At 38.7% G+C, this 71,398-nt stretch overlaps 3 protein-coding genes across 5 annotated transcripts in view; 2 read left to right on the forward strand and 1 right to left on the reverse strand.

Annotated features, from left to right (window-relative positions):
* The first annotated feature begins 2,746 nt into the window (after nt 1-2,746).
* adrb1 (adrenoceptor beta 1) lies at nt 2,747-4,859 on the forward strand. Its single transcript, XM_008436685.2, has one exon. It carries the CDS (start codon nt 3,626-3,628, stop codon nt 4,817-4,819), a length of 1,194 nt encoding a protein of 397 aa, XP_008434907.1. The 5' UTR covers nt 2,747-3,625; the 3' UTR covers nt 4,820-4,859.
* A 19,318-nt stretch (nt 4,860-24,177) lies between these two features.
* Nucleotides 24,178-53,887, reverse strand: ccdc186 (coiled-coil domain-containing protein 186). Of its 3 annotated transcripts, none has more exons than XM_008436689.2 (16): nt 53,721-53,887; nt 50,382-51,291; nt 49,573-49,699; nt 47,074-47,202; nt 44,511-44,723; nt 44,112-44,231; nt 42,867-42,971; nt 42,443-42,541; nt 40,435-40,521; nt 40,214-40,356; nt 38,775-39,030; nt 36,578-36,767; nt 36,366-36,446; nt 35,143-35,371; nt 27,398-27,617; nt 24,178-24,896 (listed from the first exon to the last, which is right to left on the reverse strand). In XM_008436689.2, exons 2-16 carry the CDS (start codon nt 51,269-51,271, stop codon nt 24,813-24,815), a joined length of 2,973 nt encoding a protein of 990 aa, XP_008434911.1. In that variant the 5' UTR covers nt 51,272-51,291; nt 53,721-53,887; the 3' UTR covers nt 24,178-24,812. The 3 variants fall into 3 exon arrangements, 2 of the variants coding, with proteins under 2 accessions (XP_008434911.1, XP_008434910.1); XM_008436688.2 differs by having other exon boundaries at nt 36,348-36,446; XR_001777671.1 differs by lacking the exon at nt 24,178-24,896 and adding an exon at nt 33,043-34,546 and having other exon boundaries at nt 27,530-27,617; nt 36,348-36,446.
* Nucleotides 53,888-60,898: 7,011 nt separating this feature from the next.
* The window catches only part of tdrd1 (tudor domain containing 1), a 13,705-nt gene continuing 3,205 nt past the window's right edge, over nt 60,899-71,398 (forward strand). Inside the window, exons 1-21 of the mRNA XM_008436694.1 lie at nt 60,899-60,996; nt 61,279-61,429; nt 61,549-61,589; nt 62,147-62,207; nt 62,442-62,556; nt 63,774-63,831; nt 63,921-64,001; nt 64,084-64,263; nt 64,368-64,511; nt 64,786-64,951; nt 65,039-65,122; nt 65,202-65,378; nt 65,455-65,562; nt 66,928-67,098; nt 67,173-67,424; nt 68,247-68,378; nt 68,522-68,629; nt 68,974-69,141; nt 69,771-70,079; nt 70,157-70,273; nt 70,356-70,484. Coding sequence (XP_008434916.1) covers nt 61,288-61,429; nt 61,549-61,589; nt 62,147-62,207; nt 62,442-62,556; nt 63,774-63,831; nt 63,921-64,001; nt 64,084-64,263; nt 64,368-64,511; nt 64,786-64,951; nt 65,039-65,122; nt 65,202-65,378; nt 65,455-65,562; nt 66,928-67,098; nt 67,173-67,424; nt 68,247-68,378; nt 68,522-68,629; nt 68,974-69,141; nt 69,771-70,079; nt 70,157-70,273; nt 70,356-70,484 — 2,743 coding nt within the window. The 5' untranslated portion in view covers nt 60,899-60,996; nt 61,279-61,287. The remainder of the gene's footprint in view (nt 60,997-61,278; nt 61,430-61,548; nt 61,590-62,146; nt 62,208-62,441; nt 62,557-63,773; nt 63,832-63,920; nt 64,002-64,083; nt 64,264-64,367; nt 64,512-64,785; nt 64,952-65,038; nt 65,123-65,201; nt 65,379-65,454; nt 65,563-66,927; nt 67,099-67,172; nt 67,425-68,246; nt 68,379-68,521; nt 68,630-68,973; nt 69,142-69,770; nt 70,080-70,156; nt 70,274-70,355; nt 70,485-71,398) is intronic.

Here is a 71,398-nt window from a genome sequence, read left to right on the forward strand (position 1 = left end):
TACTGCTCTATTTTTCATAGAGATTGAAACGACTAATTTCCAATTATATCAAAAACAGAACAAAATCTGTAAGAGAAAAAATTGTTTTTGGCTGCTTGCAAAAACTCGCCCTTATCCGGATTTTTGATTAAATGTTACAACCATTAATATGTGATGCATTTGGCTGCAGGGAAAACTCATTGTGACTATATCATACCTCTGCACCGGATAAAAACATTTCCCAACTGTGACACTGAAGAAAGCGGAACGTTTCTCCTGTAGCTTCTCTGTCTCTCCGCCTCAGGTTCGGTTTTTAAACGAGCGTCACTGCAGATGATGAACTCAAACTTTTGACTCTCTGCCTGCGTTCACACGGGGTCAAGCGCCGAGGTCAAGCACAGCCCGCTCTGCTCGACTCAAGCCAGTGTGCTGATTTTACGTCAGGGTATGTGGGATGTAGCTGCTCAGTGGTGAAGGATGCTCTGGTGGACGTGGGCGAATTATTGTACTGAATAAGCTGCGTCAAATGAGGCTTCTAGGTACTAACATTTTGATTCACTACTGCTCTTTCTGCAATACTTTTCAACTCTCTAGAGTGCCACTGTAGCTACATATACGCTCTCCAAAGTCCATTTTTGCATTTCTTTCAACTCGAGAAGATGTTTAAGCACAAGAGGCAACCATTTCCACTGGGTTTGCTTAAATCATTTCGTTGAATATCTGCAAACAAAAGCTGCAGCGCTGAGATTCGGCAGACTCAGAGCGGTGGACAGTATTTCTTAACAGGCTGTGGGAAAAATGCAAAGAAAGCAAGAAGGAAGAGAACACAATACAAGCTTTTCCACGGATATTTTCACGCCAAAAGACTTGAATTGAAGCGACGGAGGCGGGTCTAATCCATGCCGAATGGATTAATCAGAAGAGTTTACAATCCTGCTCTCTGCTGCTCCGCGTTGGTTAATGAAATCAGTCTGACTCTTTATCCCAGTATTGATCTGGAGGCACAGCAGTTTGCTTTCAGAGACTGTTTGATTTGTTTTGCATCCTGATAAATCACATGATTTATCTCTGGTTTCTCTACCAGGGTCCTTTACAAAATTAAAAGAAAGAATGACCAATTAAAGCTAATGCAAAATGTCGCTTTCATTGCCTAAACCTTGTTTGCTAATCAGTTTGCTTGCATTATTTTGACACTGCACTGACTATTTTGGCTTTTTGCAAATAATCTTCCTACTGCATGAAAATTTGACCCGTAAATCTGACCAATGATTCTGAATTAGATTTAGGTCTGGGTTCAGGTTGCGAACGCTGGTGTAACTAAGTATTTCAGTGGTTATGATAATCTGGTCAAATTGCCAACTGTTTTAGGGTCATTTTGATGCGCTGAATCCAAAAATCAGGTCAACTTTCTGAGCTAAGCTTAATATTTTGCACAATGGAGACTTAATTTTCAATCAACATGTACTTACCCTTATCAGTGTTTATTATTCAATTTACAGAAATCCAAGTTTGTGTCGTTTAATTAATGCACTCTGTTAGAAAACGTTTTTTGGGGGATGAGAAATATTAACAGAAATGAACTGATAATGTCACAAAAATGTCATCAGTTTAGTCAGAAGATCAGATTTCTTTAAATCAAATTAGATATAATTGAGAAAAATCAATGTTATTTTTGGACTCAGCAGTAAAAATAGTCCTAATTTACAAAAAAATAGATTTTTGAAACCCAGAATAATAGCTTTTATTCTTGCCGTTTCTCTGCTGTCCATCCCCAGTTCACACCTGAACTTTTTCATTCATGCTGGTATTTAATGTCGAGCGAACTTCACTGCGATGCATGAAATGAAACGTCTGGCTGGCAGCCAAGCTCTGCCTGCTTTATGTCCCCGTTGAGATAAGTTTGGCGCAGCACAGCTGCCGCGAAGCAGCGTGCAGGTCTGTGGCTGAGATGGATCTCATGCGCAGGGAATGTATTCTTGGAGATAAAAAAAATATATAAAAGATTATAAACTGGACCTGTGGGAAAACAAATCTTGTTTGTGATGGCAAGTGATGAAACTCTGTGGTTCTTGGGCACGGCATGTTCCCACAGTCTGAAGGAGTTTTGACCTAACAGTAGTATAACATTCAGGTATTGAGACGAGTAAATAAAATGTTCATTTACTTATAGAAAAAACTGAATGGAGGGGAATACTGGGACATTAAATAATTTTAAACTGCATTTAAAGGACCTAAAATAAAATGTAAGCCTAATTAAAAGTTATAAACATGTGATGTTTGTACACAGAATCACATAAATATCAACTATTATTAAGTTTAATGTAGATGTATTTGCTAAATATCTGCCTATTGTGCTAACAGATGATTTAAAAAATGTATAAACATTAAATATAGCATGAGAGGAAAAGCATGTAGCCTCTGCTTAAACACTTTGTTTTTCAACTTAAATTATTCATTTAACACATTTCTTGTATAATAATATATATTTCTTATATAGAGAGATATATTTCAAGTGCTTCTTTAAATCTGTGTTATTTTAGCTTTCAAATAATAATAAAATACCGGTTTCTGGAACAGTATATTAAATTCAACCAATAAAATGTGATTTTGAAAAAACTAAAATCTCATATTTTTGAACAGTATGTTCATGTTCTCTGCCTTTTATTCCCTCAACTCTCATTTTGCATGAATTACTGCATCAGTGCAGCATGACATGGAGGCGATCACAAGAAATATAACAGTTTTTGGCCCATTTATTGAAAACATCTTTGTTGTAACTCCTGAATCGCTGACTCCAACTGCTGTTGAGTAGATTTTGTTTCAGTTTTTCCTTCCACTGAATTTTCCTGACAACATTTTTGCAATGATCTTCTGTGCATTTTTGTTCTCTCCAGTCAGTTGTTTTCCACACACCTTTGTAGGATCAAAACACTGCCTGTGCATCTTTCTCGACTGTACTTTTTCTTTTCACTAAACTTTCCATGAATATATTTCAATAACGCACTTTGTAAAAAGTCTGACTCTTTAGTGGCTTGCTTTGCTTGAGGAGGATATCAATGACAGTCATTATTTCTCTTTTAAAATCATTTTTAATGTGCTATTTCTATATTTGAAAGAACTGTATTTTGTATTTTTTTTCAGTAGTTTTAAGTGTTTGTTTGATTACAGACAGTTAAATCTTGGAATTTAATCATTGAGATACATTTTAGGTAGTCTCATTTTTGGATAACTCCTCCCTAAATTAACTTTTCCAACATCAACAGCCCCCTATTTTCCCCATGGGGGACGTTTTAAAACGTCCTGGATGCGCCCCTGTCTTGCGCTTAACAGATTCTCAAAGTTTTCTTCAGTCTCTCTAAGTAATGTATTCATGCGCATTCAGAGGAGAGAAACTGTTGTTTTAAGGATTTTGACGCTCAGGTGCCGCTTTGCCTCCTCATCCTCGCCGCTGGGACCCAGCCGGTCTCCCTGATTGGCCGGTGCGCCGCGGTGATGTCACCGCCTGCCTCACTGTCCCAGTCCGGTGAGGCATCAGGCGCAGATCCGCGCTGGAGCTCCAGATGGAGTTGACGCGCGATGGGATAAGAGCTGCGGGTCTTCTGATGAACTCGAACCGAGCGGGCTCAGAGTGCAGCTGCAGCCCGTCATGGGGGACGGCGGCGCGTCTTCGCCGGTGAACCTCCACAACGGCACCGGGAGCGAGGCGTCCGACGCGCCGGACTCCGCTGCGGCCGCGTCCGAGCACTGGCTGGCCGGGATGAGCCTGGTGATGGGTCTGATCGTCCTGTCCATCGTGTTCGGGAACATCCTGGTGATCGTGGCTATCGCAAAGACGCAGCGGCTGCAGACGCTCACCAACGTGTTCATCGTGTCGCTTGCGAGCGCGGACCTCATCATGGGGCTTCTGGTTGTGCCATTTGGCGCGGCGCTGGAGGTGCGCGGCTCCTGGATGTACGGCTCGTTCTTCTGCGAGTTCTGGATCTCCGTGGACGTGCTCTGCGTCACCGCCAGCATAGAGACTCTGTGCGTAATCGCCATCGACAGGTATGTGGCCATCACCTCACCTTTCCGCTACCAGAGCTTGTTAACCAAATCCCGCGCCAGGGCGGTGGTGTGCGTGGTGTGGGGCATCTCCGGGCTGGTCTCCTTCCTCCCCATCCTCATGCACTGGTCCCGCGACAGCGTGGACACCGCCTGCTACGATGACCCCCACTGCTGCGACTTTGTGACCAACAGGGCTTACGCCATCTCCTCATCCATCATTTCCTTCTACATTCCGCTCCTGGTCATGATTTTTGTTTACGCGCGGGTGTACAGAGAGGCCAAAAAGCAGCTGAAGAAGATCGACAAGTGCGAGGGCAGGTTCCACAACACCCTAACCGGACTGACCTCCAAGTGCAAGAAGAGGCCGTCGAAGATCCTGGCGCTGAGAGAGCAGAAAGCGCTCAAGACTCTGGGCATCATCATGGGGACGTTCACCTTGTGCTGGCTGCCCTTCTTCATCGTCAACGTGGTGCGGGTGTTCTGCGCGGAGGTGGTGGACAAGAACCTGTTTGTGTTCCTGAACTGGTTAGGCTACGTGAACTCCGCCTTTAACCCGATCATCTACTGCCGAAGTCCGGACTTCAGGAAGGCCTTCAAGAGGCTGCTGTGCTGCCCGAGGCAGGCGGACCGCCGGCTGCACATCAGCTCCTGCGACCTGTCGCGGTGCTCCGGCGGCTTCGTGTCCGCTCTGGAGCCCGGCACGCTGGAGATGTGGTCGGACTGCGCCGCCCTGGACAACAGCGACAGCAGCCTGATGGGGACTGGGAAACTGTCTCACTCTGAGTCCCAGATGTGAAGGAAGATATTGAAATTAACTTATTGTTTAAAAGAAAAAAGCAAAAAACTTTCAGCCTGTGTGAATAAAACCAAAACGCATCCAAATCGATCATCGTTTTGGGACAGGTATGCGGAATTTTCTTTAAGGTTTTCAAAAATGTAGAACAAAGTGACGAAGTTTGGAAAATCCTCCAGAACCAAACATAATATATATAAGAAAATCCAAATTTGCCAAAAAGAAAAAAGAGGAATGTAGTGCGCTTTTGTCATTTTTAGACAATTATTTAGTTACTAAAATATTGTGGGTTTTATCCGATTTATCCGATATAAATCGGATAAACTATCCGATTTATATCTGTAGAGCATTTTAAAAATAATCCCACCAGAGCCGGACCAATGCAGTAGCGATCTAAGCTGCTGCTATACACTCCCAGGCCAGCAGGGGGCTCTCAACGTACTGCATTTGTTTCTAAATTTAATATTTAAATTTGTTTTAAATTTTATAAATTTCTTTAAATATTTATGTATTTATCATCATTTATGAGTGCTTTGTTTTAAATGTCATTTTTTTTGCAAATGCAAACATTTAAAGAATTTCAATGTTATTTGAAAGTGCATAATTTGGTCTACTTTTACATTTTTCTCAAAAGGTTTCCGAATTTTAAGTTGAAACAAAGTAGACTGAAAATTATTTTTAAGAGTGCACACAAAAAAAACTGCTTCACTGTGAATGAATGTAAATAAGAAAAAACTTTTATAATTTTTTGATGATGGAGGTTGGGTGGAGCTTTCAGGTAACTTGAAAACACAAAAAATGTCTATAAACATTTAAGTGAGTTTTTTTTCCCCAACATGATGTTTCAGTCATAAAATCAAGTAAAACCAGATATTTTTCTGGTTATAAAATGTCTAAAAGTAAATTTTACCCAAAGAAACAATGCATCCACCAGTCTATTCCTAAAAGTATTTTTTTAACCCTAATTTTCTTAACATTAAGCAATCCCATTTTTATCAATGGTGGGTTTTAAAATCTACTATGATTTTTACAGTTAAAGCCGGCCCAAAGCATAAGTGCACCAAGCTCCTGGTGAGGACCCCAAACCATCCTAATCAACGCTCTTCAGTATGCTATGAACATACTTTTAAGTGTCTCAGAGGATTTGTGATATCATTTAAAAAAGAAGTTATTAAAATGTTCCTATTAAGTAAAAACTTTTGATGAAAAATGAGGATTTAAAAAGTTTTCCTGTGTATTTAAAACATCTGCCAGCAGGTAAAAATCCAACAGAATATAGTTTGCTCTTATAAAAATGTTCACACCTACTAAAGTGATTTATTCACAAAACTATATATTTTGTTAAAGTTAAATTTATTGGATAAGCAGCCTCATTTCTATCTGTAGAGATGATTATTATGACGCAGGTTTTAAAACAGTCCCCCATCATGATGCTTACACTCTGAAGCCAGCATGTGGCAGAAACGAGCTAAGCTGCTGCTTGGGACTCCAAACCACCAGGGGGCGCCCCAAGCATAGCACATGGACATCAAAACTTCTTATTTGTCATCACATCTATTAAGAAATGTTTTAAAACAAACTATACAAATTTTTCTAATGAATGTAGTTTTGATTTTTTTAGGTTTATTTATTTTCTTTTAGTTATTTTGCTGTTTTTCAGAGACAATAGGGAAACGTAATGAAACCGATTAAAGGATTAAGAAGCCGTAGGGGCTGCTGGGTTTAATCCAAGCTGGGCCTCAGACACGCTGGGGTTTATCTATGTTGACACCAGGTATAAGCTGCGTTTGTGACGGCTTAGCACCGCCTGCTAGCCTGCTGGGCCTGAGAGAAATTTAATTCTTACATGACTTGTAACAATTCGACAAAAACACAAGTTGCACTATTAGAGAGTAAAACCTTCAAGGCTTAAAAGTTCCTGTTGATTTCAACATTAACGCTGCAGCTGGGCTGCTGTGTATGTTGGGGGAAACTGCTAGTGTAATCTCAGTACATGTTAAGTATTTTTTTTTCATGCTTTAATTGTAGACCTGCAGCACTTTTTTTGTCTTTTATATGATATTTTCTTTATAAGTCACAATCTGAGGTCAGATCTCCAATAAATAAACATCATATCAGCCACGTTTAGATCCAACACTTTCCTATTGCATCCTAGATATTCAAAAATAAAAACAGACATTGATTAGACAGATTTTCAACCATAACATGTTCACTGAGTTAACAAGAGTCAACATTAAAAGGTAATTTAATCATTTTTGTTTGTGTCTGAGCTTAGAAATCATTTTCCTTTTGGTTAACAGATTAAGCACATGTGTTTGACTTTAGAGAATAAACTGTGATTCAGGATTTTAATAAGATTTCAGATCTACTTACACCCTTAGAACTAGAAATTAGGTCATTTTAAATTTAATTTCTCTGCCCGTATCTGCTTTAGTATAGCAGTTTTTGTCTACCACCAGTCTCAACAGCAGAAAAATCTTTTTAATAGCCTCAAAAAATATTTGATTTCACTATTTACTTTGTTTCAATGGAGGACTTTTACACAATTCTATTTATTAAACAGATCATTTGAGTCAACTAATATTTTTTTTCCAATCTTAACCAGAGATAGTCAATTTAATTAATCATTAGCTCATTAATTTAATGTAAAACAACTCGTTTTTTCTGTTAGGTTTATCAATATAGAATCAACAAAACAAACAAGAAACGAAAAATTCAGTTATATATTCAGAAAACATCAGGTACACGCTAATAATCCTAATAATAATTTAAAGCTTTTAGATTCAGTTAATAATGTCAATTTGTACAAATGTTTCAATCAAAGAAAGACCAGCATTGAGTCATTAACTTTCCTGAGCAAGTATGTGGCGTCAGTGGACGGTTTGTTACATAACAAAATGTCCATTTTAAACTCAAAATGTATTTAACTAAAAATTTCAGACGTCACATACAAAAATGGAAAGAAGTAAGATGAAACATGGTTAGTGCCCTCTGGTGGCAGATTGGTTTAACTGGTGGCCCCCCTGATAAAACTCAGCCCAGGGCCTCATTCAGCCTTGGTCCGGCTCTGGAGCGCTGCGTTTGAGAAACACAGCGCACAAAAAACAAAACCCTCACATCCTTTCTTGTAATTTACTCCCCCAAATATTCTTATTTATTTATTTTTTTGTCTACATTTCTTGGATAAGTGATGTCTGTAATGAGGATGATGATGGTTCTCAGATAATCCTAATCCCACATCATGATGCTTACGGTACGGCTGCGATAAGCCGGTTGATATTTAAAAGCATTTGTCTTGTATATCTCACGATGTGTTTTTACCTCACAGCCGTCGGCAAGTGCAATTTGTACTATGACAGGTACTTGTTTATATTAAACATCGTGTAAAATAAGACGTGTATTTATCCCGCCGTGTCTTTTAAAACGAGGAGAGTGTTTGCGGGGCGGACGCCTGTTGTACATACTGCAGCGTGAAGTGGTGAAATGGTGATGAAGAGCTTCTCTCTTGCTGTCTGTCTCCGGCTTTCAGAGCTGTTGTGAGGTGGTGATTTAACGTCTGTGAAAATAAAAGGAAGTTTCAAGATCAGTCGAGACGTATTTCTTGTGGATTCGATTGAATGAGGTGTTTTCTCTAATTAATTAAATACTTGTGGAAATGTTATCCGAACCAACCTGGTGCATCGTGGAAAAGTCGCTGCCTCAGGAACCTGATACCTGGTTGTGACTAGAAGTGCACTGACCGCAGTTATCTGTCCTGATCTACCAATACTGATATATATATATATATATAAACCTAACACTGACAACTGTTTTAAAACAATAATGGTGCGTTCACACCAAACACGTCGCTTCAAGTTCGACGCGTTTGCACTTTAAAAGCGGACGCTTGACATTTTGCTCTACATTCAGCGTTTTGCGCATCAGGTGCGTCTGGTTTACATTTAAAGTCTATATGAAGGCACGTCAGATGCGTCAAAAAAACTCTATGCGTTGTTTCCCGCTGCTCGCCTATTTGTCGGACACGTTGGATTCATCCAACGCTCCAAACTGCGCCGCACGAAACGCGCCACAATAGGCCTTCAACGCGCCTCCACATAAACTTTTAATGTAAACCGGACGCACAAAACGCGGTTAGTGTAAAAGTCTCAAAGTATAGCAATAAAGTTGCTAAATTGGCATCAACAATTGATCTGTGCACTGCTAGTTAGGTCTGTCACGATAACTAATGATAAATTGTCCCAGAACTTATTGTGATAGACGATAATATTGTTGTTTTCAGACAATTCTCGAGAAATATATTAGTAATGATGAAAGAATAATGCAAGAACACTTTCTTAAATTTTAATAAACTTTAAACTCTGATTAATATTTAAACACTGGAACTGGAAGTCATTTGAAATATCCAAATTAAATAAATGAAACATCAAACAGCAAATAAAATTAATCATGAAGTTTCTGTAAACGTCATTGTCTTTCAAAAAGGGGATAGATGGGACCAAAGCGACCAGGTTTGGTAGAAAGAGAGAAAAATGAGAGAAATGATAAATTAAGCAAATGAAAATTAATAGTTTTTTTTTTTTTTTTTAGTTTGTCAAGCGATTAATTGATATATTGTTTATTGTGACAGACTTACCTCTGGTTGCCACGTTCTGCTATAAAGATTGATATAAAGCTGCGTTTCTATTGACTACATTATTGTGCAAATTGGAATTCTGAAAATAAATTTGCTGAATGGCAACACATAAATTACGTTTCTCAATAAAAAAGTTATTGAGGCTGTTTTTCGGCTGCATCAAATTTGGTGTATTAAGCAAAATTGCTGTTTTTGCATCACAAAGGTCATGTGATCAACAACCGGCTGGAGGAAAAGACGACAGGAAGTGACAGGAAGATGATGATGCAGCATGTTTTTAAATGACATGGTTTTAATTTCTTATTTAACGGAAATACTGCAATTGTGAAATTGTGTTTTCTCTGACATTAGCAGAATATTGACAAAGTTTTGCACAGGTTTGCAATGGAAATGTAATAATTAGAAGATGCCTATCCGAAAAAGTGCAGCATTTCATAAATGTCCAATTTTTGAGCCCATAGAAGCTGCAGAAACCAGGACCAAACCCAAAGAAGTGACACCTTTTTTCCTGAATCTTTAAATTTATTGTGGATGACAAGATTTGAACCATAATGAGGAATGTAAAAAATGTACATGGCCTTCTTTCAGACTACATTCCCATCAGTATGCAACACAAGTTTGTCTTTTTAGCTTCTCTTTGTGATGCAATCACGAGCTGAATCAGGGTTTGGAGATGAAAGAAAAACTCTATTTGAAATGTTGCCCGTTAGACACAGAGATCATTTGTCTAATGTTTGTGCAGCTGATGTACAATCCAGTGTTTTCACCCTCACCTGAATCCTTCCTGACGCTAACCTCAGGGCGGCGTCTCCCCCGAGCCTCGCTCTAAAAGCCAATAGCAAATGTTTTAATAAACATCATGCCAGCTGGTGTTATGAAGTGGCTCTTACAGAAGAGATTTGCACTTCCCTCTGAGGAATATTAATAAACCCTTAAGCTGGGCACCTTTAAAATGCATTAGTGTGATGTGTTATGCTAATGTCGGCCTCCTAAAAGGAGACAGCCGTACATCTTAATCAGGACCTTAAAAAAATACTGAATGAAAGTGAGCTCAGCTGTTTTGGCTGCAGAACATTGTTTAGACATGATTTGCTGAGGTAATGAGTGCGAATGAGGCCGAGTTTTTTGGGGGGGCGGCGGGGGAAACGACAACAACATGAGTGCAGAAACACCGATGGCCTCCTGCCAGAGACGTGCATTATCACTGACCATTGTTTGTTTGTTTGGCCGGGACTTTACATTTGGCGTCGAGCTCCCAGATGGAGAAGCTAATCAGCTGCTTTAAGAGTAATTGCTTCAAATTGCCTGTGTATCAGCAGACATTTTGGCTGCTCAAAGGGAAAGTAAACAGATTACCATCAACGTGACCTCACTCAGGGTGAGACGCTGCACCTTGTTCGCTAAATCGTTGCAGGAAGGTTTGGAAAAATAGGTGAAATGGTAAAATCCTGAAGGAGAGCTCGATTTGTAGCAGTGCAATGATGCCTTATTGGTAAATAACAAGAAGCTTATCAGACATTCAAAACAGACTGTCCTGTCCAGGTAGAAGTAAACAAACATCAGTCCTTTTTAGATTAAGTTACCTTCAAATCATTTATTTCACAAATAAAACAAACACTTTTGTTTCAAATTTCAATATTACACAGTAAAGATTTGTAAAAATAGCAACCAGTGTCTGAATCCCATGTGACAAAACAGCACAAGGACCCATTCTCAGCTATTTATCTCCCCAAAGTATCTCTTTTATTTTTAAAATTGATTTATTTGAACTTTTTTCCAAGTTCAAAACACGTTGTTTTTTGTTGTTTTTTAAAATATATTCTTATGTACAATTATACCCAGAGATGTAATTTCATATGTATTTGTGTCCCTGTGTATTTTTAACCATCCAAATATCATAAATTTGGTTTTATTCAGACTCAGGTTTAGGTTAAACCATCATTTCTGATGAAACAGCCTCTAAAATCTGCCATATATTTGGTCCAGAAGAAAGAAATATTTGTGTTATGTCCATGTAAGACAAAGGTTTCCATTTTTGATGCATTAAATATACTGAAACAAAACTGAACTGTTTGGACTTAACACTGATCCCTGTGGGACGCCACAAGTAATGTCTAAAAAGTTCACCATTTCCACAAGTTTCTGCTTATTCATAATTTAACATTTTACCCATTTCTACACCACATCTCTGCTACCAAACCCTCTGGTATCCCAGATGTGTGTCAAACTCGAGGCCCGTGGGCCAAATCTGGCCCGCCATATCTTTTTATGTGGCCCTCTAGATTGTACTCTAAACACTAAGTCTGTTTAAATATTATGTTTTCAATCAAATCAATGCAGTTTTTAACCATTTACTGATAAATTACATCAGTTGGTCCCTCCAGTTTCTTGAGAATTATCGTGGAAATTCACACAAAATCAACAAATCGCCACACTTTTTTGCACTAGTAATTGAGAATTTATTGCAGATTTCTCTCAAAAATTGTCAAAAACTTTCTTACTTGTACTAAAAAACTGCCTAAACCTTAATTGATGTCAGATTATAGTTCATGATCTTTACAGCGAGTAATAAAATGTCACATAAGCGTCATAAATAAGCACAAATATTGCAAATAAATACCACAAACATTTTGATTTTTATTGCAAAAAAATTACAAAAGAAATCAGGAAATCCTGGAGGAACTGAAAAGATGAGATCAATAATATTTAATTTTAAGAATTCATTGATATTTTAACAGCTTGTGATCAGGTTTTACCAATACAATCTGGCACAACCGGCCCTTTAAGAGCATTCATGGTCTTGAATTGGACCAAAACGAAAATGAGTTTGACATTCAGACATTCACCATCTTTGACGATATGTCAGGATTTATTGTGTCAAATGCTTCGCATATTTCTTACCGTCGATGCTTAGAGTTATTTCCTCTGTTAGATCGATTACAGCCAAGGAAGTGGATGTTTCATGACTCTCTTTCACTGATTCAAACTTCATGTTGAACAATGAAGTCATTAGAAGACCGACACATGGTGGCCTGCGCACCAACACTGAAGTGTTGCGATGGCATTTAAATTTGTTGTAATTAATCAAAAAGATGCCAAAAGAAGCTCAGCAGCAGCGTGAACTGATTACACAGAGCAGTTTTCATGTTGTTCACGCCAATATTTGTCCTTCCACCTGAAAGCTGCAGCAGAAACGATCTGATCTGGTAAGTTCAGTGTTTCTTGGTCCAAATCCTGCACTTTGGGTGCATTTTATTTTTATACTGAACTGCTTTTAAACCCAACGCATATTTGCTGAAGTGTGGAAATTGAGTTTTCTTGCACTGCTCTTCTAATCTGCACTTTGGCTTCAACTGAATGAGTTTCTGTGGGGCTGATTAGATATTTAAGCTGCTGTAGTTATTAGAAAGTTTGTAATTTATCAGTAAGTGTAGAGTAAATGTCTTACTTTTCTGGACAGAACGGATTCATGTCGAAGCAGTCTGTCTTTATGCTGTGTGGCAAATGAGAAAATAACTGAAATGTGTAGTAATTCTTCCAAAATACTTTAATTATTGTTGGGTTTTTTTTAAGAATAGTAAATTGACAGCACATATTTTTTGGCAACATTTGTAAAACTGTGAACCTTTTGAAATTCACTTCAAAAGTTTGCAGCCACTTTCTGACAGATCAATAATGTCCTGTTTTCAGGTGAAGTTTAACTGATTCTCTCAGTCTGTGGATGACATGAGAAATATTCAGAAATACTCAATAAAAATCTCACTTGAATGTTTTAAAAATTCTCTGGCAACAAGTTGGAAAGTTTTATCCAATCAGTTAAATCCAGCAAAATATTTGTTGCCAGTCACGTCCTACAGACTCCATCTGCACTTAAACTCATCCAGCACCAACTTTACCATAATTACACCAAGTCTCGCATCTGAAAACTTCTCACTGAAGGTGTTGGAAGCGTATTTAAATAACGTTTAGGTAGCAGATCCATCAGGAAACTGATTTAGAGAAACATCACATTAAGACGTTATGCAAATTTAATTTTCTTCAGACGGGTTTAGTTGGAGCAAAGAGTTGCTGCAATTTGTCCAAACAATAAATGTCAGCACCTGAAGATAATTACTGCTGATTGCTAATCATCACAACCCTATCAGACCCCAACAGAGATGCTAAATTAAAATAAATATGCAAACATAAAGTGGACTATTTTACATAAGCAGAAACAAATGTTTTACTGTGAAAAAGATGTATATTTTTGCTTAAAATCTCAGATTTTTACATTTGTTTTGTTCCTTCTGACTCGTTTCAACGCGTATTGACTCGTAAATGTAATTTTTTTTGGCTTCAGAGTGTCACAGTTTAGTGCCAAAACCAGGTGCTGCTCTTCATGGATCCATCTGCTCAGGTTCCCGGGCGGAGTCGGTCCTCTGTGGCCTCCATCTGCCTGGATTTGGCTCACGTCGGCTCTCTGTGGCTCTCATGGAGCTCCGGTGGACACGGTCGGCTGCAGACGCTGTTGGAGTTTCGTAATGTAAACTGAATGACCTGCCAGTGTGTGAACCGAGATTCAGAGCAAAGCACATCGATGCCCACGCAAATGCTTCGTCTGATTGAGATATATTTTCCATGAAATCCGGATACTATTTGGGCTTAAAGATAAAATCTTTGACTTTTTTTTTTTTTTTGCTTTATTTTCTAAAAATTAGATTACAAAAATTATTTTTAAAAACTGGCTTTTATTTCAATCATCCCTTCTATGAGTTGTACAATGGAGAAGGCCTTCTGACGATAAGCAATAAATCAATTAACCGCATGATAAATTAAAAGAAACTCGATCATTTCCATTTGCTTGATTTATCGTTTTTCTCTTTTTTACCAAAAACTGAATGATAAAAGTCTTCAGTCTGGTGTTTTGGTCTCAACTGTCCTTTTTTTGAAAGATAATTTTGTTTACAGAGACTTCATAATTTATTTTATTTGTTGTTTCTGTAGTTCTGATTTATCTTGACTATTCCAAATGTCCTCCAGTTCCAGTGTTTAAATGTTCATTAGAATTTAAAGTTTATTGATCTTTGAGAATGTGTTCTTGCCATTATTACTATTATGTTACTTCAAAATGTTCTCAAAACAACAATTTTATTGTTTATAGCGATAAGTTCTGGGACAATTTATCGTCCAGCAAAATTTTTTATTGTGACCGGCCTACAACGGAGTATTAGGGCCAAGCTATGAGAAGTTTTGTTTTAGTTATACTAGTCAAAAAAGATGCCATTTTTCCAGAAGAAACGTCTTAAAATAAGTTGTTTTAATAATTAAAAAAAAAAAAAAGCGTATGATCATGATCGCATGAGCCCAGCTCAGTTTTTATTTGAAATAGACACAATCGTCCTGAGAACCACAAACTCATCGTGACTCAAAAGATGAATTTAAACACACATAGAGTGATTTCACAGAGTGTTCAAAGACTCCTGATTCAGCCTGGAAGCTTTAAGGGTTTTTCACTTTAAAGGTGATAAGATTCAGACCATGAGTATCTGAGAATCCAGAGCAAAAGTGATGAAAGAATTTCTTTGTTTAGGTAGAAAATTGTCTGGTTCCCCAAAAGGACTCAAATACCTGGTTCCCAAGGGGAATTAGAAGAAGTATACTGCTAAAGAAGAAGATTGGGTCACTGTTTTTTTTTTTTCTTTCTTCTGGACGCAGCTAGAGTGCAAACTTTCAAAATGTCAGCAGTCGGCAGGGGCTTTGGACTTTCAGGCAAGCGTCTGATAAGAAGATGAATCTAAGATTATTTCAGGTTTGAGCAGGTTGTTGTGCTAAACATCACATTATTCTTGTTAGAAATAAAAATCTGCTGCCTGAACCTTCCTACTTACATGCTACTGTAGTCTTGCAATCTCTGCGTTTTAGACTTGCTGATGCTGAAAACACAGGCAGCGTGACATATTGCCCGATAAACTTTTAGCACAGTTGCTATTAATCACTGGTATAGAAGAAAGCAACAGCATTACTGAGAACTAATAAACACAGTAGTTATCGATCTAAACGGTTGCAATAAAAAAAAAGAAAAAGATAAAAATTTGAGTTATTTGGTCACAAAAGAAAGAAGGTTTTGAAATGAAAAGTCATATTGAGGCGCTCCAACATGGCAGCCAAACACTAATAGTAATCGTAGGGGTTAGGGACCACAGCAACCAGCTAAAAATAGCTCAAATACATGAGACACCCTCTACTTTAACTGCCTTTATGACAATTTAAACACCTGATATGATTTAATATGCTTTAATTCAAACAATAAAAGCCACCTTAGCAGTACCGGAGAAGCTAACGTCTTCCGCATTTCCGCTGTTGGGGATTCAGCCAATCAGCGCCAAGGAAAATGAATGACTTTCCTGGGTTGGCTGCTTTGCAAGAGCCAGCCAATAGCGTGCCGACTACCATTTTACTTTTTCAGATTCCAAAGCTGCATTTGTTTATAATATTTTTGATATTCTATACACATTGTAGATATTCTCTACAGGCGCAGAGCTATAAGGGGGGTCTGGGGGGGCGGCTGCCCACGGCCTGGGCCGGAAGGGGGCCCGGGTCTGGAGGTGCCAGGGAGGGGAGGAATGGTTTCAAGACGCTCTAATGTCTGATTTTAGACGGAGAAAGTGCGCCCTTGCCTGTTCAGAAAGGTTTATGTAAGTTACTGTCAACACAAGCAATACTGTGATGTAGATTTAAATACCTAATTCTACATATCTACGTCATATACCAATATCACGTCCTGTGACTTAAATCTTGGTCACATGACAGATTGCCGTAAGTAAAAGCAATAACCTGCTAAGCCAATCACCTGCCTCTGGCAACTCCTCCTCCTCCACCACGCAGAGCGCCAGTTTCCTACATTACGCCTCCTGCAGGAAGGTGCAAAAAGAACATGGCCTGCATGCAAATACAAAGTAGGACTGTGACGTCATCCGCATCTGATTGATTCAGCTGGTCACGTGATCCTCGGTTGGCAAAGTCAAAGCCCGAATCATACGTCACCGATGACGTCAATGTAGGCCCTTTGAATGTAGGCCCTCTGCGATCATTTGGTTGCTAGACTTTTTGTCTTGTTGTCTTGCAGGCTGACGTTTGTAAGAACGAACCTGGACAGGATAGTACAGGATAGAAAAGGTTATCCTTTCTGTCTTTTACCTCTCTGTCCGTCTATCCCTCTATCTTTTTAGATGGAGGTTTTAGCATAGACTGAAGATGAGGGTTTGTTCACAAGTGTTGCCACGTGAGACGATAAAGAAAAGTTTTAGTGCTGGGGCCTTTTTTATAAGGACTTTTTCTTTAAAGCCCCATACCTTACGCCTCCAGCGGGAAGGCGCCATTCCTGCGGGAAGGCGCCATTCCTGCGGGAAGGCGCCATTCCTGCGGGAAGGCGCCATTCCTGCGGGAAGGCGCCTCCTGCGGGACGGAGCCTCCTGCGGGAAGGCGTAAGGTATGGGGCTTTAAAGACAAAGTCTTTATAAAACGGCCACAGTACTTATACCTTTCTTTTTTGTTTCGTGTGGCAACACTTGTGAACGAACCCTCATCTTCAGTCTATGCTAAAACCTATATCTGAAAAGATAGAGGGATCGACGGAGAGAGAGGTAAGACAGAGAGGATAACCTATTCTATCCTCTACAGTCCAGTCTAACTGGTTCGTTCTTACAAACGTCAACCTGCAAGACAAAAAGACAAAAAGCTTAGTTAGAAAATACATTAAAAGCAGAGTCTTTAAATGTAGATTCAAACTGCTTGTAAATCCAGCATACCTTGTGGTAATGCGCATGCGCACATCAATGTTACTTTTTTTTTTTTATAAATCCGTCATACCTGTAGAAGTTTCATTTTGTGTGTTTTTGTCTTCTGTCGGCCCCCGCCCCCCGGCCCGACACCGACTTGTTCCGCTAGTGATTCTCTACATATTGTATTGTAGATGGAAAAAAAAAAGAGTACATTTCTACCAAAAAACTTAGAATTTTTTAGATTAATCTCAGATGTTGTCTAGAAAAAAAAAAAATTTTTGAGTTAGAAATTGCTAAAACAAATTTTTTTTTTTGAAAAATTGTTAGAAAAAACCCTCAGAAATGTTGAGATTAATCTAGAAAAAATCTAAAAGGAAAAAAAAAAACATATTTTGTGAATTTCAAAAGTCGATAATTTTCTACTTTTGAACCTAAAAAAATGTCAAGTTTTTTTTACTCCATTTTCTTTCTACGACAATAGGAACTTGTGCATCCTTTTATTTTGTAGAATTTTTTTTGGCTGTATATCTATTCAATCTAGAATAAACAATATAAATGTATCCATCTAAAAGGAGACCTTGCATGCAAACTTATTTCCCAGCAGCGTTTAAATTTCCACTGAAGTACAAAGATTATTCAGTGATTTTGTTTCTTTCCCCTTTGTTGAGCAGCAAAGTCAAACTCCCCCTTCTAATAAAAAGGAAAAAAAAAAAAACTTGATCCCTTTCATGTTTTAAACTCAGTCAGCGTCAACTCGGGGCTTTAACTTGTCAGTCCTCTGCAGAACAGACAGGAGACATTTTCCAGACGCACACAGCAAGCAGGGGACGTGTAGTTTCAGCTTCAACTTGCTGAACTCGTCTTGTTCTTTAAATTTGTTGACAATTTTTGTCATGAAGCAAAGTTCAAAGAACATCGGAGCCATTGCTATACCGTGGAACTGCCATAATCAGAAGCGATGAAAACCCGCAGCAGCTTCTTTGGATTAGTCTATTAATGTATCGCAGAGATATATTTGATGCAAGGTTATTATAGTCAATTAAATATCTTAATGTAAGAAAATAAGAACTGAAATTGAGAAAACATTTTCTTTAACTGAAATAAATAAAAACGGCAATTAATGGGGAAAAACTAACTGGAATTATATCGTGCATTTGTAAAACGAAAACATATTGAAAATATTAATATCTTTCAATTTTGTGTTTATAAATCTATTTATTAGCCTATCGAACTCGTGAAATAGTTTATTTCTCCCATGCAAGCAGTTTACGTCAGCTGTCGGCAAATTACGGCACTCCATAGTCCTCCTGGCGGCAAAATGGCGACAGCAAACGTTGGGAGAAAACACCAAATGCCAGTTGGTTGTTCAACAATAATAATAATAAAAAAAAGTTATTATTCATTACTCAATCGATGCATATCTAATCCCAATACAATAATTAGACATTATTGAATTCTGCACCTAAAATTAATCAAAGTATGAACAAACTAATACACCATAAAAGCACAAAATCTTTTACCAAGTGTTTGTCGTAGTACAGTTGAAATAACAAAAGCAAACTTACAAATAACTTTTCAGCAAGATACAGGAGCTTGTTTTAAGTAAATAATCCATAAATATTGATGGAAAAAGTAGCAGTTTCATTATAAATTCACTTATAACAAGACATTTTTCCCATGTTATGATCGAAGTAATCGGCAAATGGAACCGGTTTTCATAAGAAGTTGACTTAAAACGAGCTCCTATATATGATGCTGAAATGTTACTTCTAAGTTAGTTTTGTCTTATTTCAAATGTACAAAGATATTTGAACTGGAAATAGACAAAAATCTATTTTTAAACAATGTTAAACTAATTTTAAAAAAACTAGCAAACACTCTAAAACCTAACTAAATTAGACAAAAAGTCCTGAAATGAAACTGCAATGAAAAACCCTAAAACTACTTTAACCCTGGTGGGATGTGGACCAGATGGTCACATGAATATTCTCAATTAAAAAGGACCTATTTCTGACCGCGGAGTTACATAAGACAGAAGGTAAAATGGACGGTAATAACATTCATTATGAGGCTCCATTCAGCGGCCGGAGGCTGCAGGAGTTTTTAATGGTGGACAGCAGTAAACTGAACAGACACGCAGGGACCGGACGAGGCTGTTATCTGCTCCTCAAAGAGCTGCTATCATGCTCGCAGCTTCGGCCCAAAGGACACGCTCGATGCTTTATGAATTCAAGGGTGGTCATCTAAGCTGATAGGGGGCCTTTTCTCCCGGCTAAAAATAGCCCGGCGGTCGGTACCCACCGGCCTGAATTGGAGATTTGAACCCATTGCTCCGCTGCTGGCTGTGTGGAAAATGGTCAAATTCACCAAGACGTGACCAGAATCTGCAAGGAAGCAAATTTCTCTTCTATTGAATGAAGTTATTGTTTTATTTTTTTTGGAAGGCAGGTGCTGTCAGTCGGTGCGGAGGCGTTTTTTTTCCTCCCTTAATGTCTGTAGATTCATCTGCGGGGAAAGAGGAATGAATGAAGCGCCAGTGGCGGTGGTGAATTTTGATGTGAGCAGACTGACGTGGTGACTAAGTGTATTGGTCACCAAACTGCTCTGATGGCCGCTGTTTGGATGCAACACAACAGACAGAGGGAGACGGTTTCAATCCCGGCTTGATGGAATCTGGATAAAGTCACTTGTTTAAACTTTTTTTTTTTTTTTCATTTTAAGGCTTTCACGTTTTCAACCTCAGACTGATAAATGACACCATTTCGTCTTGGTCTTTTAAGGAATTCACTTTTGATGTACGATGTAGTCATACTGTGCCTTGCAAAAGTTTTAATTCCCATCAAAATCTTAAAACCAAATCTGAAAAGTGTGGCGTGCATTTGTTTTTAAACTGAGTTTCACGTTTGCCGTTTTGTGAAACAGTTCTCAGATTGAATGAGGATCTCTGAGGATGAATGTTCAAGTCTTGCAATAGATTCTCAACTGGACTTTGGGCCATTCTAAAAAGTGTACCTAACATCACTGCAGACCCCACACATCCTGGACACAAACTTCTTAGACTTTTACTTTCAGGTCAGCACTACAAAGAGCCACTTGCAAAATTGATACCATACATGTTTGCATTAATTCATACTATTTTGTGAAAAAAAAGCATATATTCAGACTTAAGAGAAAAACAAATCAATTAATTTTTTATAAATATTCATTTTTTTTAAGTTTCTTTTTTGAGAGCAAAGCAGAACTGAAGTCAAATATCTTGTTCTTGTGTACAAACTTTGTGAATTAAACCGATTCTGATTCTTTATCTACTAATTAGGTGGCCTCTAACTGGAATGGGATTCAATTTAAGGACAATATAAAGTAGTTTAGTGCTATTTTGTGTCAGTCTGCCACACAAAATCCTTCTAAAACACATTCTATTTGTGGAAAAGTTAAAGGTATAAGTACTTTGACACTCTTGAAAACAGATGATTGATTTGGTTTCATAAACATTTAGGAAAATTAAATGCAGCAGTCCTGTTTTAAAACTGCAGTAAAACAATTAGGAAGCCCTGAATTTTTAACCTTAAAGGTTAAAAATTCACCTTTTAGGTTTTTCTCTTTAAGTTGCAGAAGCGATTCTGCTTTAAATCATCTGCTCTGACTGACAGCGCAGTCATGTAGACGACCTCGAACACTGCTGACATCGCCGTTTTAGAAGTAAGATGGACGACTAAGAAATCTGTAAAGTGAAGAGGTTGTTATGTTTTAAACTTAATGTCATGAATGATAAAAAACAGAAACCAGAAGAGAAAATTTTACTCATTTTCTTTTATTCCCTGGAAACACAGTATGTACAAACATCCAGAATATTTTTTTTTCTTTAAAAACATCTCATTTTACAGGGCTTATCTACAAATGCATATATTATAATCACAGTTTAAATACTCCACAAAACAGGAATGGGGGGAAATCATTGGAGAACAGCAAAAACAACAGACGTCTCATTTATTTATTTTCCTTTTACAGATCGGCACATACTGAACACCGTTTTCTTCATGAAACATGATCCATTCATCCACACAAAGCTGCAGCATGGCTTCGTTTCAAGGCTTTCAAGGAACGCAGCAAATCTGGGATCAGCGAATATCCAGCCTGATTTGAAGGGGAAGCAGGGGAACAATCTGAAAAAGCCCATTAGAAAACCTCAGAGAGTTGTGGGCTTAATTGGATGCCCTATGCCAGTCTGTTGCATAGGCAGCTCTTCAATTCTGCATCAAAAACAAACAGCAAGACTGGAAAAAAAAACAAACTGAGCACCTTGAAGGAGAATGAAGCAATCCTCCCACTTTGCACAAAACGAAGCCAAAATTTAAGGCAAATTTTCCTTTTTGTCTTAATATTAGTGTTGTTTTGTTTCAATACGAGATGAATGAAGCTTTCTGCTGCCTGCAGGTTTACAAATTCATCTTATTTGGTAAGGAAGGGAGATCGGATGCAATAAACGTGAAGCTCCATCAAATGCAGGGCAGTGGCTGCCGCAGCAGAGAGGCTTTAAGGTCTCTGTGACCTCGATAGCGAGACTTTCATCTTTATCTTTATTCACGTAGCGGTCCACTTTTGCATAGCCTCAGGGGGAAATGGAGACAGGATCAGCCTGCAACCATTCACGTCCATTTAAAACAAGAAAACAAAAAAAGGAGCAGGCATATCTTTTGTAGCGGCTGCAGCAAATGAGATCAGAGGAGGTGAGAGGAAACAGAGCATTGTGTAACAAGAGTTGCTCTTTAACCTCCATCTTGCAGGGCTTGAATGATCACGCTAATATTGTTTTCTTTTCACAGAGAGCTGCAGGCGTGTGCATGCTCATGGTGGCAGATAGACTCTGGAAGGAAAAAAAACTGGCCTTAATGGTCCATCTAACAAGCCTGGGCAGCTAAAGCATGTACACCGGGTATAAACACAACAGCTGGAGAGGTTAAAGAAGGCACACATGCATAATTTAAATATTCAGATGTCTCACAAACGAAGATAAAAACAATACACAAGCAGTCACAAAAAACGGATCGGATTGCACTTTGTCCCTGGATATTTTTTTTCCCCTTTCCTGAGCTGCAGCTACAAACTTTCTGCTCTGCCTTTGATTCTTCTTCTACTCTCGACTTAATGTGATGGGGCTACAAAAAGAGAAAGGGAGCGTACAAACATAAACATCTGTTTTCTCAAAAAAAAAAAAAAAAAAAAAAAAGACATTCTACATGGAGTGCAAATACACTTTTTGTGCTCAACGTGTAAAACCAGGAATGGTTAACATGCCACAAAACATTTACATGGAGATGTTACAACAAATGTTAGGTCTAACCAGGACAGGGTTTTAGTGAGGATAAAGCAGCAAAAAAAAAAAAAAAAAAAAGTTTTGCGCACTAATTACTTCAATTCGGTTTCAAGATTAGAGACAGCCATTTTCATTTTGAATGAATCCCGATTAGCTTGTACCAGAAGCTAAAGCTAACAGCTAGCTTCGGAGGGGGCCATTATAAAAGCGGACTCCTACCTTCTTAAAACAAACCCAATCTGAAAAATATCGGACTGGTTCAAGAGATTTACATTCTCCCAGCTTTTAAAGCTTTAGTCACGTTTGTGTTCATTAGTTTTTTACGTGGAAACGGATAAAATATGTAGAGGAAATGGAAGTTTTAGGCGGTGCGCCATAAATTACATTCCTGCGTGAAACGCGCACTGAGTGGAACCTGTCAAGTGTTTCCAGACAAGTTAACTGGCGGATGCAAAAACGATACTTAATCATACTTAATGCTTAATCATCTTACTTAAAAACTTTAATTTAGAAATGACATCAAATCAAACTTTATTGGGTTCAAGTTTCAATCTGCGTTGTAAGTGTACGAAGTTGGCTGGAGTGTTAGCATCTCTTCCTAGCCACTGAAAGGCTAACTGGTGTGATGGAGTTACTACTTATAACCTTTAAGATATAATTAGACTTACTTCAAAATTCCCAAACATTCCCTTAAGAACAAAAAACTAAAAAGTCACGAGGATAATAAAAACTACAACTCAGATGTAATGAAATAAAAAATATATTAGATGCATTTTAAAGGAAGGAAAAAAAATTACATTCATCGTGGGAAAATTTAAGACCAGCTGTACATTTCAACCTTTCATTTGACATTACGTTTAATCACAGACTGATTCCAGCTTAATGCAGCTGAAGAGCAGGTGGTGTTATGCTGCCGGCTACAGGGGAACATTGCAAAGATGCTTCCTGAAATCTGCCACCTGCGCCACACAGATGAGAGGTTACGTTGCTCCACTGGCCGCAAGTCCTGCGCAGGGTGGCGGCAAAATAATAAAAATAAGAATAAAAAAATAAGCAGAAGAAAAATGCAGCAGTAGAACTGAGGTTCTCCTAAAGTAAGGACTGATCTGCTTATGTTTTGTTTCAGATGTTCAGCCGAGTCAGCAAAAACGTATTTGGCTTATTTGTAGACGGACTTCCTGGGATGCTGGCAATGACCACTTCAGTTTAGTTACCTTCAGGATTCCTACACGTCTTTGCAAAGAAATGCATGTCCTTCCAGACTTCTTGGTTCTTTAGATTCATTTTCAAATTAAAAAATATTTATTTATTTTCTATGGCAGACATTTCTACAATTAACAGGTTTTAATGAGGTGGAAGAAAGGACACAAGGAAAGAAGACAAGTGAAGAAGGATGCAAAGAAGGCGAGGGAAGAAAGAAAAAACACAAGGAAAGGAAGGAGGGACCGAAAGGAATAATGAATGAAGGACACAGGGAAGGGAGCAAGAAATGACAAAAGGAAGGAGGGAAGAAAAAACAAAGGTATAACACTGGGAAGGAAGTAAAGAAGGATGCAAAGAAGTGAGGGAAGAAAGAAAGAAGAAAGAAAAACAATGGACAGGAAGGAAGGGAGGAAAGGAGTAATTAGGGAAGGAAAGAAATAAGGACAGAAGAAAGTAAGGGAAGAAGGAAGGACACAGGGAAGGAAGAAAGGAAAGATGAACGAAGTAAGTAAAACAAGGGAAGAAAGTAAAGAAGGAAAGACGAGGGGAAGGAAGAAAGGAAGTAACGAAGGAAGCAAGGAAAAAGTAAGGGAAGATAAATGGAATGAAGGACAGAGAAAAAACCCATTTAAAAACCGTTCAGGCAATGAAGACTGAAAATAAATATTTTTCTTACGCTCTTCTCTTTCCATATTAATCCACACCTGGAAAAATACTGAAACCAGATTTCACACCTTTTCTCCAAAATGGAAATGAACCCTGGATTGTTTGACTGGCAATTAGCTTCCACAGAGGATTAGCTAAACATTCACAACAACGCTGCAAGGAAGTTCAAGTCCGAAGAGCCCGAAGAGTTCTCTTGGCAAAGCTTTGGGGAGGAAAATGTGGGCCAGAAGAAAAGTTCTCGTGTCAGGGTCTATAAATAGAAGGTGGCACAATGTGGATGGAGTAGCAACGGTTCAAGTAAGCTCAGACATTTCCTCCAAATAGACAGAAACGGTTCAAGAGGTCCCACGTCTCACTGGCACTTGCGACGCCCCTTCATTCGCCGGGAATAGAAGCAGAAGTTGCTCAAGTAGTTCATTTTCACTTCTTCCCGACTCCGTCTGCTGGATTCTTCTGCTGCTTTATCAGCTTTTCAATCTCAGAGCCCAGAGTCTGCAGATTCTCCTGCACAAAAAGAACAAAAGAAGAAAGAAAGTTGGTTAAAAACACAAACGTATAGAAAATGTTTTACATGTTGACAACAGAAGCCGTTTGTGGAACAACAACAATCAGACCTGGAAACTGAAAAGCTCCATAATTCAAAACAATAAAAGTGAAGTCTTGATTTGCCTTTTGTCAGGGCATCTTTTTTTGTTTTGTTTTGTTCTGTTATTGTTCTCCCGGTGAGTGTTTCATATCATTACTCCCCGCTTTGTGCCAATCATCCTTCATTTGCTGAAAGTGGGAAAAAAATAAAAAATAAAAAACGCCAGAAGATGCTCCTGCACATTATTACAATTACTGTTCACATTCAGGCCTGGAAGTTTGACACAACAGGAAGCTGATTGGCTGCGAAATGTGAAAATATTTATCAAAGCTGCGGCCCACATGGTTTTTAGAGAAGCTAAAGCTGCGACGATGCATGCAGACGGGATGATGACATGCGCTGAAAGGGTGGCCGCGACCGAAACCACGTGGAGGGCCGACATTCTTCTGACCACAATCTCAGAATCGTGTCACATTACAACCAGAATTTTTTTTTTTTTAGTGGGATTTTCACACGTGTAGGCTAAATTTGTCATTGAATATCACACTTCAAGCTACGTCACACTGCATGGAAAATGTCTGAACATTAATTTTCAAATCTTAATAGAGTTTCTTCACTAGATTTACGTCTGGACTTTGACTAGCCCACTTTAAGGCACTACACTTTTGCTTTTGAAAGCATTAAAAACATGCTAGCTGTAGCGGTTTTGCTGGGTGTCCAGACCATGCAATATGTGTGCAACATTCCCTAAATGAATGGCACCACTCAGTGTAAGGAATGTTGTTTTTAATGAGGCACTTTTAATTTGTGGCTTTAATGGGATTAAAGGTAGAAGGTGTGAATACTTTTGCAACCAACTGTAAAGCTCAAAACTTACTTTTCCTTAAAAAAAAGAAAGACATAAATAAACGAATGCAGTTAATTTGCTTACATCTGCAAACTGAAGCCTTTCTTGTTGGTTTGAAGTGAGAATCAGGAGCAATTTAAAAGAGACAAATCAACCAAAAGAAGCATTAATATTCTGCTGCAACAGCTGAAGCATCCTTCTGTCTTCTGGGCTGATGTGACGGAGGGAGGACTGAACAGCTGCGCTTCATATTCTGGACAAAAACTAATCTTTAAAGAAGTGAAAGAGAAGGGGAAAAAAAAGCCTTACAAAAAGCTGAGCACGGCTTCAAAACAACATTTGTGCATCTCTGCAAATTAGCTAAACTGCTGAGGGAGAGGAATGACGCATCCTGTTGTCCGCTGAATCGGACCCGCTGCACCGAGAGGAACTCGTTTCTTCTTCGTCCATCTTTGGTTTTGACTGAAGCCGTTTTAACCGCGATAAGCCGCGACCACTAATGGTTTCATCGACCTCCGACAGCATTCAGCCGTTCACGCGTCGGCAAATTGTCTGCTAAGCTAACGCAGTGCTTCATTCAGACGGGCCTGATTTTAAAAACAAAACATTTTGTTATTGTCTGGAGATTAAACGGTTCATTACGCGACGCAGGTGTGATGTGATGCGAGACGCTTTCTGTAGGAAAAAATGTTTAAGTTCTTCATGGTCTGAGAGATGTCCATCGTTTCAGACATTTAAAAAAATAAACTTAAAAAAAAATCATTATTAATTTACAACAGAAATTACAGCTGAAGGAAGGAAAGAAGAAAGGACAGAAAGAAGGGAAGATGGTATAGGGATAGAAGGAAGGAAGGAAAAGAAAGGTATAATGAAGAAAGTAAAGAATGAAGGGAAGTAAGGATGAAGATGAGGAAGGAAGGAAAAAAGGAAGCAAAGGAGGCAAAAGGAGGACAGATGGATAAACAAAAGGATTGATGGATGAATGAATGAATGGCCAGATGGATAGAGGGATGAATGGAAAAACAGAATTGATGGAGTGACAGACAAATGCAAGGACTGGAGGATGGACAGATGGATCAACGGACGGAAGGAGGGAAACGACTTTCAGAGAACAGGTTCAGATTCAGACCTGAAAAACATTTAAACTATAAAATAATAGTTTTATTTCCAGGTTGGATAAAACTAGTGGTGAATAAAAAGTAGCTGAAAATCGCCCATCAATAAACAATAATCGATAGTCATACAGATGGCCAGTCAAGCAGAGGATCTTCAGCCCAAAGGGTTTAATCAAAGTTTTCTCTCACTAATTTCACTCAGAAACTAGAAAAAAAGTAATTTTTTTCAAAAAGTTACTCAAGTAAATGTAATGGAGTCAATGTAACTCGGGATATGATTTATTCCCATACTTAATTATTTCCATTATTGATTCATCGCGATTAATTGTTTCGGGCGTCAATAATGGCGGAACATGAAAGTGACGCAACAAATCCAAGGTTAGGCTCACATCAGACCTTCATCCAGCGTCTTCCTCCTCTGAGCAGTGATGTGAGGCTCGCTGGGGGGGAAATTTACCTTCAGAGTTATGTTCTTCAGCAGCGTGTCCTCCAGCACCGCCTGCAGCTTCCTGTTAATCTCCAGAGACAGGTCCAGGGTCAGGCCGCTGTCCGCCGGGTGGGAGGTGTACAGCGACGCCATGATGCCCCCCCGCCGGCTGAGGTGGGCCTTGTTAATATCCGAGGCCTCCGATGAGAGGGCCCCTGACTCCTCTCTCAGCACGTAGCTCTGGATGATCCTGTGGGCAGCAAGAAGAGGAGAAGGGAGCGATGAGTCACAGCGAGTGCGTGGTGCCGGCTTGGGGAGAAAATTGAGAAAACGAGCTTCAACGGAGCAATAAAGCATTTTGTAGCAGCAGAGGCTGGGGGGAAGTTACGGGAATGGCAACTCCGGGAGGGATCGCTTATTGGACCCGTGCGTGCCGGAGCCATTCAGTCATAGTTAGAAAGATTATTATTGTGCCTGTCGGTCGGAGGAGCAAAAGGTAATGAACATGGAAGAATTATAATAGACGGCAGTGTTCAATTAATCAACTGCGTGTTTCGGTTTAGAGGCAGCGGGATAAATCTAAACGAACACAGCAACACGGTTTGGGAGTTAAACTAGCAGCTCCAAACTTCCCGTTTTATTTTCTCCGCAGAACAACAGCTGCGTTTCTATTATCTATAGAATCGCGCAAATTGGAATTACGAAAATAAATGTATTTACTGGAAACACTGGGAGAAAAAAACAAATCTAATGTTTTTCAGTATTTTTTTTTTTTGCGCGACAATGAGCTAGTTTTTACAGCTGCGTCAAAACTCGTGATCAATTAATCAATAAAGTGCATTCAATCAAGGCAGCTCAACGTGCTTTAGGCTACATAATAAACACACAAAATTACCACTTTGTAAAGAAAACGCCTACAATCGGATGTTGCTACTGGCGAAAAAGACAAAGAGGGTGACAGGAAGTGGCAGGAGAATTATGATTTTTAATGACTTATTGCGTGAACAAACTTATTCATATGTGATTTTAATTGCGTTTCTTACTTAATGGAATTGCGTTTTTTTCGACATTAGTAGAATATCGATTGAGTTTTGCGCAGATTAGTTACGGAAACCTAGTGATGACAATAATTTGAAGATGGTTTTACATGCAGCCCAAAACAAAAAGCTATTCATACGTGTGAATTGACGTGAGCAATCTCAGACATAAAGATGGGGGGAAAAATAGTTCTGTGTTTAGGACTAAAACTGCAAAACTCCTTCGCATCTGCACCTCTCAGCTCAAAAAAAAAAAAAAGGAGTGAAAACAGGAGAGTTCATGACAGAAAAGGTCAACAATCTCCCGCTCTTCAGATGGTTCAACAATCAATATTTTAAAATCCGCTCGACCCAGCACGATGCCTTTCAGACATGAAAGACTGGAAACAACCAGTCCCCACCACTGGTGTTGTTCCAACTCCAATTCTGGATGTTTCAAAGGTGAGGAGGAGCCCAGAAAGAACCTCTGCAGAAGAGACCCAGACGATTTTTATACACAAAAGACGAGCTTCAGTCAGGTGATATTGGGAGTTATGTGATGCACCAAGACAAAGTAGTGAATGACTGAAAATATCAAATTGATTTTTTATCAATTTTTCTGTTTTGGTTAATACATTTTAAATTTTTTTTCTTTTTTTCCCCCATACAGAGCGACGCGAGTCCACCCAAGAACATTTTCTTTTTTGACAAATGTGTTTTATAATTTTAATCTATGTTCATTTTGAATTCAGGTCAATGAAATTATTATATTTTTTAAGATATTAGGATATTTTCTGTCATTTAAATTTATGTAAGGGGGAAAAAAACAAGCAAAAAAATAAAAATTGGAAATGTATTTTTAAGCCACATCACCAAGCTGTAGATCTGATTAGCTTGGTTTGTTTCTGAAGAAGAGAAGCCAAAGATTTCACTCTTTATATGTGTGAAGCTGGTAGAGATAAAACCAATAAAGGTGTAAAAGAGTGCAGAAGACAAATGCACACCATGAATTTTTAGATTAAAAAGAAACAAAAATATTCCTTCCTCTTCACACGTTTATACAACTTTGTGCTGGTCAGTCACATAAAATCCACCAGAAATACAATGAAGCTTGCGATTAAAATGCGACAAAAGTTCAAACAAGCGCAGAGGTTTTAATATCTTTGCGTTGATACTCAAAGCTAAATCGTTTCTACTCGTTTAAAATTTCTCGAGTGAGAAAAAAGCAGCCAGCAAAAACATCTTCATTTGCAGTTCAGGGACCAAAAACTTCTCATATATTATGATCTGCCTGGAGGCAGGAAAACATCCCCTAAGGGGAATAAGGTTTGCATACATCTGGTCGTAACAAAAACAAAACAATAAAAAAACAGCCAAACAAGACAAAAAGGGGAAACTTTCACATTTTCCCCTCTCAGGTTATTTAGATGAACTAGATTGGTGTCCTGACAGTTTCATCAGCCTCATCTCCAAACGTGTTGAAGACGATCTTAGCTGAGCGGCTGCATGAGAAATATCACAAACCAGACAGGGGGTTGGTGGGGAGGGGGGTTGTAGATTTCAAAGTGCAACTTGTAAAAACAAAACTCGCTGCTTCAATAATTAGTTTGCAGAGCTGTGATGAAAGCTGGAGAATCGGTGCATTTTCTGGTAGCGCAGCAGGGAAAGTCAACAAAAAGGGAGACTAGATATGAAGCAGGAGGGTCAAACTAAAACAAAACAATCACAACAGGAGCAACTACTACAGCTGCTGCTATCGTCCATTACTGTTCACCTAAAAATGGAACTATAACAAAATCATTACTCAATAACACACAAACCATTTACCTCCTCTGACTGCATAAACATCATCATTTCAGATTTCATTGATCCAATATGTCTGTGGTACCCCAAGGTTCTGTCTTGGGTCCGGTATTTTTAATTAATTAAATTTTTTTTTTGCCATGTTTTCACTCAATTGGACAGATCATTAATACGTTAATGGTTGGAAAAAAGTCAGTGTGTGATCCTTGCATGCGAGAGTCGTCTGATCAGGCAACATTATGACTTCTACACTCAGCAGTTAAGCCAAACTTGCGATTCATCTTGTTGGCAAATCAGAAATAACTTGTTTGAAATGGTAATCATTAAAAAAAAATATTAAGATACTTTGTGTCAAAACATTTATTTAAAAAAAAACCCCACCATCGCTTTCAGTTGGCCCAAAACTGAACCAACAGAAGAACTTGCATAACTCCTGTTTATTTAAAATTCTTTTAAAAATCCACACCAACTTTCAGCGCTCCGAGTGGTTAAGCTCTTTCCTATATCATGGAATTGCTAAAGCCACATCCTCAAACCAAAACCTATTCATAGTCGCCAAGGACCAGATATAAAACTGGAGGGGATTGAAATTTTCCACACAGTTGCTCAACTGTGAAACGGCCTCGCTTTGTCTTAGCATCGTCTTGGGAGTCTGGGCTCATTTAATAAGCAGTGGAAGACGGTAGTTCACCGTCTCTTTAAGCAGGTTTTAATTAAGGATGTTTTAATGTCTTTATGAAGTAGATGAGCTACATAAACATTACTTAAAACTTGCAAAAAGAAATGATGTACTTCAACTAAGCAGCAAACCACTTTTGCCTCCTGAATAAAAGAAAAGATGGATGTATTTCAGTATCAAAATGTATGAATTTTACTTTTATTGGGGATGTTGGAAGAGTTTTACACAAAAGCAGGATTTTATTATCCCATGCAAATAAAGTGGAGGTCACAACGCAAGCAGAGGCCTAAATCTGACTCATTCTGACAAGAGGACGATTATATTTAACATGCAGCTCAAGCAGTTAGTCAGCGACTTCCTGCTACAGCCACGATCTGTGTGGTGAAAATAAAAAATTAACCGAAGATTGATCAACACAAACCTAAAACCCTGCAGCTGAGAAGCGACTTAATGACTGAAGCAAATACAGGTGGAGTCACAAAAAAGTTAATTTAAGCAAATGACATGCAAAAACAAAATCTTATCAAGTCTAGTTAGTGCAAATACTAGGGGTGCACCGATTAATGTGATTGGCCAGAAGACTGGCCAATCACCGATCTATTAATAAGTCTATCCTGCAGATTGAGATTCTGGCCGATACCAATTTTTTTTGTCTGAAATGTTGCTCAACATAGCAAGAAAGTTACTGAACTGAAGATCGGTGGATAAGATCGACTTCACGTGTAAAAATCGGTCGATCACTGATCTCCCAAATCGGTGCACAGCCAGCAAATACCTCAATACACTTGAAATAGAACAAAACTGACTTACAAGTAACTTTTCAGTGAGATATAGGAGCTTGTTTTAAGGCAGTAAAACCTTAATATGGATTTTTCTTAAAGTACTCGATCCACTGGCAGATTTTCTCATAACAAAACATTTTCCCCAAGTAATAAGTAAAAAAAATAAAAAATTTGCCAGTGGAACTAGTATTTTTTCCTCCACATTAAGGAATTATTTACTTAAAACAAGCTCCTATATCTTTCTTAAAAGTTACTTATGAGTTAATTTGGTTTTGGTATATTGAAAGTAGACAAAAAGAAGTAAGATTCTGTGTTTTGCACTGTGAAGTTTATTTAACTTCATTACAGAGTGAAGCGTTAATGAAAATGAAACTCATTTTCTTGCTTTTCTTTGCACTCAGTACTTGGTCGGGGTGAATTTTGCAGTCGGCCTCAGGCTCTGCTGAGGCGTTAAGGAAGCCCAGGTTGCTTTAGCAGTGACCTTTAGCTTCTCTGCACTGCTGCCTCTGCAGGTCAGTCAACACAGCGACACCATGGTCATTAATGCAGATAGTTTTGGGAATGCGAGTGTGGAGAATGAAATCAGTGCCTCCATATGAGGCTTTTTATCAGAGGGAAGCTAAAATTTTGGCTGGGCTAACGTTTTAATTAATTCCTCCCAACTCCGTGACATAAAATTCCAGATGAAATGCAAAAAATATTCATCTGTAAAGGCATTTTTTCCTTCCATTCAACTTTCTAATCTAATTAAAATGCTTGGATGCAGAAGTCTGAACAGCTGACGTCTACTTACAATGGAAACCAGATATTTATGTAAACCAAATAAAAATACACACATTTATTTCCCTCACTGTCTGACGTGAAATCAGATTAAAACTTTCTTGTTTTAGCTTAGTTAGATTTACCAAAATTTCTATTTGCTAAATGTGTAAATGTCCTTTTAAATGTCTTCTTAGCGGAATATTCACAGCTTCTGTGAGCAATCACACCCCTTTCTTATGCAGTAAAGATTCATTTTTCTGACCTTTTCCTTCCTCTTTCAAAACTAGACTTGTGTAATATTTTAAGTTTTCAGACAAAAAAAACTATTTGGAGCTCTCAGCTGTACATCATAATAAAGGAATAAAGCAATACAAGCTTGTGATTTTCACTCTTTTTGTAAGGATTCTGTGTTTGTCACATTTTCTTTACTGAATTAAACTAACTTTTCAGTGACATTTTAGTTAATTGAGACATATCTGTAAATCTATGCAGCAAAATGAAATAAAAAAACAAAACAAAAGCAGGTCAATGCAAAAAGCAAAAGAAGCCGCCACCATATACTTTCCCCATCCATCCACTTTCACACTCACAAATACGACACCTGTGCTAGCACAGACATGAAATGAAACTTACCTCTGACTAGGCTTTCAGAGGTCCATATATTTGGACCCCAAATCCATCACGATAGTTTTTAATAAAACAAAAAAAAAAGTGACATAAATTAAACATATGGCTACATGATTAGAGAAGCGGCATGCAGAGATCAGCGGGAGGATGACAGATGTGAGAGTCGGCTCAGAAACGTGCAAGATGGCAATTTCTCAAACATGCAGCTTCCTTTGTTCTGTTAGAAAGCAGCAACACAGGGAGGCACATCGAGACGGTGCAGATTTAGCCCAGAAGATGCAAAGACGGAGAGATGGGGCAAAAAAAAAAAAAAACTGCAGAAGGAATCAAATAGTTATAGGTTGTTAAAGGTAAGTAACGTTTGTGAATTTTGACACATTTGAGGTTACAAACAACTAATTTTGCAGCTGTCAGATTTTTAGTTTGATGGCAGGAAAAAGGAAACGCAACACATTGAGCTTTAACATCTGCTTCCAAATAATTAACAGTGACGAGAGGATAAACAGGAACCCTGAACAGGAGGCATCTGCCTTTATCCGATCGATTCCAGTCACCTGAACAGACTAAAGGGGGTTTGAGGATGTGCTTTTTCATGGCGGATCTGTGCGAGTTCATGTGGATGAAAAGGTTTCTGAAACCGAACCCCTTTTTTTTTTTTAACAGAGTGGTGGAGATTTTTATTGTCAAAAAGACCAGACTACATGTCGACAAGTATTTAGCATGTAGGTGAAAAGTAACATTTTCCTTCAGATTATTGCTCTCCTGGTCCGTCCTGTCAGCTCCGCTGGGCGGCCATGTTGTAGGTGTGGTACGTTAACAGTTCTGTCGTGCTCTCTTCATTTTCAGATGATATATTCAACAGGATTCATTGAGATTTTAAAATCCAGAACTTGGTTATTAACCCAACCTTCCACTGTTCCACTTTACAAGATTGCTGCTCCATGTTGGTCAATTGCATGATATTCAAATAAAATGCACTTACATTTTTGTGATTTATGTTAAATTTGCAAGAATCTGCAAATGTTTTCCCCGGATTATCTACCCAGATAGAAACTGTTCAAAGCGGTTTTTGTTAGGCAGGTTATATGGTAATTATAAATTTAAAAAATTACAAAATTCTGACTTAAAGTCAGAAAAAAAAGTCAGAATTTAGAGGAAAAAAACTTTTTTGTTTGCAGTGGTCCTAATCTTGTTCCATAAGTAACAGCTACAAATCAGAGTAGAAGTGCTTGCTTCTTTACTTTTCCCCCCAATTCTTAAATAGATAGTGTTCTAACTGAACTTCATGTTTTGTAAAGACAGCTAACACCCCATTTTGCAAATTTATATTTAGTACACAAGCTGCAAAAAATATCGCAATGTCAGAACACAAAGCTGTGCAGGAGATGCTGAAAACTAATAATGAGCTTCCTGAACCTAACTGCTCTTGATCCTTCTACGGTTCTTGCTTCTTTACTCATCATCTTCCTCAGGCTTTACATTCAGACTTGTCAATGCTCACCAGGCTATCCTGGAGACGATGGGGACAGAGAGGCAAAAAGGACAAATTCACATCCATACTCTGGGTGGTGTTACACCCCCCGGGCTTTGCTGAGATTCTGCCAAGCTAAATTTAGCAGCGAACCGTGGGATTCGTCCTCAATTTTAACTCTTAAATGTAGGTTGAGCCTAATAGATTCAAGCGCGGAAAGGCAAGAAATCGGAGGTGAGGCAGAGGAGACGACCCGAGACAAAAACTGTATGCGAATAAGAGTCGTTTTCACGTGAGGAAAATGTACATTTCCCCATACGAGTCAATTATCGACCCAGAAGGAAGAAAACTGCTGGAATGAGGAGCTGATGTTATCTCAGGAAGGGTTGTTAGTTTTGTTAAAGGCAGATCACAGAAATCGTCTCCACAGCATGATTCAAGGTTCCTGCAGCTCAAGCAGCCGCTGCAGGCTCTGAAACCCGAACCAGAGGTTTTCTGGCGTGTTGTTTTCCGTTATTGAAGGCTACGATATCGCACACTTAACACACAGCTACACCGATCATTTCTGCAGGATTTATTTGTATGTCTTAGGCAGAAAAAACTTTTCTTTTAAACAACTGGACCACGCCACTCACTTAGTCTTTTTCCGGATCTCTTCCACCAGCTGTTTAATGTGATCCTCCATGAACTCGATCTTTTCCTGCTTTCTCGCCAACGCCTTTTGCAGACGGACGATCCGGTCCACGAGGACGGCCTTGTCCACCTCTGGGAAGCTGTCCACCACCATAACGGAGGGACCGGACTGGCTCTCGGGCGACCGCTCCTCAACGCTGCTGCTCCCGCCTTGGCGTGCGTTTAAGGAACCTGATTGAGAATCGGAGACACCAGTTGTTTTATAATGCAATATTCTGGCTTGGTTTTGCAACAAATTCATGCATTTTAGCAAAAAAAATAAATAAAGTTGCATTGTTTAGTGTCATTTTCAGCTGGAACATTCGCATAAGTGTGCAAAACAAAATTTAGAAGAGCTCATGTTTCACAAAGTCAGTTAAAAATGTGATATATATATTTAAAAAAAGCATTTTTTAAGAATTTATGTATTCTAATTTTGATGATTCTCACTTAAAGCTACCTAAAATTTATTTACCTGAAAATTTTAACAAAGGACAATTAATGAGCCATAAGAAGCCAATGTTAAAGAAGCTGGCTGCACCAGAGCAACTTTAGGGAAAGTTGAGTGGAAGGAAAAACTATGGGAGAAACATGAAGGAACATGTGTAAATGCAGCCTCCAGAGGATATTAAAGCAAAGTTCATTCAGGAATTTGGGAGGAGATTCAAAAGGCCTGGACTGCAGCTCAACTCAGGGCTTCAAAAGTCACCAAACACAGAACTGTATTCAGAACTACATTAATCTCCACTGTGCATCACAGAACAAAGTCAATGATGTGTTGACAAGTGGAAAACGGAACAAGCCAGACAAGCTGAGGGCTGCTATTAATATTTATTTATTAGTAGAGCCACAGGCTGATCGACTCCATGCTACGCCGCATTGATGCAGTAATTTATGTAAATGGAGTCCAAACTCAACACTGAGCAGATAAGCAGCTCAGAATAATTTTCAGTAAACCGACACGTCCAATTTTCTGAAAATGTAGTTTGTTGTGAGCTGAAACAAAAGCTTGGTATACATTTACATTGGAGATTAATGATCTTTTATTATATTTTAATAAATTAAGACACAACCCAATGCCAATAAAGTGGGAATATTATATTAAACAGAAAGTAAGGCGTATGAAAGATTTAGATTAAGAGTGTGACGTTAAATGTTAAATACTAACCAAATCTCAGAGCAGTACCTGAGGAACTGGAGCGGCTGCCCATACTGCCGGCGTCCCGGTCGCAGCCGCCGTTATCAACCTGCTCCAGCCTTTTCCGGGCTGCAGAGAGAAAACGACATCGAATCGGAACAAAACAAAACAAAACGGAGCTAAACTCAAACACTGACACGTTTTTCTGCATGTAAAAAACTTCTCAATTTATGCTAAATTCAGGAGCTGTAGTATCGAACCTTGTGTTAGTTGTTTGGTGAGGTCCTTGATGTTGGCAGCTTGTTTCCGTTTCTGGGTCACCAGCTCGTCCCTCAGCTCCTCCACTCTGGTCTTCAGCTGGGCCACCTCTGTCTGCAGCGCTGCCCGTTCCTCCTGCAGGCCCTGCACCTCCTGGCTCCTCAGCACTTCTTCCTGCTTCAGCTGTCGCGACTGCAGATTTACAGGAACGCAGGTTATTACAGTATTTTCCGGACTACAAGGCGCACCTAAAAGCTCAGCTGTTATAATCCGGTGCGCCTCATGTGTGCACTGAATTCCAAAATCTGTCCCTGACACAGAGACATAAAGTGTACAGTACATTCGCTGGCAGTGATAAACCAATCAGAGGACATTACGCAACACGTAAAGTACATTCGCTGGCAGCGATAAACCAATCAGAGAATTGTTGTCCGAGTTCTGCAGCATACGCCTCCGGTAAAAACCAGATAGGTTTTTCCACGCATCACCGTCCCTGTTCATCTGCGACGCCATGCGCGCTCATCTCACTGCTACTGTGAAAAAGGAAGTGAAGCAAACTAACTCGGAGTTTGCCGTCATTCCGGAAGGATTAACAAAAGAACTCCAACCGCTGGACATTGGTGTAAAAAGGGCGTTCAAAAAGAAGTTGCGAGAGGAGTGGGAGCGATGGATGACAGACGGCAAACACACGATTACTAAGATGGGGAGGCAGCGCCGGGCGAGTTACGCCACCATGTGTGAATGGATTGTGGATGCCTGGGCTGATGTTTCTGCCTTAACTGTTGTCTGAGCTTTCAGAAAAGCCGACATCATTGCTGAACAGCCACCTGGCAACGAGACTGACTCCGACAATGATGAGAGGGAACCTGGCATGTTTGAGGGAGAAATCGCCCAGATGTTCAATTCAGACACAGAAGAAGAGGTTTTTGATGGATTTGTGGAAGAAGAATAAAAAATAACGTGAGTGTATTGTTACACAGTCGAATAAAGTTCAACTAAACTTACCGTTTTGTTTCCATTACTGTTTTTTTTTTTTGGTAAATGGTAAATGGACTGAACTTATATAGCGCTTTATCCGATGATTTTGGCCACTCAAAGCGCTTTACACTAGAGTCACATTCACCCATTCGCACTCACAAACGCTCACACACCGATACGCAGCTCGGTAGGCAGCTTGGGGTTGAGTGCCTTGCCCAGGGGCACATCGACGTGTGGCAGAAGGAAGCTGGAATCGAACCTGCAACCTTCCGATCGCAAGACGACAACTCTGCCCACAGAGCCACAGTCGCTGTTATTGACCATATGTTTTAGCATGCGCCGTATAGTCCAGAAAATACGGTATATAGTGGAAATGCTTTGTGTGCAATGACGTTTTTAAATCGCTTAATCGAGTGTTTGGCTTTTGAAGATTTAATTTCTGGAAAATGTCGATTTTTTTTTTTTCCCCCCACCGATGATCTCCTTGGGTTTCAATCTTCTTTAACAAATGTGATTTAAAGTTTCTATTTATTTCAACTTTGAACACAGGTCAGTTCTATGATGGAATATTAGAGACAGTTGAAGATTTATTTATTTTTCTTTTACAAGAAAAAAGTCCTAATTTAGGAGAAGAAAGTAGTAATTTTATGAGAACTCTCACATAAAAATTAAAAAAATTAAAATGAGGAATGTTGAGCATTATACAGTTTTACAGATAATACTTAATATTTAAAAGAAATGTTCAATCAGCATCAACTTATTATCACTAGCAGGGCTTTGAAACGACTGAGTGTATTAAGAAGACAGATCTTCATAACCTAATACAAAAGCTTCATGAAAACAACTTTTGTTCATAATATTAAAAGAAAAAAATATGCAATCCTTAAAATTAGGATTATATACTAGTAAATGGGAAGATTCTCGTAGCCTGGGCTTGACGCTCCGTTGTTCATCTCACAGAAAGGATGGTTGAAATAGAATGAGGTTCTATTTTAGAAAATGACAGAAAATATTTTCTGTCATTTGTTTTGTTTTTGTTACAGCTTCTTAAAGCAAAATAATAAAAAATTAAAACCAGAAATCGGATCTGGTAATGAAAAAAAAAAAAATCTGATCGCCCAGCTCTCCTATTAAGACATAATGTAAGCGTTTGCTATATAAAAGCATCTCTCTCCTCAACCCCAGACTGAGTCTCGGTATGTCCCCTCCCAGCATCCTTACCTTGTCCTCCAGGAGCCTGCTGGTCTCCTCCAGCTTCGCTTGCAGCTCGGTGAAGCTGCTGCTGACCTGATCCAGCTGAGACTGCAGCGCGTTGCTCTCCGACTGCAGCTGGGCGTTCTTGCTGCTCAGCTTCTCGGTGAAGCCCAGCAGCTCGGCTTCTCGCTCCCTGCTGCCTTGGACGTCGCGCTGGAGGTCGGCCATCTGACTGGTCAGGCTCTCCACTTCCTCCTGGAGAGAGGTGATCTCCTGTTTGTCCCTTCATAAAGCAACAAATGTGAGACATGTTAAAATCTTAAAGCAACTGTTAAAGTAGCACATGCTAGAAAAAAAGCATGCGAAACAAGATCTCGTTTCTCTTTGTGAGAGAAACAAGATCCATTGCTGTAATAAAACTCAATCTTTACTCAGTTTTTGTATAACATTTGCAATGTGCACGTTATATAAGAGCTCTTTATCCAGTATAAGTAAGCTGAATTTGCTTATCAAGGGCAGTGGTGATCAACAGATAAATCTCCAATAGTCTCTGGGAATGCCAGAAAACAATTTGTTTTTTTTATTTTATCCACATTCAAAGACAGTTGCAAAGTGTAAACGAGACTGAACTGCAATAAAGTCAGACTGTAAAAACTCTACAGCCTGAGAGAGAGTGAAGAAGAGCAACAATCGATTAACATCTGCATAAAAATGATAAAGGGCATTTGACAAATTATCACTAAAGCTATTTATATGAATAAAAAAATAAAAGCAGTCCAAGAAGGGAACCCTGCGGAACTCCTTTTGTAATTTCAAGAAGAGAGAAAGAAGCTAACAGAAAAAGGATAAATACTATTATTCCTACAGTTCAACGTTTGTTACCATTAACTGCGTTTCCATAACAAATGTGCGCAAAACTCTGTCAATATTCCCTGAATGATGATGTTTCTGTTAGATAAGAAACACAAAATCACATGTGAAAACATTCGTTCACCTGACAAGTCATTAAAAAAAACAAAACGCAATGATCCTCCAACTACTTCCTGTCGTCGTCTTCTTCGTGGTTTGAGCCAGCGGCAACATCAGGTTGTTTAACTTGTGACTCATGTGATGTAAAAAAAAAAAAACATTTCCACTGCAGTTTTGTGAAATAAAGCATTTTGATATGCCAAAACTCCCCCCGCATCATTCTAGTGCCAAAACATTTGATAAAACAAAAAAAACAAACAAGTTTTTTTCGAAATTGGCGTGTTTTCGAAATGTCAAGTTGCACAATTATATGGTCAGTGGAAATGCAGCTGATGGCAATCAAAGCTGATAAAAAGTGTGTGTATTTTATTGAAAAAAATTAAAAATAAACTTTAATTAAACACTTTCCAAACCACATTTTGGTTATCGAGTGATTTCCACACAGGGCTCATCTCTGCATTGTGTGTCTTTAACGATAAAAACTGGTGCATCTTTACCGTTCGTGCTGCTCCTGAAGCGCAGTGACCTCCTCCAGTTTCTCCCTCTGCCGGCCGATCTCAGCCTTCTGCCGGTTTATGATCTCCCTGTATTTGCTCAGCTCGTCCTCCCACCGCGGCCGCTCGTCCTCCAGACACTTCAACTAAGGAGCCAGACATCCTTGTTAGACGGAGGACTCGCGCTCGCCGGCGCTACACAAACATCGCTCCGGATGACGAACCTTAGTGCGGAGAGTTTCCAGCTCATCTATGCTTTCTTTGTAACTCTTCTTCAGCTCCTCCAGCTCTTTAGCCTTTGCTCGGTGCATCTGCAACAGGAATGAGGTTCTATTTTATATTTCTATGCATTGTATTCTCATGGGGCTGCTCAGTGGCGCAGTTGGTAGAGCTGTTGCCTTGCAGCAAGAAGGTTCTGGGTTCAATTCCCAGCCTGGGGTCTTTCTGCATGGAGTTTGCATGTTCTCCCTGTGCATGCGTGGGTTTTCTCCGGGTACTCCGGTTTCCTCCCACAGTCCAAAAACATGACTGTCAGGTTAATTGGCCTCTCCAAATTGCCCCTAGGTGTGAGTGTGTGTGTGTGTGTGCATGGTTGTGTGTCTCTGTGTTGCCCTGCGACAGACTGGCGACCTGTCCAGGGTGACCCCGCCTCTAGCCCGGTACGCTAGCTGGAGATGGGCACCAGCAACCCTCCCGACCCCACTGAGGGACAAGGGTGTAAGAAAATGGATGGATATATTCTCATGTGTTCTTTATTTCTAGAAAACAAGGCAGTCAATACTCTATGTAGCGTCATTACACAACCAACAGATTTCCTTGAAAGCCACGTATTGCGTTTGCTTGTTTATGAATTCATTAGGGATGTGAAACAAATGGTGTTTTTTTCCCCCCCTCCATGTTTTGCCTCATGTTTTTAACAAACTCATTATTGGTGCTGCCGCTAGTCAACTTTTCCAAGAAGTCATTAAAGGCCTCCGGTTTCCACGACGACGCAGCAGTAATGGGGATTCTGGTAAATTCTATTTCGTCCATTCATCCTTTTGCCTCCAATTTAAATGTAATCTCCCAACCAGTAATGGAAACAGTTTTGTTTGCATAATTTATGATTTGGGTTGCTTCATCATGAGTGCATGAGATACATAACAATAAATGTAGGTTTAGAGCGATCGGTGGGCCGGAGTCGAGGTTTGAAGTAAAACCGAAGAGCGTCAGGTCAGCAGTTTTATTTAACGCCATGACAACAGACCGTAGCTTTTGTCGAAAACTTTGTTATCAAAAAATGAGACTCTTCTTTCTGCTGCCGCAAACATCAGAAACTTTTTCTCCTCTTTTTTTTTTTTTTTTTTGGAGGCATTTTCACTGAGTTGTCAACAAACTGTAAAAAAAAAAGAAGCACATCCTCGAATTAATCTAACTGGGTGATGTCTTCTGGGTTTGTTGTTGAAATGCAAGGCTTAATATTGATTATTTCTAGGCCATTTATTTTTAAAGTCTGATTCCCGTTAGAGTGTGGCGCTGAGAAAAAACAGGCCACCGCGTTTGGACCGAGTCCATCCGTTGGGTTGTGTGCGTGGAGAGCGTCGGAGGCAAAATTACTGCGACTGCCACGTTAAGGCAAGCCGAGGAAAAAAGTAGAGAACAAGCATTAAATTAGGCTCATTAATAATAAAAATAAAGGGAACCTGTGCTGTGATTTGTCTTTTAACGGACAATCACATGGAAAAAAACAATGTAGTATTTTTTTTTCTTGCTTAAAATCGACAAAAAGATTCAGATTTAGACTGCTTGCAAAAAGCCTTCATGCTACTCCAAATGTTTAGTGATGAACATTTCAAATTTTCCTTGCATTTATAATTAACCTCCTTTACTCTGAAAACCCAACAGACTGATCTGGATCCGATCTGATTGAGTCATTTTGTAAAAAACCCCCAACTATTTCTGTAATCTATCAACACTTTTGCAAGGATGATCCATTTTCTATTGACGGTCCATATTTTCAAATTACTTGCAGCTAATTTTATCTTCATACTAAATAGATCAGAGCCCAGAAGACACTTATTTTTTCCACTGTATTTGTTTTTATCCGTTATTCCTTCACAGTGATCACACTGCCAGCTGAAATGTTGCAATAAGTTATTTCAATCTGGAAATAAACGGAGGAAAAAGCGAGAAAGAAGATGAATCTGTAAAAAAAAAAAAAGAAGTGCTTTAACTTTAGGAAACGTGCGTCACCTCCAACTGGCCCGTTTGCTCCTGCTTGTGTTTCTCCAGCTCTCCTTTAGTTTCCTTCAGTTTGGCGTCCAGCTCGTTGGATCTGAGCTCTTCTGATTCCTTAAAGAGGAGATGGATTATTGTTTTAAATACGGGAGTGTAAGACATGAGGAACAACAGTAAATGACATTAATATGTTCTTGTGCTAAATTATAAAATCTTTGTCTGTTGTGTGTTATGATGCAACAGTCAGAAATGGTAGTTCCGATTAATTTTTCCAGGAGAGTCAAAACGGTCGTGGCTCTTTACTGCCACCATCTGGAACAGTCAGCATTCACAGAGTCTAGTCAGATTTGCACCTTTACCTTAATTTTTAAAACCAACAATAAAATCAATACAAAAATAGCCTCTTAATTTCTGCTGTGGTCATGATCAGACAACACACCTGGTACGTCCGGATCATGTCCTGGCAATTCTTTCGGATCTGTTCCGTCTCCTCTTTGGCCTGAGCCAACTTGGATGTCGTTTCTCTCAGCTTGTCTTTTGTTTCCTGGACACAAACAAACACGAAGGTGCTTTTGTAGACGAAAAAAAAAAAAAAAGCCTTTTATCTCTCAGAGGGTTCAGGTTAAAACCTCAACACTCATTACCAATTTGTTTTTATCTTTTCCAGCATTTTTGCAAAAGGAGAAAACAACAGCCGGATCTGTGTGGCCTTCAGCAACTCCTGAGCTTTTGCACCCTCTTTTGTTTACTGTTGTTTATCTGCTTAGAGAGAGCGGGGGGGAAAAAAACCGAAACTATTCTTTTGTTAGAGCCGTTTTTCAAAAACAGCTACAACGACAACAGCAATTTCCTTCCAGGGTCATTACAGAGCAATTCCCATTTCATTTCATCCCCAAATCACACATTTAATCATGTTATTTTACAGCCGGTTGGCAGAGAAGGCGATCGTTTTTATGCTGACGTAGATCAACAACTGGTCAGGTGGGTGTTTATTTATGTTTTATGTTATACAGGGTGGTATGTGTGACGTATAAAAACTGAAAACACACAAAAGAACATCACCATTTAGACGATTTGATGATCATTTTAACTTAAAATGCAAAATGGAATCATAATCTGAGCACAAGAATCATAATGAATAAAATGCAGGCAGCTTCACATGTATCTGAACACTTAAATGGTGTATTAGGGCCACTGTGGATAGAAAATAGATAAAAAATAAAAAAGGACGAGTAAATTTCCACCAAAAAATCTATAGAGGAAAACAAAAAGACACTTTCAGAGTTTGAAAAGTCGAAAATTTGCTTGAAAATATTCAGAAATTTCTTGAATCATCTCAGAAACCTTCTAGGCAAAAACAAAGTTTTAAAACTAAAAAACAATTCAACTTCTGAAACTTCAAAATGTCCTCTTTTTTTGCAGATATTCCATTTTTTTCCCCGTATCTACAATTGTGCCAATACAAGCTTTGTTTTATTTTACCCATTTAATGAAACATTTTAAAATTACAGATTGATGTAAATTTAAGACCAAAACACCTATTAAGGACTGTTGGGGGGTCCTGCTGTGTTATGATTAAAAATATTAAACCCAGTAGTGCCAAGCTTTTTTTTTTTTGCACAGGCTTGTATTTGGTTGGCAGCAGACAGTGAGCCAGTTGCAAAAACAAACTTTGTAACGTTACCTTATGAGCATCTGCTTCACTCTTTAATTTGTTCTGGGCCCATTTGACTTTGATTAGATGAGAGTTGATCTCCTCTTTCAACTTTTCCCCTTCTCGCGTCAGCCGGCCAACTTCACCCTCCTGTGAATAAAGGAATAAAGAATGAGACTTAATGTACAGAATAACAAGAAATAAAAGTGCTAATTAAGGTAAAATAGCTGTTTGAGATCAGCTATTCTGCTAAACCTATACTTCTTAAGATATAAACAAGTCAGTAAAAACACTTTTGTCGTTTATTTTCAGTCGTGAAATTGAAAACATGAATCTGAAACTTTGTCCTTTTCAAGGTTAAGGGGTAAACAATGCAGATAATAAAGTTTTTACATGTTTCACATAGAAAGTATTTGATATGTGACTGACCTTGGCGTCGTACAGCTGCTGCAGCCGCCCCTTCTCCTGAGCCAGCTGGTTCCCGCGCAGCGCTTGGCGGTCCACCTCCTTCAGCGCCTCCCTCAGCCTCTTCTCTAGGCTCTCCTTGTCCCGCCTCAGGTCCAGAGCCTCCTTCTCCCCCCGCACATATTTCATCACCATGGCCTCCTTCTCCTGCCGTGCCTCGTCACACTTCTTGTTCACCTACATGGTACGGTCGTGTTAATTTTTCTACAGGTGAGTCACAATAAGTTAGAGCGTAATCAAAAACAACTTTCAGAAGCTTATTTTTCAGATTTAATACACTCTCCAGATGTTTTTTTTATTATTAATTTTGATAATTTGGTATACAGCTAATGAAAAGTGAGTTTCATTAGTATCTTTAATAGAGAAATGTTGTGTTGCATCCTAAGCAATAACTGGGATGAACATCAACTTGGCAGCTTCCACAAGAAAAGGAAAAGAAAAACAAAGTCACCGTTACTACAACTGGATGCTCACAGTGTGCTACATTCAAGCATATTGACATAAAGTTGAGTGGAAGGTAAAAGTGTGGTAGGAAAAGGTGCACAAACAGCAGGGATAAATGCTGCCTTGAGAGAATTGGTAACATAAAGCCCATTCAGGAATTTAACGGACATTCACAACTAAGAATGCAGGCCATCGATGAATGAGTTCATCTAAAGCTGATTGATCTCATCAATCGACCAACGATTAATTGATAAGCGACCATTTTCTTAAAAACTTGAATCTTTAGTTTGACATAGCAGATGTCTGAGGTGATGCAAAACCTGCTTTCTGCTTTAAATGTTCGTGCTTTGAAAGAATGACATAAAAGCACAAATTATAAAGTAACATTTTAAAATAGTTATTCAGAAATGCCACATTTTGATGCACGTCAAAATAACAACTTAACCCTCTTGTTATGTTCGTTTCTGAGGTACAGCAATAATGTTCGTGGGTCAATTTGACCCGGGGAGAGTTTTGGTTCCTGCAATAGTGTCAGGAACCAAAAAATTCCTCCAAAACATTTCTTTATCTGATTATTAACTCTAATACTAACCATCTCAATCAAAATTTGTGCAATTATGTTTTTTATTTCTCAGAAATTAAGGATTAATGACGACAACTTACTCAATTACTCATTTGGACATAAAAAATGGGATTTACATTTTTTATGTCCACTGAAAAAACCTAGACACAAAAAAACAATAATTTCCTTGAAAGTGATCTTTGGTAAATTTTTTTATATTACATTTAATTTTTTTTTTTTTCAAAGGATGATCTTTATAATTGAATTTGAGACACACATACTGTTCCGGGTCAAATTGACCCGCCAATTAAAATCAAGATAAATGAGTCATGCAGAGTGTATTTATGTTCCCCTCCACTTCTACTGAGTGTCACTCAGTGTGGGAGGAGTTTACCCACTCAGTGTGGGTGGAGTTTGTCCACTCAGTGTGGGTGGAGTTTGTCCACTCAGTGTGGGTGGAGTTTACCCACTCAGTGTGGGTGGAGTTTACCCACGGGAACAGAATAGGTTCCCGTCAAAAGTTGTATGAACACCTGCTTTCTCGCAGTTCATCATGAAGCAAAGAGAGTAGGGAGAAAGTGGGTTTGTGTGTGTCTGAGTGTGTGTGCATGTGTGTGTGTGTGTGTGTTGTGTTGTGTTTGTGTGTGTGTAGTGAAATAAGGTTCATAGCTGTAAGGAAACAAACAGAATTGGACATTTTTAATCTTTTATTGCACTTTAACTTGACTGCCGGGTCAAATTGACCCGAACAGTATCGATGTAACAAGTAGACGCAGGGGGGGCTGCAAATGTGTAAAAYGAATAMATTTTHAATTTATATGTAGAGTTCACCTATTAAGACAAATAGAAAAAGTTTCATGCAATAAAAATACTTGCAACTATTTTAAAAATATTTTTAAACTTTGAAACGGGTCAATTTGACCCGCAACATAATAGGAGGGTTAAGCCACACTGGAGTAAAAAGCAGTCATCATCGTTATTCTACTTTAGTTTTGGGAATATAAAAATTCAGTCATTGTCTCGAAGCTTCAACACATTAACACAAACAAATGATCCGAACCTCGGGGCGGCAACAGTCGACTACGACTGGGTCAGCGCTGAATGAGACAAGCAAAGTCCCTGAGAGGGATTTGGAGCATAATGTAACGCGTACTGCTCACTGGACGGTGAAATTAAAAATTGTGAAGTGTGACAGAACTGTCAAGAGAACAGCGGCCAGCACGGCTTTAACCAGGTGAGCAGAATCAGAATGAAAAACGTTCCGCCAGCAATATTTGTTTAGCAAGCGATTTAACCTGCAGCAAGAGGAGTTTGGTGAGCCGTGACCTTGAACGTTCAGCTGCAAGTTTTGTGCAAACATCCATAAACGACGTGGCAGCAGAATTATTATTTTTGGGCCAACTGTGGCTAAGAATAGCTCATCTTTTTCCAACTTTAAAGCCGTGCATAAAGTGGACTCATGGCAGAAACGCAAAATAAGGGCTGGATACAGTTTGAGAGTAGTTTCATATCCAGTCATACCTGTTCTATCCTGTGAGTGGTGTCCCTGTGCAGCTGCTGCAGAGCAGCTTTGGCCGATTGCTCCTGGTGGATCAGTTTCTCCCGCGACTCCTTCAGCTCTTTCAGGAGCTCCTCCACCCGCCCCTCCAGCTGCAAAAACAGGGAGAACGCGGCTTGAGCAACCCAAACCTGAGCTAACCGGCTCGGCAGGATTACAGCAGAATCAAAGGGCTGAAGGAAAATCAGGCTCGCGGAGGAATGGAACCAACACTTTCTGTTACAGAGGGAATTTCCCTGAGAAGATTTGCATTAAATTACATGGCACAGGAAAACTTTACTAAACATTACTTAAGGCTACGTTCACGCTGCAGGACGAAGTGACCCAATTAAGATTTTTTGCCAAATATTCCAAAAATATGCGACTTGTATGTGATCTAAAGTGTGAACAACAAAAGACTTGAAAGTGTCCTGCATGCGCAGTAAAGGGTGCAATGACGTCACAGAGCGTGCTCTGCCAGCTGCCACTGAAAAGAAACTCAGTGTTTGCGGACATGAATATGGATGATAACGGTGGTTTGTGATTTTGAAGTTGTTGTCCGACCGGAGCCAGGATATTAACAACTTAATAATCCTCATTATCATCCTCCATGGTTGTTGTTTTTCTGTTATATCAGATTGTGCGCATATATGCAGGTCGCAATAAGGGGAAAAATAAAAAAAGTAATAATTGGGTCACTTCGGGTTGCAGTTGCGAATCTTCATTTTTGAAAAAAATAAAATAAAAAATGTCTCCATCAGACTGGAAAGAACAACAAAAGGTGATTTAATCAGACATTGTGCAAACAAGAAAATAAAGAAAAATGTATACCTTCATGTTTACACACACAAAAAAATCCATCAGATATTGTTCCAGTTATGAGAACATGCGTTTTAAAATTTCACATTAGGTCCTATGAAGAGGAGAGCACTTGAGTTTTTGCTAATCTAATCAAATTGATTAAAAATAAAAACCCCGAAGGCACACAAATGATGTCATCTGTGATAAGATCCCAACACCATTTTCTCCACTTTCCGGACTGCTTTGTTTGACGTCCTTAATTAGCAGCTGAACAGGACCGTGGGATAAATTGAATTGGATTGGAAAGCTGCGGTGACGGGTGAAACTTAACAAGATTTAGCCGTTGGTTTGTCTCCTCATTTGCACAACAGTCAGAGCATAATAATAATAATAATAATAATATCAACAGTGAGTGATACTCAGCCTGTAACCTGTCTGCAGTTGATATTTGGTTAAGAATTTTTTTTTACAAAATATAAGTTAGTAGTTACATTTGATAAGTCACAATGCAAAATATTATAAAAAAGAAATAATGAAAATATAAACTAAAGTCTTTAGAACTATATAGCTGAGGCGACAAATATTGCAAATATGAAGCTGCTGAGTTGTACATTTAAGAAAGTGATATGTAGGACATGCATGAAGGAAAGGCTGCAATCATCTTTATCATATATAAACTCAGAAAAAAACAAACATATAGTCTACAAACTACTGTTAAAATAGAGAGTTTTTTGCCAAAAAAACCCAAAACAAAACAAGAAACCAAACTAAATCTGTTAAGAACTTTATCCCACATTGTTGAACCGCGTTATGACCGGGTAAACACTTAGCAGCAATTCAAATTAATCTGCTAAGCCTTGATTAAAAGCTCAGATGTCCTAGAAGGAATTTTCAGACATCCTTTAAATAAAGATAAGAGTTTGCAGAAAGATTAAAAGTAGCAGCAGGATCATAAAGAAACTCAATTTTCACATAAGATTCCTTAGAAAGCTGAAGTTAGAGAGACAACAGCTTCTCCAGAAGAAAAGATTTTCAAAGTGACCTAGAAACAGTTCAGATCAAAATCCAAAACGAAATCTGGGTGGTTTCCTCAAGAAAGTTGTGGAAAATATGGCAGACTGTGAGAACTCTTTCTTTTAACAAAGTTTCAGCTTAGAGGTGTGCACACCTCTGGAAACAGGTAGTTGTGGTATTTATTCAAGATAACCTTTGCCTCTCACAGGCTTGTTTGACTTTCCGTTCAATTATACAGATTAAATGTCACATTAAAGATGGAAAAGGTCTCGTAGTGATTCGTCACGGCCTCATTTTTTTCACCCTGACACAGACGAGAGATTTAAGGTTAAAGGTTACAGTGTTAGAAATGTTGCAGTGCAAGATGGGAAAGAGAGGAAGTGATTTTAGAGCAGCTGGTACAGCTGCTGCAGCTTCGCAAAAACATCACTGTCACATGATTTTCTGACGTTCCCCTGATCAACAATGCCATTCATAAATGACAACTTGTTAAAACAGAAACAAACTCGACAAAGACCTTTCCTGAAGGTTTTCCCACGGATATGAATATCAGCCAAGATGAGGATTTCTTCTTCACAAACACCTGGCAACATGACAGCCACCTTCTACAGGAAAGACAACTACTGCAAAATCTCACTCCAACAAATCCAAAAAAGAAAAGAAAATACCTTATTAATGGAGCTCATGTGCTGCTTCTCTGTTTCCGCTCTCTTCTTCAACTCTTCCTTCATGTTGTCTTTTTCTGAACAGATACCCAGGATCAGTTCTTGATGTCTCTTGTTCTCCTCATGCAACCTAAGCAAAAAGGTTCAAACAGACGTCAAACCCTGGAAGTCCTTCAGGAATTTAGGTGCATTACATCTTGGCAGGGTAAACAGGGTAACTACAAATGTCAGGTAGTCAAATTTAAGACTTTTTAAGACTCTTTATGCCACCATGGATAAAATTTAAGACTGAAAAGTTGGATGATTCTGCTGTATTACAATAAAACATAGCATAAACTGAATTTTTTGAGGTCTGTTTGTGGCTCTTGGCAGCAACTTTATGTTTCTCGCACTGCATATGGCTTTTAACAGCTTTAACTGTTGTGCCAAACTTAAGTTTTTGTTTATTTTTGCAAGTAGCCTTGTAAGGGTTTAGACACGAGCCAGCTGCAAAGACGAATGTTGTCCAACCAAATAGCAATAAATTAGCATTTAACCATAATCAAGACAAAAGAAAGCTAGGCAACGAGGATGTATAAACAGCTGGTTACCAGGAGGTTCAACCAACTTGAGTCACAAAATGCAATAAAGATGTCTGTGAGCCACTCCAACTTTTGCCAAACAGACAAGTCCCATAAAAAAAAAATCTACATATATAGAGTAACTAGTCCTGCCACAACAAAATTTAAGACCTGTGATTAAAGTATTTAAGGCCAACTCGCATTTTCTTCCATAAATTTAAGACTTTTTAAGGATGTGTGTATGAAATTTACCTCTGAATAGCCTTCTCCTGTTGAGTGTACTTGTACTGTACACACTTCTCAAAGACATCCATGCAGCCGTCCTGGTCCGCTGGGAGTCCATTGATGGGTGAGCTCCCTTTCACTTTCCCTCTGCGTTCGGTTTCAGACAACCCACAAGCTAAAAGCTCAGACTCCAGCTCATCCAGCAGCGACTCTTGCGACAACGAGCGCTGGATCTGGGAAATGAGCTTTCGGCTGCAGTCGGTGTCGAACGGGCTCGACGAGGATTGTAAGGGGATGGAGACGTTGGCGGTGGTCTGCGGGCTTGAGGCCGGCGAGAAGCTGAGCGTATCGGAGCTCGGAGTGGACGGTCCGTTAGAAATCCCAGAAGTGGAGGAGTCCGTAGGGGAGTTTTTGGAAGTGCTTTGGACAGAAGAGGCTGAAGGACTGTTGTCGACAGCGGGTGTCTGCAACGATGGCTCATTGTCGTGCTGAGCTGTTGCATCAAAAGTCAATAAGGTCTCCATTGTCCCCTCGATAACAGGAGGACTGTCTGCTACATCCTGACTGGCAGCAGCAGCCTCATTTGAAAGACTAAGTGGAAGTCCCTCAGTTTCACTGGAAACTTTCCCAGCATCACCTTCAACATCAGCAGCCGTCTCCCCCACATCATGATGATGCTGGCTGCTTATCTGAGCTCCTTCTTCAGTCTTGATTAATCCACTTTCCAGCTGGTTCTCGCCTTTCTCCTGATTGCAATTCTTCACGGCATGATCACTGTTCTCAAAGATTAATTCCTCCTCTTCGACACTTGATGTACTACGATGACACTCGTCTCCAGAGCGTAATTCCTCTGTTGCCAATTTATCATCTGATCCTTCCATGTTCTGCGCAGCTGTAGTCGGAGCCGGATGTTTCATGCTCCGCTTACGGCTCAAACCTGGCAACGAGGAAGACAAAAACAAGAAAGTAGAAAAAAATATATATATACGTTTTCAGTATTTTATGTTCGTTTATCGGTAAGCAACTAAAAGTTCCAGGAAGTCATCCGTGTGGCATCCCTGTGCCATTTGCATCCTGACCTGCACTTCATGTGGTTAGATCATCAGGTAGCAAAGGAAAAACTTAAGGAATGTTCACAGACAGACTCAAGAATCACCAAAGAGGCGTGTTGTTGGCCACACCTATGGCGAGATTATTTTTGCTGGAAGGAGTGACTGCAAACGTCACACAACTGATAGTTATTCAAGATTAACATATCTATAGAGCGTCATTCAACACCAAATAAAATAATCTTTAGATTATTAATCTTTTAGATGCAACTGTAAGCAAATATCAGTAGCGTCTACATTTTTGAAGTATTAATAATGGTCTCAAAGCATAAGAATGATGAGTACAAAACCTGTTAATACTGTAGCAGCATATATGAGGTTGTAATAGAACAAAATATGTCACAATTAACTGTTTACAGTTTTAAACGCCTTGTATTTTTCTGTTTATGTCGCAGCTAGTGTTCCATTAGCTGCCTTAGCACTTTAAGTTCTCACTTTTACACTGATCATCCATCTGGATACTTTACTCTTTTATTTGGGCTGATCTCACGCTTTACTGTTTGTTAGGCCATTTGGTTTGAAACTAATTACACGAGCTTAAGGTGAATGGATGCAGCAGGAAATCAAAAGAAAATTAGAAAATGGGAAGGGAGTGTCTTCAAAATTGAATATGGCTGCACACAACACCTGACGTAGTAAAAAAAAAAGTATATGCATCTAATTTGCACTTTTACTTATCTCATTAAAATCGTTTAGACAACCTCCTTCAGTGAACCGGGTGCTATGGTATTAAAAGGACTAGCATATTGTGAGTAAAGTGAAACATTTAGGTCACATTTTAAGGAGTGATTTGTGTGATAATGATTTGCAAGTTGTACATGCAACTTGCAAATCATGCATGATACTTTTACAGTAAATTTAATATGTTTTCCCAGCCTATTCTTTTCTTTTTTCGTTTTTAAACACAGCTCACTTGTGGTGCAACTACAGTAACGTGGTAAAGAAACTACACATTTAAAATCCTCCAAAAACGTCCAAGATGGAGATGTCTGCAACTTAAATGTTATCATGATGACCAGTGTCCCTATTTTTCATGCCTTATTGAAGAAACTACATGAATAAATGTAGTAATTTAATAGCAAGAGCCCTGTCAACAAGGAATAACTCAAATTTTAAAACAATCTGCTGTTTGCATGCTTTATGACATTTGTGTCATATAGCGTAAAATTGTGATAAATATAACATCTTTACCTCTTCAACACTGCAGATGAAATGCAAGGAGTCAAATGAAAAATTTTAATCTATTCTCAACCCAAGTAAGCGCGTTCAGATTAATGTAAACATTTCCAAGCACAATACTATTTCTTATTATAAACATTTTTAAAAGCATAAAGAAAAGAAAATTGTATGCTATGACAGGTGCCATGCTAAACTTGTAATAAAGTAAATAATTAAATGTCTTTATCTCAGTCTGAATCATTAACTGTTCATCCAACACTGAAAGGGGCTGTGTCAGCATTTACTGTGTTGCTAACCAATGGGATGATTCAGAGTGGGTGGGAAACGTATTAACCTTAATTCAACTTCACATTTTTATTCAGTCATACGACCATTTTACTGCTACACTTGTTAAGGAATCCACACGTTCCCAGCAGCATTAACCCCACCCATTTGAAGACCATCTTCTTGTATCGATTTATATGTTCTTTCATAAAAATAAGGGTTCTAAACAACAACAAACAAAGCCTTAAGCTCTCCCCTTAGCTGAAATATTGTGACATTCCCAATGTTTCCTCTGCTTCCATTAGGGTAAAGCTTTAGCTAGCACAGTACAAGGATGCTCCTCTGACAGGTGTCATGACAAACATCGGAGTTATTAACATCGTGAATGTAATATTTTGTTCTTAAATTAAACATTTCAGAGTAGAGTAAATCGGTGTGCAACAATATGCAGCAGATCGATTAGTTTTTTTTAAATAGTGCTTGACGTTTTATTTACATTCCGGTGCATTTGACGTTAGCAGTACATATCCCTCTGACTTGTTAGCATGCTAGCCTTGTTAGCCAAGACATGGCATCAGGGCTTACTGTCGGGCTACAAAACGAGTTAAAACAGCAAATGCTATAATAAAACACAATAAAACAATCATGTATGATTATTACCAAGCTCTAGGTTGGCATATTTTAATGTCAGAAGCCCATCGCTGTTTCACCTACTTAGCTAAGCTAACCCAGATAACACATACGTTAACTGAGGCTAACGGCTAGCGTGTAACGCCGACACAGAATGAAGCTAAATAAAGATAGCTATACCCACCAGGTGCCAACGAGACATCGTGTATGTCCGTGCAATGACGGCCACAGCTCCCTATTTAACCAGCTGATCGCCCAACTGTTCAATGCTATGACACATCAACAAATATGGCCACAGCAGGAGAAGGATAGAAACCAATGAATGCCAAGAGACAAATGACGTCAGTCTGATGTTAACACACACAACAGGTACACATGCAGGTCTGCCCGGTATTTTAGAGGAAATCCACACCAGGTAAATGTAGGTGAACCGCATTATAGTTGTGGCCAAAGATTTGTAGGTTTGCAGAAAGTTGTTTTGTTTTGTTTTGTTTGGAGGGAACCGACCTTTGATTTAGGTTATAATGATTAAATCCAGCTAACCTAATCACAAAGCCTCCCTTGCATTGAAGCAGATTGACCTTCAGTAATCATGTGAGACTCTCATTCTTGCTTCAGGGGATAATGTTAACGTGGGCAGCTGATATCATTCTATTATTCAGATTACATTTGAAGAGCAGAGTGGTTGTTTTACAAAGGAGTGGTGCCTAAAACTCATTCATCATTAGTCAGCCATGGTTACGGAAACATGAGCTGTCATCATTGATCTGCATGAAAAAGGCTTCAAAGACAACGACAGTTCTGCATGTCAGGTTCCACCCAAATCAAGAACTTCAGTGAAAGAGGTTGAGTGTCTTTGAAAAAAACCCAAAAAACCTAAGGAAAAGAAAATAGGTAGGATTGTCTTCTGAAGAGGACTAAATTAATGGATGACACCACCAGGACTCGAATGCAAAAGGATGGAATAACTGTATGTTTTTTCTTTCTGAAGAAAGTACGTTCAAATTGTTGAAGACATTTGGAAAAAAAATACTTTCTGTAGAAGAAAAGGTGAATAAAATTTGTAAGCTTTTTCTTATATAACCAAAGACAATTGTTAAAAAGCATAAAAAAAAGTTTTACAGTCATAACCAACAAGGAAGATTTTGATACATTTAGGTTTTAAAAAACAAAAAACAAAATGAGAAAGAGCAGAGGAAAATGAAACATTAGACAAAGCACTTTATAACCCAGTAAGCAGGGAATGAATTAATAACATCTGTTAATAACCCAAAGGGATTGGAGTTGCTTTCATTTGCACTTTAGAACATAAACTCAGAACATTAAATCCTAAAATATAATGTTGACTTCAGGATTTATTTATTTATTTTCCCTTTCGGATTAATAAAGTGTTTTTTAATTTGATTGAAATTGCTGCCCTCTTGGGCACAGCCGATTGTGAGCAGATGTCAGTTTAAGCTCTAGTGCAGTTAAGTCAACAGAAAATATAACACGTAAACCAGTTTGTGAGGTGACTCCTTATAATGCTGAAAAAAAGTTAGAACTGCTCCAGATGCTAAGCCCTTTCTGCTTCTACAATCCAGAATTACATTTTTTTGGTTGACATTTTTACACCTTGAATGCAGTGGGAGTGGACAGGGTTTTATTGTCAGAAGAAAACTACCCTGATTCCTCAAAAAGATTCCATCAGTACAATAACAAAACCGAGATAAGCCAAATTCTTATCAATATTCACCTTATTTTTAAATGTTGACTGCTTGTGTTTTTGAAAATAAAATGAAAGAGTATGTAATCCAGTATAATGCTGACCCTAACAAAAAATAAGATAAATAAATATATAATATATAAACCAATAAGAATGAGAAACTACATTTTGCAATATAAGAAAACAATAACTCATACAAGTTTTTTAGTTTTACAGTTTCAGCTGTATGTATTCTCATTTACATTTTTATGTTCACTGATTTTTTAAAAATATATATGTATATATTTTTATTTTTTTCTGCAATAAAGTTTGTTTTTTCAACTTTTTAAATTATTGTTTTCAATGTGTTTATCTCTGTCTCTCTTCAGGCCTGTTAGATTTTCCCCATTGATGACCATTTCATTGTATGCTATTGTACTCTAAATCTAATTTTAAATACTTAAATAGCACAATATTCCTCAACGTTGATAAATACATACAAAGATCCAAGTTTATTACAAAACAAAGGGGAAAAAAATGAACGAAAAACAATTCCTGAGGGAATTTGTTCACGCACGTTCACGGTACTATTTTAACTTCTGACCTTTTGCTGACGTCATTACGCAGGGGGCGTTTCACAAGAACCGGGAGGAGGATTTTTTTTTTTTTTTTTTAATTATTATTAAATAAACATACAATCAGCTCCATGAAGGTACCGTAATGTATACATTATAAGATCAGAGAACCCGGAGGAGGATTCGTTTGGTGATAAATGCGATTTAAATCGTCCTGATCCACACTCCATACCAGTAGGTGGCGGTAATGCACACCATTAAGTTGCTTGCCAACCGCCATTAAAACAAAAAGAAGAAGAAGAACATGACTGTAATAGTATGGATTGTAGTGAAGAGGAAGGAAGGAGTGGGCAGAATGAAGATAAAGAGTGGGACTTGGTGGGAAAGGGTGGAAAGAAGCAGCGAGCTGCCGAAAGAAAGAAAGAGGAAAAAAGGAAATGAGGAAGACACCGATAATGACGGAATTAAGGAAGGAAAAGACGCACCAAAAAGACAAAACCTGAACATTATAATAAGATTTGATGAAGGAGAAGGAGTCAAGAAGATTGATCCAATTAAGATAACAAAAGCACTTAAAACACATGTTGGGGAAATTAAACATGCTAAAATACTGAGAGACGGAAATCTTTTGATTGGCAAGTTGAAAAGGCAAAAATGCTTGGATGGGTGTGTAAAGTTAAAGTCAGAGCAGTTGTTAAAGTGGGTGAAAAAAGAAATGATGAAAGCAAAGGAATTATCACAGGAGTGCCGTTGAGTGTTAACATGAAGGTCTTAGTTGAGAATTTGAAGGAAAGAAACAGGGAAATAAAAGGAGCACGAAGAATGACCTATCGGTACAGAGAAGGTTGAAACAGAAACTGTGTTGTTTGAGTTTGAAACAAAAGAAATGCCAAAGGAGGTTTTCTTTGGTTTGATAAGATTTAGTGTCAGGGAATACGTGCCCAAACCAGTGAGGTGCTTCAATTGTCAGGAATTTGGCCATGTTGCAAAAATGTGTAAAGGAAAAAGGAGATGTGTCCGATGTTCTGGAGACCATGAATATGGTAAATGTGGAGTTAGAGTTAAACCAGTGCTGTAGTTGTGGAGGAGAGCATAGTGTTGCTTTTTGGGGATGCGAAGTAATGAAACGACAAACAACTACACAGAAAACGAAAGTTACGCAGAAAGTAACATGCAGAAGCGTGTAAAGTAGTTAAGAGAAACAAAATGAGAAATCTCTAACAGATGAAAAGCAAATTATCTCAAAAGTTATGGAAATGGTTGAAAAGAAAATAGAAGAGGAAAAAAAGAAAATGGTGACTTTTATTGCAGGAGTTATAAATGCAACATCGGACGTGAAATCAAAAATGGAAAGGATTCAGATTATTGTGAAGGCAGCATGCCATAGTTTAGACTTAAAGAATATTGGGTGGGAAGACATAAGGGGAGAGCTGGGTAGTCAAGCAAGTCAAGAAGGATGGTCTCAATCTTACAATGGAATGCGAGGAGTCTTTTGTCAAATGGGCAAGATTTTAAACAGTTTATTTATGAATTAAAAGAGAAACCTGATATAATTTGTATACAGGAAACTTGGCTGAGGCCTTGTTTGGATTTTAAAATAGATGGATATATTGCAGTTAGATATGATAGAGAAGAAGGAAAAGGGGGAGGGTGTTTTTCTTTGATTAGGGAAGGTATTCCGTATAAAATTATTGGAAGGAAAGGAGACTTGGAGTATGTTGCAATTGAAATATGGGTGGAGGAGAAAGTAATGTTGATTTAAAATTTCTACAATCCTTGTAAAGAGCTCGAGTTAAGCAAACTTGAAGAGATGGATATGAAAGGAAATGTTATTTGGTGTGGAGATTTTAATGCACATCATTCATTATGGAGTAGTGGAAAAGTAGATTATAATGGGAAAATTTTAGAAGAATTTCTAGGTAGTAATAATCTGGTTTGCTTGAATAATGGTAAGAAGAAAAGAATTGATATAAATTCAGGTAAGGAATCTGTATTAGATTTGACATTTGTTTCTAGCTGTTTAGCTCCATTATGTGAGCGGCAAGTTAAAAATAAGACATTTGGTAGTGATCACTACATTATAATCAGCAAAATAAGGTGCATAGACCTGAAATGATGGGAGGAAAGTGGATATTTGAGAAAGCAAATTGGGGGGAATTTTATAACTTATGTGATAGGAAAATTTTAAATGTTAAAAATAATCAGAGTATTGAAAGTATGAACCAAGAGATTAGTCAGGGTATTTTAGCTGCTGCTGAGGAGTCTATTCCAAAAACATCAGGGAAAAATAGGAGAAAGGTAGTTCCATGGTGGAATGAAGAGCATAGAAAAGCAGTTAGAGAAAGAAATAAAGCATTTAAATTGGTTAAAAGGTCTCATAATTTTCAACATTTAATTGAATATAAAAAGTCACAAGCAAAAGTCAGGAGAACAATAAGAAGCACAAAAAGAGAATTCTGGAGAGGTTTCTGTGACAATTGGCAATAGTACAAAACTAGGGGATGTTTGGGGAATGATCAAAAAAATGGGAGGAGATAGAAGGGAATGGAGTTATACTAAATAAAAATGATATGGTAGCTGTAACTGACAAGGAAAAGACTGATATGTTAGTGAGAGCATTTGTAGAGATTCATAGTAGGAAAATTTTATCAGTTAATGAAATAGAGGGAAGGGAGAGAACTAGAAAGGAAAATGATGGAATCTTAAGAAGACAGGAGAGTAATAATGATCTGATGAATTATTCTTTCTCTATTGGAGAGCTGAAAAGAGCTTTGGATAGAACTAGGAATAGTGCTCCAGGTAAAGATGAAGTGTGTTATATTATGTTAAGACATGTAAGTGAGGAAGTTTTAAATAAATTATTAATTTTATACAATAAGATTTGGAAGGAGGGGAAACTGCCTGGTAAGTGGAAAGAAGCTATTGTTATTCCGTTGAAGAAACCTGGGAAAGATCATAGTATCTTTGGAAATTACAGACCAATAGCTTTAATATCTAATCTGTGTAAACTGATGGAAAGGATGGTGAATGAGAGATTGACACAATATTTGGAGTCAAAACATTTAATTGCTCCTTATCAGAGTGGCTTTCGTAGAGGGAGAGGAACAATAGATCCTATTTTATGTTTAGAGGATGATATTAGAAAAGCTCAGATTAATAAGGAAACTGTTGTTGCTGTGTTTTTTGATGTGGAAAAAGCATATGATATGCTATGGAGGGAAGAGTTAATGATTTAATTACATCAGATAGGTATAGGAGGTAATATGTTTAATTGGATATGAGATTTTTTACGGGATAGTTAAAATAGTTAACTAGTTAACTCAAGTTAAAATAGGATATCATGTTTCTAAATTATGTAAAATAGAAAATGGAACCCCTCAAGGAAGTGTGGTAAGTCCAACATTATTTTCAGTTATGATTAACGACATTTTTAAAGATTTATCTATCGCTTTTGGTAGGTCACTTCTTGCTGATGATGGAGCACTATGGAAAAGGGGAAGAAATGTGGAACATCTTATTATTAAACTTCAGGAAGGTATAGATGAAGTGGGTAAGTGGGGGGTAAAGTGGGGCTTTAAATTTTCAATTGAAAAGACAAAAGTAATGTTTTTCACAAATAAGAAAATAGGGGTTGATAAAAAGTTGTATTTGTATGGGAAAGAGTTAGAAAGGGTTGATTGGTTTCGGTTTTTGGGTGTAGTTTTTGATAAGAAACTAACTTGGGGAAATCACATAAAACATATTATGGAGAAAAGTAAAAAGGTTCTAAACATTATGAGGTGTTTAGCAGGATTGACATGGGGTGCAAGTTTTGATTCCCTAAAAAAAAAAAATATATATATGTGTCACTAATTAGATCAAGAATAGATTATGGGAGTGTGGTGTATGGATCAGCAGCCAAAACTAGGCTAAAAAAGTTAAATGTGATTCAAGCCAGAGCAATGAGAATTTGTTTAGGGGCAGTTAAATCAACGCCAGTATGTGCTTTACAAGTAGAGTCAGGAGAAATGCCATTATGCATTAGAAGACAGCAGCTAATGGTCAATTATTGGGTAAGTTTAAAAGGACATAATGCAGATCACCCTGTTAAGAAAGTATTAGAAAAGTGTTGGGAAAGAGGAAAGAAACAAATTGATAGCTTTGGATGGGTTGGGGATGATAGAGCGAAAATTTGTAATGTATATTATACATTGTATTGTATTGTGGCCTTTGAGACCTACATGGACTTCGAAATATATTAATGTAGACAGAACACTAACAAATATTAAGAAAAGGAACACATTAGATATTTGCCAAGAATTTTATAACCAAATGCAGAATAAATATAATGACTACTTGCAAATGTATACTGATGGATCGAAAGACCCCAAAAGTGAAGCAACCAGTATAGCTGTAGTGATTCCTGAATTAAAGATGAAACTAATAGGAATAAAATAATAGTTTGTAGTGACTCTCTATCTGCGTTGATGAGTATCGGAAAGGGACGTACAAAAAATCATCAAAATATTCCATATGAGATTATGGCGGTTCATCATAGGCTATGTGAACAAAATAAAAATCTTATATTACTCTGGACTCCTGCTCATGTAGGTGTTATAGGGAATGAAAGAGCAGACAGGCTGGCTAAGGAGGCGATTAAAAAAGATATTGACATGCAAATAAAGTTATCTAAATCTGAAGGTAAAAGTATAATTTGGAAAGCTAGGTGGGTAAATGAAATAAATGGTAGACATTTATTTAGGATACAAAATACAGTCGATGTAGAAAGGATCAGAGGAATAAACAGGAGGGAGGAGGTAATGATAAATAGAATAAATGGAACTCTTTTTAAGATGGGGAAACACCTTACTGGTTTATGGTGTGATGATGCAGAAACAGTGGAACATGTTTTGATCAAATGTAGAAAGTACGCAAGCCAAGGAAGATTATTAAAAACCGAACTAGGTGTTAGTAGGGAATTGGAATTTGAGAAGGTGATCGACCAATTGAATAGTATTGAGGGGAAAAAGAAGTTTTTTAAAAAACACTGGGATCTTTAAGAGAATTTGAGGGGTAGATGGTAGGAGTCAATAGAGGGCAGTAGTGCAACATAAATGAATGCAAGCTGCCGTTAAAACCTAAAGAAGAAGAAGAAGAAGACGACGAATACGTCATTACGCAAGTGCAGCGCTTTTTTCTTCTCAAGCAACACGTGAACGCAGGTTGGTCATTAAATATTAAACTTTAACTGTGCAAATACTTTATCTTATTGTTGAAGTAGCATTTTTTTAAATAAGTTTTATGTAGAAAGTTTTGTTCCTGCATACCAAAGAACTTTTGTAAAGTAATTTTAGCTTTTAGCCGTATTTGTTGGTTTTAAAGCTACCTTGAATTAGCTAGCTAGCTAGCTAGGACCACATGAAAAAAACGTGGCAAAATATGCTGCGCACATTTTCATTGTCCTATAAAGAAAGTATCTAAATCTATATTATTTTGTAACTAAGGTCGTAGACATGAAACCCACTCTTCTTTCAAGCCCGGTTCGACCCAACCGACCGCTGAGGAAACCTTCGTCCAGTCCGGGCTTACCTTTATCAACTCCGTCAAGATTCCCCAGCATGACCGCCGCTCCCCCCGTACGTCCCGCTGGAAATGGTAAATCCCCCAATAACAGTGCAACCTAGCTAGTTCCCCCCACCCCCTATAAATTCCATACCACAACCACGTAATGATTACTAAATTAAAAAGTTTTTGTTAAATTATATTTCTTCCAGGTCCCACCAGTTTTCCAGCAAGCACAGTCGCCAGTTCAACAGTACGTACTGTGGTTTTCACTGCATTGTTTAATGCCAGTAAATGCAATTTGTGTTCCACATTGAAAACAACTCAAAAGTTAATTTTAATTAGCTTAAAGCATTAAAACCCGTTTACAAGACCGCTCTTAGCCATTTAAAGAAACTTAATTTATATTTATTGCCTCTTATTGATTCACAAATTTAGTGACCCCAGAGGGGTTACTAAGCTTTTTAAATTAAAGAAAGAAAAAGTTTTCCACTTCTGATAACTGTAGGCTAGTTCATCGTTTTATTTATTTTTTTGTGAAGAATGAAAACTATACGTCTTTAGCAACCTTTGGAATAAAATGAGGTTTGTATTTGTCCTGGCCACCAAATTGAATTTCATTCAGTGTTTGCCGGTTTCTATCTTTAACTTAGTTTGTTGATTATCTTTGTGAAATGGGGAATTCGAAACCCAAATCTTGTGCAGCTTGTCTCAGTAGTACACATATTCGCCCTAACCTAACTGCCATTTGTCCTGTCAGTGTTTTATTGAACTATTTTGTCAATGCAACTTTTCCATCTACATTTCTAGTTTCCAGGATTGGTTCCTCCAGCCCTTACTGTGTACTTCTGCAACTTCTGTGGTCAGCAAGGTAACAGAGTAAAAAACGTCGGCCAGAATCTCGTTACCCAATAAACTCGGTATTTACACAGAACTCTAATCGGGTTTCGCACTGAGGCTGCTCAGTGCTGTTGATTTTTATTGCTCTCTAATTTCTGTCTTGGCTCAGAATTACTTTTGTGGTATGACTCATTTCGTCTGTGGTGTTTAGTGCAGACTTTTGAATTTGCATTTCAGTAAAATCATATTTCCTGGTGTCCAACAGGGAATTTCCGCTGTAAACGCTGCAAGAAAATGCCTTATTGCTCCGCAGTGTGCCAGACGGAGGACTGGAAGGAACACAGACACATCTGCAAACCTGTTGACCGAGAGCCGGCAAGGTAGGGCCCAGTCACCATTTGGGCTGGATGACAAATCAATTTTTATCAATTAATCGATTATTTGCTTTTTAATTATTTTTCACCAATGCACTGCTTTGGTTTCCATAGTTCAGATTCAGAGTGATGTCAGGCCACCCAAAGCCTATCATCTTGTTTCATAGCTTCTATTTATCCTTATTTTGAATTCCAGTCAACTCTATGACAAAATATAAGGATCAGGATAAGTTTTATTTTTATTTTTTTATGAGAATAATGTTCTAATGCAGTGGTTCTTAACCTTTTTTGAGGTACCGAACCCCCAAGTTTCATATGCGCATTCACCGAACCTCCCCCTGCCCCCCACACACACAACATACTTTGCGGTATTCTGATTTAGTAACGTAATTATATTAGCTGTGTTGCCACCCCCACGCCACTAGAGGCAGTAACGACCCCGAAAAGATGCAACTGAGGAGCAGATTTAGACTATAGAATTAGGTAAAAACGGTGAGTTTTGCTGAAAGACACAAGTTCAAATCCATGCTGAGAGTGGAGCTCCTTCAATCAGGGCTCCTCCGCAGCTCTGATTAGCTAAGCAATGTAACGTGATCCTTTGCAGCAAGTGAGGGCAAAGCGGGGCGTCATCACGACTTTACACAAGTGTGTCTTTATCTCCGCGGCAGAGGCTCCGCCGAACCCCTGAGACCGACTCACCAAACCCCTGGGGTTCGATTGAATCCAGGTTAAGAACCAGTGTGCTAATGTTACAAGAAGACAGTTGTAGTGAAACAAGAATAGTCATATGGCAAAATGTTGAAATGATACAAGAATAAAGTGTTCAGATTACCAGAATAAATTTGTAATATTAGGAGAATTAACAAAAAAAAATTATCCAAGCTTTCTTTCATTAAAATTATTTTTCTCATAATTTTAAGATGTTCGTCTAGTAAAGTTTTATCTTTATTCTGCTAATATAATGACTGTTTTCGTAATTAAACAAAAATTCTCGTATCTTAGTCCTAATACTTAATCATACAAGTCACAGATATTAAAGCCACTTTTTGAAAATATTATCCTTCATTTATAGTTTTTGTAAGAAAAGAAAGCGAGAAGAATAAATTAAAATCGGATGTGATATGAAAAAAGTCTGAGATTTTTAACCCACATTGCCCATCCCAGATTGCTTTTGTTTCCAAACTTCCAGATTAATTTATAATTTTGTTTTTCTTAATCTGAAGAGAGCAAACTAAGGCTTTACCAGGAACTGGCCACAGGGAAAACCCCGCAAAATTGAAGGTAATTCATTTAAAACTTTGAATTTTGACATTTCAACTATAAAATAAAACTCTACATAATATACTTCTATATTTATTTGATTACCAAAGGCTAGTGAACCATCCAGCTATAAGAAGGTCTACTTAAAAGATTTACATGCTTCTAAAATCACCAGTGGGATGGACATCCAGGTAAAAATAAAACTCTTGCTTGCATTTTGCTTTTGAGCATGAATTGGTCTACTGCACAGTCTCTTCCACTTTTTTCTTTCAGGCCACTGTTATTGAGTTCTGCAGCCCTGACAGGTTTTTCATCCTTCCTCAAGACCCAGAGGTCCTGGAAGCTCTGCAGATCATAAGCACAGAGCTTCAGAAAACCTGCTGCAGCTCCTCAGGAACAGCTTACGCTCCCTGTGATGGAGAAGTCTGCACAGTTCAGTTTTCCGTTGACAAGGTGAGAAGAGTTTCCCCAATGCAATTAGGAGAGAGGCATGTCTCACTGTAATATCTTTGGCACGTTTTTTACCCAATAATCTTGTTTTTGCTTCTTCTTCTTAGAACTGGTACAGAGGCTTAGTCCAGACTGTAGCTGCTGACAAGAAGACAGCCAGTATCCTTTACATTGACTTTGGCAATGAAGAGAACGTCCCGATTGAAAGGATCCAACCCCTCCCTGCTGATATTCAACATTTTTGTCCATGTGTGAGTGTCTTGAGGTGTTTTTATTTCTTGGTTAGCACTGCTGGCAGCTAACTTTCAATTTAAAAACCTCCAGCTCGTTTGTACGCTTCTCTTAATTCCCCAGTTAAACTAAAAATGTCAAATTTGCAGTTAATGTCTAGATATTTTTGGAAACTGTGCTGGGCTAAGATGTTGTTTTCTGAAAAGAACCGAGAATTGTGGAAATCTGAAGTGTGCATTTGTTATGCAGTAGCTGTCTTTGTGATAGTAGCACTATGCCTTTTATTCTGTACAGGCAATGGAGTGCAGGATTGCAGGTGTGGTGCCGGTGGTTAACAAATGGTCYGACGAATGCTGCATTACCGTCAGACAGATGCTGACTGGTAAGGCTGTCACTGTGAAGCTGTTGGAAGCGACGGAGAAAGAAAGTGTGCACGCTGCGGATGTCGTGCTGTCAATGAGTGAGTGTCATGGAGGCGAATCTGTGCGAGTTTCAGATTTCCAGAAGGTAAAATCCTTTAATGAAACTCCCCTCTTGTGTATTTAAGGAATGATGCTGAGCTCATTCCTGATCGAGAACGGATTTGGACAAAAAGAAACCACCGGTGTGCCACCAACTGAGCAAGACATAAGTATGCTAGTTGCACATCTACTTCAGTTTGCATCGTGTTGCAATTGGCAAGAAGAGTTACAGGATCTGTTTTCCTTAAGTTGCCATGTTGAGCGCATCGTTTGAAAATTACAAGCGCCTCTCTGACGGGAAGGATGACAATGAATGGGCTCAACCACCGGAGCCGCTCACACAGGCAGTAGGAGACCAGTTCTTGGTTGTGCTCACACACTTCGTGTCACCCAGTGATCTTGTAGTGCAGAAGGTGGAGAACGCAGGTGAGTCACGTCTCATCTGTGAAATGAAAGCCGAACTTCTGAAATGATAAAAGTGAACTAAAATATTGGCTTGCAGAACTTATCCGGGATTTGCAGCTGAAGCTGAGAGATCATTGCGCTCAGATTTCCACCCCGCAGAACTTCAGACCTGCTCCTGGAACAGTTTGTTGTGCCCAGTTCTCAGGTGAGGCTCGTCTGACCTTCAGCATCATGGGAACAAGAGATGCCAAGTTTATGTGCATCGCTCGTTTCGGCAACAAGGCAGCTCAAAAAATATACCGTATTTTCTGCACTATAAGGCGCATAGAACAGATGCTACAGTAGAGGCTGGAGTTACGTTATGCTTCCACTAGATGGAGCTGCACTAAAGGGAATGTCAACAAAACAGTCCGACTTGGGTCGGCGAGGAGAGGCTTCCGCGACTGGGCCGGGGCGTGGCCGGACGATGGTCACCCTTCTCCGTTCACGCACAGCATGTTGTTGGAGAACGTGGTGCTAAATGACGAAATGATTATCAGGTCGGTAGGTAGATAGGTCAGTCAAACTTTATTAACAAACCAGCGTTCTGACAACTGTCCCAGCATGCACCGCACGCTTCTTCTATGGGTGAATATGAAGTCGGTGGCTGCTTACCGTAGTTGCTAGACCTGTTGTGGCTCAATATTGGTCCATATATAAGGAGCACCGGATTATAAGGCGCACTGTCGGCTTTTGAGGAAATTGAAGGTTTTTAGGTGAGCATTATAGTGCAGAAAATACGGTAATAAAAATTACATTTTGTCAAATGACATCATCAAAATAACCAGATATGTTCATAAGAACAGGGTTTCTGCCTCAGTTTAAAAGAACTCATGTTTTGACTGTTTTTCAGTTTTCTGGAAGTTTGTTCCAGATTAGTGGTTCATGTCCTCAATCTGATGAGTGTAGAGAACTTTTACATTGGAGACTGGGGAAATAAAACTAAATCAAGACTTGGGATGCTATGAGGTTCTTCAGCAATGTTTTAGTTTTAAGGGTTTGAACACCTTTGCAATCAGGTTATTTAATTTCTCTGTTTTTCACTTACCTGATTTCAGGAGATTTTTACAGGATATAAAGTAATTTAAAGAAAGAAGATGTGAAATGATTAATTCTAGTGGGTGATTATGGCTTGAATTCTTTACTAAAATAAGACATTTTTAGCCTTGGCCCTAGCATTTTGTTGTAGAGTTGACCTGAATTAAATTGAAGCTGCAGAACATGCTTGTCAAACAAGATGGCGGCCTTGACATCACTCTGACCTGAACTGAACCAAGGAGAACATCGGTGGAAAAAAAATCATCAGATTTTCTAAAAATGAAATATTTAAAAACTGAAAATGTTAATTGATTTATCCTACTCTTTTGTTGACATGAGTCAATGATTGTGTATCAGGGTGAGTTTAACTTTAATACTATATTAAAGTAAGCATTGCAGTGTTCTGTTTTCACACTGGAAATCTATAATGAATGTTTATTTACAGTTAAATGTAAATGCACCTTTGATTTTCTGAGACTTCCTCCTTTTCCAGAGGACAAGCAGTGGTACCGGGCGAAAGTCCTGGCTTATCCATCAGAGGAACGAGTGTGTGTCGCCTACCTTGATTTTGGCAACTCTGAGGAGGTCGATTTAAGCCAGTTGCTCCCGATTACCCCTGCGCTCCTGACCATCCCAATGCAGGCTATCCCATGTGCTCTAGCAGGTATGGCCAGAGCATTTTAATTTACATTTGATTACATTTTATTCTGATGCTAATAATCTCTGCTCTTCTATAAGGAGTGCATCCTGTGGGGGAGAACTGGTCGAGGGATTGCATTTTGTCGCTGCAGTGTCAGCTGTCAAACAGATTCCTGCGGCTGAAGATCCACGGAGTGCAGGAGGGAAAGACGCTGGTTTCCATGGTGGATGAGGCCAGTGATCCTCAGGTTGATTTCGCTGAGCTCCTGATTACTGCAGGCTACGCCACACCTGCTTTCGACTCTGCCGAGCTGCCGGCTGAGGAGACGGCCGCACCTGCAGACACAAGTGGTGGGCAAAGAAATTACTTTCAACTTAGTTCAGGGTTTGAATGGGTGGTTGAAATCCCTGAAAATGCTTGAAGGTTTTTTTTTAAAGGTTTGGAAAGTGCTTCATGTTCAATCTGGTTTTAAAATGGAGCCTAATGCTGATTAAAAACCTAAAATAGGAAAACATTATTTACAGTTCAAACCAGATATTTTTACACAATTTTTTTTCTCACTATCTGAAGTTGAATTAGACTAAACTTTTATTGTTTTAGGTTGGATAGAATTAAAATAATTACTTATATTTGCTAAGTGCCAGAAAACTTGAGTTTTTGTTTGTAATTTTCTTTGTATTCTATTTTAGCATTTAATTTGAGCAAGATCATTTGTCTTAAACACAATTTGTTTATATCGTTTTTAATTACTATTACTCCTAATGGCTCAGTGACTTATTGATCTGTGTAATTGAAATAAAAGTGGTCTTATATTTCATTCTATTAAAATTGGGGGAGTTTTTTTTGTGTTAAATTGGTGTTTTGTTCTCGGTCAGATGTAACAGACATTTCATAAAATGTTGTATTTTAACTTCTCTCTGCTGTAGAACGTAGAATAACAGCAATAAATGTTGAATAATACTGAATTTAAACACTTTTTTAGTTAATTTGTGTGGTGCATTGAAAATGCTTTGAAGTGCTTAAATTGTATTGAGAAAACTGAAAAAACAAACATTTAGTTTTGAGCAATAGAAATTGTTTTTAACTAATGTTCTAATTTGATTGTAATGTTTACAGTCTTTTAGAGCAGACGGCTCCTATATCTGTGATAATTCAGTTTGAAATCTCCTCAGCGCCTCCTGCCGTGCTTGAACCTCTGGTTTGGACTTCTGCTGAGCTTCCCTCCGATGGCCAGACGGTGGCGCTGTTCACCAGCATCGTGGAAAGCCCTGGAAGGTTCTACTGCCGCCTCGCTAACCCGACAGGTAGAGCTTCTTTACAGGGCCGACGACACTGATTAACAAAAAAAATAAGTCTGATTCTGAGTGAAAAAGCCTCTGTGAGCAACGTTTACATTTCTACAAGTTGAAGCCGAGTGTTTTTGGCATTGAAACGATTTGTTTTTCAGAGTTGAAGAAGTTCATGGAGCTGGAGGCTCAGTTGAAGCAGCACTGTGAGGGGGAAGCTTCTCCTTACGTTCCCAAAGTGGGAGAGCCGTGCTGTGTACCTTTTCCTGGTGAGAACAGGATTTAAATGTCGTCACCTTCGTAAAATAATGGCCTGAGTCTTTCTTTTCCAAAAGTAATTTTTGCAAAAATAAAAAAAAAATCTCTCCTTTTTAAATGCAAAAGGATGATTTAGGCGACAACATCAAAAAGAAACGCTTCCATTCTTAAAATGGAAATATCTAAAATGTTTGGTTAAATATTAGTCAGAATTGTGCTGGAAGCTTCCAAACATTTTCATTAATGTCTTTTACCCATATTTGGAGAAATTTTAAAAAGAGAAAATTGTGAATTATCTTTAATTTGCTTTCCAGTACATATTTTTTGTTTCACTGCGCTCTTCATTTCCACAAAGGCAGTGGAGCTTGGTGCCGAGCGTTGGTGAACGGACTGTCCGGCGACGACGTTGATGTGTATTTAGTGGATTATGGTCACAGCATGACGGCTAAAAACAGCCACCTTCGATCCATCACACCTAAACTCCTGACGCTCCCTTCACAGGCGGTTTGCTGCTGGCTTGCAGGTAAAAACAATAACAACCAGCAGAGTCTACATGCGATAAAGCACAATAAAAGAAACAGAAATGCTCTTCTGCACCATTAAATAGAAAATTATCAACCCATTTATATCATTTGTATTTATTTAACAATTAAATCACCTTTTAATTAAATGAAAATGGCAATAGCTGTTATTAAAAGCAAACAAAGTTATTAAAAACTGTTCTCACTGAGACTTTCTTCACGGCTTAGAGCCTCTCAAAAGAGTTGAATCGTTTGTGAACGACATAAATACTCTGAGCAGGTTTGACTTCTTCCAGTCATAATTAGTCCTGTTGTTTTCTTTCCATTGTCTTTTCAGCTTTTCTTTTAAGTGACCTGGTTTTAAGCCATTTATTCATTGTTTTTTAAACAGAAACGTTTGGTAAGCTAGCTGTAGTGTTGCACTTTGAGCTCAAGTCACAGCAAATAAACGGTTGATTACATGCAGTACCCTCCGGACCACCAGGGGGCGCCTGTGAACCACGAGTTTAAGACAAACTGACTTGAATGATCGCCATTATTATCCTAAAATCAATTTTTTTCTCTGAATAGGTTTCTTATTTCAGCTTGATGGGAGCATGCATGGTTTATTTCTGGATTTGTGTGGATTCAGGTGTGGACCCTGTTGGGTCAGAGTGGAGCAGCGAAGCCCTGCTCTGGTTCCAGAACCTGCTGGACGGGGAGCAGCTCAGCGCCCGGGTCCTCTCCGTCACGAAGCAGGGCTACGGCCTGGAGGTCATTAGCAGAGGKCAGAACATCGCAGAGGCTCTCATTGCTGAGCAGATGGCCAAAGCGGTCGGAGAACCTGTCGGAGTGAAGCATGAACAGGCAGAATCCACGACGACAAAAGAAAACGGTGTGAACGAACAAGAGGACGGCGTTGAAGTGGCAGGTGGAATTGAAGCTGCTGTGGCATCAGAGGGTGAGATGAATAAAATGCTGAACCTTTATTTTTTTCCCCTCCAGGTTGTGTTTTTAACATGCTGTTTTTGGTTCCAGTTGCAGGTTTCCCAGTTGACTGGAAGACGGTGGAGCTGCCTCTGAACGAGAGCTTTCCGCCGTACATCGCAGGAGTCATTAGTCCTTCTCTCTTCTACGTCCTCGGCCCTACGCAAAGTGAGAACATCCACTCTGTTGCTAAAAACTGAAAGTTTATTAAATGGATTGTTGTTTTTTGGTAACAATTTCTTTTTTGTAGTTGACCAGGAAAAGCTCCAGGAGGTGATGATGGAAGTGGCCGCCTACTGCAGCGTCTACCAGGCCACTTTATCCACAGAGATGAAGAGCAGACCGTCTGCCGGGGCTGCATGCTGCGCTCAGTTTTCTGGTGAGGATAGTGGCGAATCAGTTTCAGCTTAATCTTTTGTTGTCTATATTTGCGAAAAAGCCAAAAAGCATGGCTTACAAAACTCAACTCTAGTCCAGGCGCATGACAATCTGCTGTGATTTGTTTATGAATCTGGCTTCCTCTGCAGGGTGCTGCTGACGTAAAGCTGCAGACGGATCACTAACAATACAGTAGAATAGAACAGAGTAGGACTGGACAATAAGACCACTTAAAATTACCAGTTTCTCTGATTCTACTTTTTATAAGTATATGTTTGAGTAAAATGAACATTGTTCTTTTTTTCTATGAACTGCGGACATGTTTCTGAAATTCCAAACAAAAATGTTGTATTTATTTACAGAAAATGAGAAATGGTCAAAATAAAAAGATGCAGCGCTTTAAGACCTCAAATAATACAAAGAAAACAAGTTAATGTTCATTTAGAAACAACAATAGTAAAGTTTTAACTCAGGAAGAGTTTAGAAATCAATATTTGGTGGGATAACAATGAGGTTTTCAGTGCAGTGGGATCTCAATGGTGTGGAGTGAAAACTGTAGGTGAGGGGAAAGATCACACCACCAGTCTGGCAGTATTTTAGATATTTAAAACAAAAAACTATAATCAATTATCAATATTGACTGATATGAAACGCTTATATCTTTTTCAGCCATATCCTTTATTGTTCCTCATTKCAGAAATTCAGATGTACCAGCAGCAAAAATAGGGAAAATTGAAGCATCTAGATTCACACAAATGTAAAATAATTAAAAGAAAGAAAGGAAGGAAAGACGGTTCAAGTATTAAAAATAGCATAATTCTTAGAAATATGCTGCTGAGTAGGATATTTTAATATCTGTGCTTCCATGTTTAATATAATTCAGTCGACTCCTCCAACACCAAACGTTTAAAACTG

This window comes from Poecilia reticulata, linkage group LG19 (assembly GCF_000633615.1).
Source record: "Poecilia reticulata strain Guanapo linkage group LG19, Guppy_female_1.0+MT, whole genome shotgun sequence".
Taxonomy (NCBI): domain Eukaryota; kingdom Metazoa; phylum Chordata; class Actinopteri; order Cyprinodontiformes; family Poeciliidae; genus Poecilia; species Poecilia reticulata.

Excerpts from the sequence above, each read along its gene's own strand:
- ccdc186 (XM_008436688.2), bottom strand. The coding sequence starts at position 51,271 with ATGAAACATCCGGCTCCGACTACAGCTGCGCAGAACATGGAAGGATCA. Across the intron at positions 42,972-44,111 it reads GTGAAGCAGATGCTCATAAG|GAAACAAAAGACAAGCTGAG; the intron begins GTAACGTTACAA and ends GTTTGTGTCCAG. Across the intron at positions 40,522-42,442 it reads AGCAAACGGGCCAGTTGGAG|ATGCACCGAGCAAAGGCTAA; the intron begins GTGACGCACGTT and ends TTCCTGTTGCAG.
- adrb1 (XM_008436685.2), top strand. The coding sequence starts at position 3,626 with ATGGGGGACGGCGGCGCGTCTTCGCCGGTGAACCTCCACAACGGCACC.